We start from the raw sequence: 72,089 nt of genomic DNA on the forward strand, positions 1-72,089 counted from the left end.
GGTGGATGTTCAACCTTAAAACAGCGTTATTAGTGGATGTTCAACCTAAAACAGCGTTATTAGTGGATGTTCAACCATAAGACAGCGCTATTAGTGGATGTTCAACCTTAAAACAGCGTTATTAGTGGATGTTCAACCTTAAAACAGCGTTATTAGTGGATGTTCAACCTTAAAACAGCGTTATTAGTGGATGTTAAACCACAAAACAGCATTATTAGTGGATGTTCAACCATAAGACAGCGCTATTAGTGGATGTTCAACCATAAAACAGCGTTATTAGTGGATGTTCAACAAAACAGCATTATTAGTGGATGTTCAACCATAAGACAGCACTATTAGTGGATGTTCAACCATAAGACAGCATTATTAGTGGATGTTCAACCACAAAACAGCATTATTAGTGGATGTTCAACCACAAAACAACATTATTAGTGGATATTCAACCATAAAACCCGAAGAGCATCGTTGCCAAAGGCTGTTCAAAACGAGAAGCAGCATTGCCAGCAGACGTTCAACCTGAGAGCAGCGTTGCCAGTGGATGTTCAACGTAAAAACAACGTTGCCAGCGGATGTTCATAAGGTGTTCAAGATTATAATCAGAGTTTCTTATCTGGCCGGACGCGCCCGTGATGCTCTTCCCAAACTTTACTCATTTGTTTCTTTTTTTTGTTTCTTTTCTCCTTTTACGCGTAGTTGAAGTTAACGCTGAGGCCGGGAGACAGGGGGAGGGTGGGGGTGAGGGGGTGGTGGTGGGGGTGAGGGGGTGGTGGTGGGGGTGAGGGGTGGTGGTGGGGGTGAGAAAGATGGAGAACTGGATTGAAGGAAGCAGAGAGAGAGAGAGAGAGAGAGAGAGAGAGAGAGAGAGAGAGAGAGAGAGAGAGGGGGGGATGGATCCTATTTGTTGTAGACACACAGATTCACTCACAGACAGACAGACAGACAGACAGGCAGGCAGACAGACAGACAGACAGACAGGCGAATGAACAGACAGACACCCGAGAAACAACACTTGACAAAGACTTTTACCCTAACAGCATCACGACAAACAACATCAAGTAAACAAACATACAAACAGACAAACAAACGAACATCATCTTCAAATCATAGTCACACAGCAATCACCTGAAGATTTTATAGGTGTTAATCTTCAGGTGATCCACAACAACAATAACTACAGCCTTCCAACTTCAAAACATAAAATAATGACAAGAACAATATAATAATAATAATGATAATGATAATAATAATATAATAATAATATAATAATAATAATAATAATAATAATGATAATAATAATAATAATAATAATAATAATAATAATAATAATAATAATAATAATAATAATAATAATAATAATAATAATAAATAATAATAATAATAATAATAATAATAATAATAATAATAATAAAAAATAATAATAATAATAATAATAATAATAATAATAATAATAAGTATAATAATAATAAAACAACAATAATAATAATAATAATAATAATAATAATAATAATAATATTAATAATAATAATAATAATATATAATAATAATAATATAATAATAATAATAATAATAATAATAATAATAATAATAATAATAATAATAATAATAATAATAATAATAATAATATTAATAATAAAAATAATAATAATAATAATAATATATAAACTGTGTGTATAATAAAGAGGAAAATCACCTTTATTACGCTGTTCATAAAGGAAGGCTGATTTCATAACATCTAAGGAGGAAGGGAGGTCGACCCCTTGAAGACCTTCCCCAGTGAGCTTCCTCAGGTAGTCAAATAAGGATGAGGGGCAGAGGAGCTTTACCTGTGGGTGAAATGGTGGTAGGTGGTGGTAGGTGGTGGGTGGATATCTTAGTGGGTTCAATCTTCTGAGGTGGATATAAAGGAGTGAGAGAGAGAGAGAGAGAGAGAGAGAGAGGAGAGAGAGAGAGAGAGAGAGAGAGAGAGAGAGAGAGATTCGCAAATAGTTATACAGAGAGTGAGAGGAAACTGAATCCATTAGTGTCGTTTCGAGTGCATTAATGAACCTGGTGATTGTCATTGGATCAGAGGACAGACAGACAGACAGAAAGACAGACAGACAGACAGACAGACAGACAGACAGACAGAAACAGACAAAAACTATACCAAAACATCCTCCAAAAATCCCTCAAATTCAACCTTCAAAGAGAACACACACAACGAACGATCCCTCCAAATATTCCTCACCACATCACTCAGTATTTTCTAAGGTTATTCCTCGCCATGATAATGAGGCAAAGATCTGCTTCAAACGCGTCCTCTATACACAGTGGCCCCCTTAAAACACGCTGGTTAAGTAAAGATTTAGACGTGTTGCAGAGGGATTCGAAGCCATCAGGAGTGGGAAGGAGGAGGTTGAGGGTGGGGAGGGCATTAATGAATCACTCATGAACCTCTGGGTATGTGAGAGAGAGAGAGAGAGAGAGAGAGAGAGAGAGAGAGAGAGAGAGAGGGGGTTCGAATCCATCAGTGACGTTCCGAGTACATTAATGAACCACTCGCGATTGTCTGGGTTCAAGAGAGAGAGAGAGAGAGAGAGAGAGAGAGAGAGAGGAACAACAACAATAACAAAAACAACAGCAGCAACAACAACAACAACAACAACAGCAACAACAACAAAAACGATTCAAAACAGTGTCATTAATAGTACTGACAATAATAACCTAAATATAAAATGTATTAATCTTCTCTCTTTTGTTATGGTACAAAATTAACACAAATATAAACAACACGTACAAACAGTGAGAGGAGCACGTGCGTTTGTTTATTTACCTTTTGACGTCATTAATGGTGGCCGCCGGAGTGAGTATTCTTTGACCACGTAGCCATCAACTGTTAAATAGAAAAGGTACATCAATCTCTCTATCCATCAAAAAGAAAAAAAACATACACAGAATTAAACCCTTTTCATGTATGTATGTATGTATGTATGTATGTATCCGCGCTTGTGTATGTATGTGTGTGTTACTCTCCCCCAAGTGCCATATATCCAACTCGTGGCTGCATTCGACACCCATCCTTTACGCCGTTGACAGTAAATATCTCCGGAAGGCCATAAATCCCGCCGGGTGAGTGGTCGAACACTCCTGTACATTTATGGGAAGAAAAATACTGCCGTCAGGAGCGCCCGGTGACATGGCAATAGAGTAATGACCCGCCACTGCATGGATGGGATTTACATCTTGGATATAATGTGGATAGCTTGGGTAATGTGCCAGAAATATGGGGATGGGGAAGAGGAAGAGGAGGGTGGAGAGAAGGGAAAGATGAGGAAACAGGGATAGGGGGGATAAAGACGAAGAAGGATAAAGGGAGGGAAGGAAAATAAGGGGAAGAGGAGGTAAAGACGAAAGAGGATGAAGGGAAGAGGGATATGAGGAGGAGGTTGAGAAGGGAAGAAGACAGGAAGAATGGTGAGGAAGGGGAAAGGGGGAGGTTGAGAGAGGATAGTGAGAGAAACAGGAAGAGAAGGAAGAGGAAGAAGAGGAAAAGTTGAAAAAGGAAGAGAAATTGAGAGAAAAGGACAAAGAAGAGGTAAAGGAGAGAAAGAAGACATAAAGAGAAAGTAGGAGGATGAAAGGGTGAATGGAGAAAGAGGAGGAGATGGAAGAAAAGGAAAGTAATAATTCCTATTTTCTTAAGCCAGATACATCACTCTTAGCCACACCTTGAGATTACCTGAAGATTAGACACCCTAGATTAATTCACCGGATGATTAAACACACTTAACACCTGCTGGTTAAATGTTTGGTTTAGGATTAGTTAGGTTAATTTAGGTTTTGTTTGGAATCGTTATGTTAGGTTAGGTTAAATTTGGTTAGGTTAGGTTAGGTTAGGTTAAATTTGGTAATGTTATGATAGCTTATGTAAAGTCAGTGTTATGCTATGTTAGGTTAAATATTGTTATGTTAGGTTAAGCTAGTGTTATGTTATGTTAAGTTAAATGTGGTTATGTTAGGTTATGTTAAGTTAGTGTTATGTTAAATTAGTTAATCTTATGGTGTAATAATCTTGAGGTGGTGGCAAACTTCCTCTCTCAGGCTCCAATAAAGCCAAGTTTCCACCAGCAGCCTCACATACACATCTTCCTCTTCCAAATTAAATGCGAGTCTGAGTCTGTCCTGGCCACGTTAAGACTCAATTACCGCCGTTTTCCATTGAGTAAGTTGGCACTGTGCCTGCCTGGGTGCCAGTGAGGGAGGTCTGCCCGACACACACACACACACACACACACACACACACACACACACACACCAGAATATATAGACGTCTTGAAACCATTACGTGGTAGCCGATTATCAAATGGTGATTGTGGGGGTTAATTGGTTAAATGGCTCCTACTTATAATATTTAGCTCCGATTGGAAGTCTACCAGGATTGGGACCCAGTTGACCTATGACCTCCTAGACGATCCTAATCAATGTTTATAATATCATTTACGAATTGGAGGAGTCAGCTACAATTCAATAATGTATCCTGCTTGTAATATTTTCTGTGTATTTCTTTGTTTATGTCATTTTCTGTTTATCCACCCTTCCTGCCTCCCTTTTCTACTAGCCGGATTCCCTTCCTCTCTCCCTCCCTCCTTTCCTCCCTTTCCTACCAACCGGATTCCCTCCCTCTATCCTTGCTTCTCTTCCTTTCCCATTTATTTTCCCTCGTTAACTCCCTCCCTCCCTCATTTCTCCTGCTCCCTTCCTCTTCTCTCCCTCCCTCCTGTCTTCCCTCCTTTCCTCCCCCCTTCCTTCCCTCTCTCCCTCCCTCCCACCATCTTCTACACAAGTGACCTTCAGACGCCAGGTTTTATACTCGTCTCGTTAACACTATGTGACCTGAAACGACGACCTGGTGATGCATGTGTGTGTGTGTGTGTGTGTGTGTGTGTGTGTGTGTGTGTGTGTATCAAGATGGCGAGAGAGAGAGAGAGAGAGAGAGAGAGAGAGAGAGAAAAAAAAAAATAAAACAAACGCCAGGAAAAAAACACCTCACGTATGTTTGTTTTTATGTTTTAGTGTCATCTGACCAACAACAGTGTCTAGGTAGTTGTTCATCTCTGACACTCTCTTAAAACAGTTCACCCTTTACGAGTCTTATTGGTGGTCAGGTACACAAGTATGGTAGCCAGGTAACTTAATCAATCCTAACTTAACATAACGCCAATTAACCTAACCTGGTAGCTAGGTTGGGTTAGATTAGAATAGATTGAGTTTAGTTAGATTAACATAGATCAACTTAGGTTATTTTAATTTAGGTTACGTTACGTTACATTAATTTACCTTAGATTAGGTTAGGTTAGGTTTGATTAGTTTAAGCTGAGGTTAGAGTGGGATAAGTTAGGTTAGAATGGGTAACAATTCCGAATATCAACGAGACTCAATATATAACAACAGCTTTACTACTATAAGCTGGGATCAACACACAATAAGCTGGAATGAACACACGATAAGCTGGAATGAACACACAACACTCAAGACCTCTAAGATAAGCTCAATACACTACCCTACCTCCTGAGAGCACCAACGTAGAGTTACACACCACTGCCTTAATAACTTATGAATTCTCCTCTCACACACAGCCAAGATACATGGATAGTCTCTCAGAAATATAGACGAGTTCTTATTTATTTTTATTTTGCTTTAGTTTAACACTTTAGGTATAATGATTTTTACCTTTTGGATACGACGATTTAACCCTTTGGATATGACGACTTAACCCTTTGGATACGACGATTTAACCCTTTGGATGCGACGATTCAACCCTTTGGATGCGACGATTCAACCCTTTGGATACGACGACTTAACCCTTTGAATATTGAGACAAACATCTGAATACGATGAGTTAACCCTTTGAATTCGATGACTTAACCCTTTAAATTCGATGACTTAACCCTTTAAATTCGATGATTTAACCCTTTGTATACTGAGACATTAGAAGAGGACGACTTAACCCTTTGGATACGATGAATTAACCCGCTGGCTACTACATTATGTTTTAACCCTTTGGCTACTATGATTTAACCCTTTGAATTGTATGGTTTTAAACTACTTGAATATGGCAAATTAACCCTTTGAATACCGAGACTTACCCCTTTGAATACGGTGATTTAACCCTTAAGTCATCATACTAAAGGGGCTAAGCCATGGTACTCAAAGGCTTAGCTAGTGACAAGCATTACCACCATGATGAATATATTTCCCTCATTTAAAAATTCATGAAAAATAACACATTCCGTCTAACTCCCGTCTATATGGATAATGCTTAAAGGTGCTCTGAACTATGAACCCCAGGAGGCCAACCCAGGAGGCCAACCCAGGAGGTCACCCCCAGGAGGTCACCCCCAGGAGGCCACCCCAGGAGACCGCCTCATAAGAGTTCTTGAAGAAAATCACCATAATTAGTTTAGGAGAATAAAGGCTTAAGGCGACGGCCGAGATGATATGGAAGTTTAGATGTAATTACTGTGTGTGTGTGTGTGTGTGTGTGTGTGTGTGTGTGTGTGTGTGTGTGTGTGTGTGTGTGTGTGTGTGTGTGTTTATTGGGCACTCCCCTACATCCTTGTGTAAGGTGAAGCGCAGCAGCGTTTTACAGCGCCCAACAGGGAAGCATGCTAAATGCTTCTTTATGCATGAGTTAAGGGCGTGCCTTTATGTCTCATGAGTTAAGGGTGTAGAAGCCTAAAGAGTCAATGGTTTATGTCTAAGCAAGTTATTGAAAGCTCCAACAACTTTCCCTGAACACGAATTCGCAACTTTCGATTTACAGCAGGTACCTACTTTGCTGCGAGGTGAACAGGGGCCAAGGGAGGCTGGGAAGTGTGTCCGAACAACTTTCCACCGGCCCGGGAATCGAACCCGTGACATCTCGCTTGCGATGTGTGTGTGCGTGTGTGGCTGCCTTGTATGACACGATCCGACACGTCTACACCTTACAGCCACATCCCTGCGTCTCTCTCTCTCTCTCTCTCTCTCTCTCTCTCTCTCTCTCTACCAGCGGTCATCTGCTCGACCACATTAGTTGCATCTGTTGATACGTTATGGCGTGGTTCTTAGTTAATCCATCACAGAGGTAAGGTGTTGAAAAAAAAATAATACAAAACAGGAAATCTTAACTTCTTAATTACGTAGTTAACTTGAGGATTAAGCTCCTATTGTAACCATTCTCTTTAAATTTATTCGGGAAAAAACCTATTACAATTTATCGTCATGGACAATATAGAGAGTCGATTCAATTTACGAGTATTTTCTATTAACAAAAAATATTACATCAAATTTGAATTCTCTACCGAAAAAAAAATCTCAGGGAAAAACATAGTAATTCAGTGCCGCCTATAGGGATGTTAAGGGAAATAACTAAATAATTGGAAGAATAATTGGTGAGCTAATTGGACGCGTCAGGGGAGGCTTATGCTCACACAGTATCGTTCACCTCTAAGGATTATCGCTCACCCTAAGCCACTGAACGTAACTTAGCAGGTCTTAAACTTTCTGAGATGTTATACTTTTATTCTGAGATAGTTTGGTACTCTTAGGTGATATGTATGTATGTATGTATGTATGTATGTATGTATGTATGTACTGTATGTCTACCCAGCAGCAATTGGGATCCTGGATGTTAATCGATTTGCGGATCGTGTTCTGGGGTAATGGTTAGCCAGTGCAGTTGGCGAGTTGTCCGGTCTTATCGGACTATTCCTTGGCATTGGGTCATGCAACTCGTTAACTCTGGGTGTGGTTGTTGTGTTGGCGGCAGCTTCTACACCTTAAATAAATTTACGCCTAGGTGGCCCTTGGGCCGGCCATCCTCGTTACACGAGGGGCAACCATTATGTATGTATGTATGTATGTACGTAAAGTTGAGAATTAGTGTTCTTTATTTTACCTCCCAACATACATACGGTCACTTATGTTACTTGTATATTATTTGTAATTGGAAACCCATTCCCTAAATATGTAACTGTATATTTTCAGCCTTCTGGCTGCCAAGCTCTTTCAATAAACCGTTAATTATTCATTATTATTATTATTATTATTAAGGCCCAACCAGTGTTTAGAAAATTTACTGAGGCAAAATTTTTAAGTACAGTAATTATCGTGAGTATATTTCGCTAGCTGTTGTAAATAAAATAACAGAAATTTACTAAAAGCACAAACTTGGCTTTTTTGACGTTTACTTTTATTTTTGTGGGTACGAGGTTCATTACACAGGTTGGTATTTAGGAAAGGTTCAAATTAGCTAAGTGTATTGTAAAAGATTTTCTCGTTTTGGTGAAATGAATGAAGTTTGTTTCTAAAATCGACGAAATAAATACGAAAGATCAATGAAAATAAAACCGAATTATTTTTTGTTTTTTTTACGAAATTTTACGAAAACGTGACCGGTAAGAAAAAAACAACAACATTCGTATTTTGGTTCAGGAGGAAAGAATGAAAGAGAAACCAAAGTAATATTCTTGATATGTGTGTTGATACTTGTTACAGCTAAACAACCACCATCGCTACCAGCACCACCACTAAACAACAACCACTATCGCTACCAGCATCCACTAACCAAAACCACTACTAGCATCTTAACTAACCAACAAGCACTCCCGCTATCAGCACCTCCAACAACTTACGACACAACCAAGAAACAACCATCACTACCAGTATCCCCATCAACCAACAACAACTACAACAACTACTAGCACCTCCACCAACCAAACAAATCTACGAATTTATTCCTTTTTACGATGAAAAATAAAAGCCCTTGGAATTGAGAAGTTTAATGGAGAAACTTTAAGAGAGTCTCCCACGAGGGTGCCACTTGAGGGTGCCACTTGAAGGTGCCACTTGAGGGTTGTTTGGCCCGGGATACTCAGAGGCTCCTACGTCGAAATCTCTCTCCCGACACCCCCCCCCCCCTCTGCCCTGACACCAGCCCACCCACCTCCCCCAGACACCCACCCCCCCCCTGACACCAACCTTCCCTCCCTCCCACACTCTCCCTCGATATCCAACCCCTCCCTCACACTAACCCTCCCCTCACTCCCCCCCTCCCCACACACACAGCCTCTACCTGACACGAGGACGCATCTGACTGACTCAATTCAACGACACAAAGTAAGCTCGTCTGTCTCAGTTTTAATACGAGTCTACTCAACTCTAAATAACAACACAAAAGATACGCATTTTTGTGGATTCTACGCAACTCCACGAAATATACACTTCTGATTAACTGAACTTTACGCTACAATGCACTGAGGGATTGGGGTCTAAAAGAAGCATCTCGAAATTGTGTAGATTATATTCAAGATCATGGGCGGGTAAAATCAGCGTCCTTTAAGGGGTAAGGCATTATTCTCAAAGAATTTAACCAGCGCTACCAAAGTAAGGGGTCAACCACATCATCAAAGGGTTAAAACAATATCATCAAAGGACTCAACTATCGTCCTCAGAATGTTAAACCACATCAACGGGTTAAAATGTCAAAAGGGTACAACCAAAGTCCTCAAAAGGTTAAAACAACATCTAAGGATTAAACCAAAGTCGTCACCGAGTCAGTCAAGGGAGAAAAGGAAACCTACGAATCGTCTGAAATTTGAAGGATCTTGGGTGAGGACCTTCGTCACCTCCCTCCTGCCCTCCCCCAGCAGGAGACGGATGGGGTGTCCGGGAGGGCTGGTGCCGAGAACTCCCGTTGTCATCTAGCTCCTCCTACTCCTCCTTCTCCTCCTTCAAGACACACTTCAAGGACCTCCACTCTCCACCTCCTCCTCCTCCAAGACACACTCCAAAGACCTCCACTCTCCCCTCCTCCTTTAAGACACACTACAAGGACCTCCACTCCCTACTAACCTCCTCCCTACCTCCTCTCCTCCTCCTCCAAGACACACTCCAAGAACCTCCACTCTCCACCTCCTCTAAGACACACTCCAAGAACCTCCATTTCCCTCCAACCTCCGCCCTACCTCCCTTCCTCCTCCTCCAAGACACACTCCAAGGACCACCACTCCCAACCTCCCCTCCTACTCCTCCAAGACACACTCCAAGGACCTCCACTCCCTACTAACCTCCTCCCTACCTCCCCTCCTCCTACGCCTTCAAGACACACTCGAAGGACTTCCACTCTCCACCTCCTCCTCCTCCTCCAAGACACACACCAAGGACCTCCTCCACTCTCCATCAACCTCCTCCTTCAGGATAACTTGGAGAAAGCATTAAAGTTTTCGTCAGTCATCTTTCTCTCCCGAATTATTAGAGTTTGTTGTCCAAACCTAACCTAACCTAACCTAACCTAACCTAACCTAACCTAACTAAGCCTAACTTAACTTAAACAAATATTATCACAATCTTAACTCAATATAAACATAACATAACCAAACCTTTACATAACCAAACGTTAACATAAACCTGTCCCTGTCTAAACTTAACCTAACCTAACCTAACCTAACCTAACCTAACCTAACCTAACCTAACCTAACCTAACCTAACCTAACCCTAACCAAACCTAAATATAACCCAACCTTAATTTTACGTAACTTAACCTAACCAAACATTAACCAAACTTAACTTAACCTAACCAAGAATACCATCAATGTTCCTGCGATAAATAAATGGTGAACTTCTTCAGTGATTCCTCGTAGATAAATGGAAAAATGTCAGAAATCATTGGTCAGTTTCTCAAAGATTAGTTCGATAAGTTCTGGTCGTGGATTGAGGGCGAGAGGATCTATCTATCTATCTATCTATCTATCTATCTATCTATCTATCTATCTATGTATAGACAGACAGACGGACGGACACAGAGATAGACTGAGAGAAAGACAGAAGGATGAATAGAAGCATTCGGGAAAAACTGCGTCGGACATTATTTGTGTGAGTGTTGTCGTCACCTCACCGTTGTCTCAAACTGCGAGCTCAGCGTCAACTTTCTGCCAGACAATGTGGGTTCTTGACTCACTCTTAGCGTGGGAGAGACACTACCACCATCAACCACCACTACTAACACTACCACAATCAATCATCACTACTAGTATTACCATTATCAATCATCGCTACTAACACTACCACAATCAATCATCACTACTAGTATTACCATTGTCAAACATCACTACTAGCACAACAACCATCTACTAGCACTATTAACACTACCACACTCAACCACCACCACTAGCAACTATCATCATCAACCACCACTACTAACATTACCACTATCAACCACCACAACTAGAACTACCCATCATTCACCAACCAATCATTACCACTACCACCGCCAACCACCATCACAACTACCACCAACAACCACCATCACCACTAACCCCCCACCCCCACACACACACACAAACCAACCATCTCAAGAAGCATTCAGATCAGCAAGAATCTTTCACACTCACTGGTTAACAAATATTTTTGGCCAATGAATGAAGTGTTTTAGACTCGTAATTACAGTAATCAATTTAATGACAGACGTGATGGGTTCTGAGAATTAATTAAGTGAACCCCCGGACCCGATTCCCGTTTTCTTCGATTTGCGATTGGGAATGGGAATTGCAATTAGGTTGAGTTCGTTGCCGGTCTGTGTTTTATGGCCTCAACATTAGCTAGACTAATGGGTCCGCCGGGAGCGACGCTGGTGAAGAGGGGAAATAGGAGGTGGTGGGAAGGATAGGAAGGAGTGGGAAAGGGGTGAGGAGAATATAGTGGATGAGGGAGAGAGGGAGGGAGGATGAGTAGGGTGAGGTGGTGACAGAGGGCTAGAGGGTGAGGGGGAGACAGGATTGGGGATGAGTGGAAGAGAGAGAGCTAATGGGGGTAAACTTCTCCCTGAGTTTTGTAAATAGTATTAATATTTTTCAAACAATCTGAAACTTACCTGATCATTACAAAAAAAAGTTTATATGAATTCTTCTCAATCAAACTCATTAAACTTTGCCTTGATGGACCAAAAAAGTATATTGCTGTTTGTTTTCGGGGAAATTAAAAAAAAAATAACACAAGGGGAAAAAACTAACTCATTGTGTGGTTGGTATTGTTGATATTTTGATTATTTTTTATTATCACCATTATCGACTTCATCATTATCACCACCACCACCACCACCACCACCACTACAGCCACACCACCATCACCACCACCACCCGCCACCACCACCCACCCACACCCATCCCACCACCACCCACCACCACCACCACCACCACAGTCACCACCACCACCCACCCACCACGATCCCACCACCCACCACCACCACCACCACCATCCCGCCACCACCACCATCACACAGCCCCCCACCCACCACCATCCACCACCATACATATAGCCACATGAACACCACGTCCTCGACTGTGTGAAGACAGGAACATACAGGGACAGAGTCCAAGCACACTGTGTGTGAAATAGCACAACCCTTCATCTCTAATGGCAAGATAACCGACATATTAAAAGATTGTATCACTTTTTTTGCTTAAGCCGCTATATCAGTTCTCATGTACAGACAGTACAATGTGGCAGATACACTCCCACGTAAATGTAGATAACAAAGTGTAGAGCCAGACATGCTACTCACACGCCTGTACTCACGCATTTGTGGGAATAAGTTTACCCTTTATGTATAAGACTAAACAAATAAATGGAAATGAAATACTGTGTAACATTCAGTGCCATAATATCTGACAACAGGGGTTAATTATTATGACCCTTTTGTAGAAGCCCTACTCCTGTAATCCTTGCACGCTACCGCTCACCCAGGATGAGTGTGGGGTGCACAATAAAGTAACCGCTGCAAGCAACAAAAAAATCAAAATCCACCACCACCATCATCATCTGTCATCATCATGTCATCATCATCATCACACCATCATCATCATCATCATCACCACCACCACCACCACCACCACCACCACCACCACCACCATGACATCCCTCAGTTATAAAGGGTTAGCTTAGTACAGGATTAACACAGGATTCTTGACATGGCAGAATAAACAAGGGAATGGATATATATTTTTAATCCTCACTACTCCTGCCATCGTTATCTGCCTCTCGTCCCCGTTATCACATTTTTCTCCTTCCTACCATTTACTTAATGAAATTCCTGCTATCACTTTCATTGCAATCTATTCGCTGTTCCTCTATTTACGATGCGATGTCAAAAGTAATTCCTATATGACACTGTTCTCAATCTACTGCTACAGACAGACAGACAGACAGACCCCCCCCCCCACACACACACACACACCAAACAGTTAATCTTTGATATAACATCCCATTAAAACATTCCCATTACCATCCTGAAAGACCCCATTACACTTCAGTAAATAAACCTACCATTAACCACCATTAATAACAGCATAGATCCCATTGTACTGCCATAATCATCAGTTAAAGTTCCCCCCATTAACCCATTAACCTAACCTACCCATTAGTTTATTATCTCCCGTCGTAGGAGAGTCTCGCCATCAGTATCTCAATATTACCATTGTTAAGGCCGCCTATAGTACCATCATTAATCACTTTACATCATTAACCTCACTGGAATATTATAGTAATGAATATCTCCCTCACCCCCCCATCCCTCTCCCTCACCCCCTCCCTCACCCTCTCCCTCACCTTCTCCCTCTCTCTCCCTGGAGGATCTTCGTCTTCCTTCTTCCTCCCTACCTTAAACCAATTCACCTTTAGGGGTTTACCTTAAAATAAATTTCCATTAAGGGGATACTTTAAGTCTTTCACATTAAGGGAAACACTTAAAATCAGGTCACGCTAAAGAGTCATCATGAATCAACTCCCATTCACAGGTCAGACAAGGTCACGAGCCTCGATAAAGATCCCCGACTTCCGCAAAGCTACTCTCAACAGCCTTAACAAACTACCAATTAAAATCTCCCTGGTAGCTTCTATTAAGTAAGACTAATTATCTATCCTACACAAACACAAAATACCACAATGGAAGGTATTTTTTTTCTCCTCTATACGAATCAAAAACCAATTACAAATAAAAGAGTAAATTGTCATAAGGTTTTGTGTTCGTGGACAGCGGCATATATTTTTTTTTTTTTAGTTTATCATTTAAATAAAGAAAGATAACAAAAATATATCATTCTTCTCTCGTTGGACGCTGCGCTACTAAGAGGTACAATGTATTTTTTAAACATTGTATAAAATTTCTAAGTCTTTTATTTAATTCAATGTCACGTTAACAGTCTCGTATTGTATAAAAAAAATACTATAATTTTTTTTACTATTAAATGAGTGATGTAGCAGGACACTAATAATTCGGAGGTGAATTATATAGACACTGTACTTGATAGTGTTATTAAGACAACTGAAGTGTTAGGTGTTAATATGTGCTGTATTAACTAGCTGTGTTAATCTGTGCTGTATTAACTAGCGGTGTTAATCTGTAATGTAATAACTAGCGGTGTTAATCTGTGCTGTATTAACTAGCGAAGTTAATCTGTGCTGTATTAACTAGCGGTGTTAATCTGTAATGTACTATAACTAGCGGTGTTAATCTGTGCTGTATTAACTAGCGGTGTTAATGTGTGCAGTATTAACTAGCGATTGAATCTGACGAGGTACAGTGAACAAGTTACAGCTCGTCTTGTTTCTTGTATTAGTTTACCACTTGAGTACTATGACTTAATCCCCTTGAGTACTATGACTTAATCCCCAGAGTACAATGACTTTATCCTCTTGAGTACAATGCCTTAATTCCAGTAACAGTGTCCCAAAATATTTAAGATAACTGACAGTGTCCACACAGCCTAAAAGACATCGAACATAGACCAGATAAGTCAGTGAGTCAGACATGAGTGTATGTCTCGTAATTAACAGTATTAAGTGAGATGATTGGTACTGGAGACGTAGTGAATGAGGTTAACGAAGGCTTAACTACCTCGTTATCGACGGTGTAATGATGACCGGGAAAAAAGTAAAATGAACCAGTTGGAGTTATTTTTAATTACCTTGATGGAGCTATATAATTATAGATAGATAGATAGATAGATAGATAGATAGATAGATAGATAGATAGATAGATAGATAGATAGACTGAAACAGATTTCACAGATTACAAAATAAATTACAGTGAAGAGCGAAACGTACGTGTGTGTGTGTGTGTGTGTGTGTGTGTGTGTGTGTGTGTGTGTGTGTGTGTGTGTGTGTGTGTGTGTGTGTGTAATAATAATAATTAACGGTTTATTGAAGAGCAGCCAGAAGGCTGAAAATATACAGTTACATATTTGGGGAATGGGTTACGAATTACAAATAATATACAAGTAACATAAGTGACACAAATAAGACATATAATAACTAGATGGGGAAAAGCTCAAACTACAGGGCATTTCAACATAGTGACAGTGCAAGAAGTAGTGTTTACTGGGAGTGAATACACTGGTTTATTACAAGTTATTGATAATTTTACAATGGTTGGGACTGGGCTGTTCTTATAGCGATCAGTTCGTGCACGTATGGGCTGGATGCGGTTGTGGTGTCGAACAGCAATTCTCGGACAGGGGATCTCGGGTGGTAGTAGGGGCCGGTGTCGGGGATGGTGAAGAAGCTTCTTACCAAATTTGCAGATGAGGCCGTGGTGATGGTCAGTGAGAGTCGAAAGGGTCAGTGTGTTGAGCGCTTCTTGATATGTGGAGTAGGAAGGGGAGAGAATAATCTTGCATGCCCTCTTTTGCACTTTTTCTAGGTGTTTACGTTGTGTGGCATTTAGGGAGGAAGACCAGGTGGGGGAGGGCATAGGTGAGCTTGGGAAGTATGAATGTTGTGTATACACTGAGGAGCTGTGCAGGAACTCCGAGGGACTTGAGTCGGCGGAGGAGGTGGAGACGGAAACTGGAGGATTTGACAACTTCACTGACGTGTGGTTTTAATTTAGTTTGTTGTCTATGTGGTGTGTGTGTGTGTGTGTGTGTGGAAGAAAAACAAATATAAACTAAGACACAATAAAACAGAATAAGACACAAATTACGAGGTAAATGTCAAAATTAAAACAAAAACGATGAATAAAAACAAGACGATAAAAAAACATAAAAGCGTACAAAAACAAACACTGAAATCGATGTTTGAAAAGAGGATTGTAAGGTGTGGGAGATTGTGGGTGGAGGGTGGTGACAGGTGTGGGTGGAGGTGTGGTGATAGTGTGGGTGGAGGGGTGTGGGTGTGGTAGCAGGTGTGGGTGGTGTGGTGACGGGGTGACAGATTGTGGGGTGGAGGGTGTGGGTGGACAGATTGTGGAGTGGAGGGGTGTGGTGTGTGGGGTGACGGGGGTGGAGGGTGGTGGGTGTGGAGGAGGTGGGGTAATGGTGGGTGGGAGGGTGGGTGGGTGTGGTGAGGGTGTGTGGGGTGGGAGGTGTGGTGATGGGGTGTGGGTGGAGGTGGGGTGGAGGTGTGGGTGGAGTGGGGTGTGGGTGGAGGGTGTGGTGTGGTAATGGGTGGTGGAGGGTGTGTGGTGTGGTAAAGGTGGGTGGAGGTGTGTGAAGGTGGTGGAGGGGTGTGGTGTGGTGGGGGTGGAGGTGTGGTGAAGGGTGTGGGTGGAGGGTGTGGTGTGGGTGGTGTTGGGGGGTGTTAATTATCTCTTGATCATCACACGATTAATCACAGTCGAAAAAAAAAGAAAAAAAAATATATTTCATTTGCAATTCAATTTTGACTCTTAATCACGTCGTTCATAAATCACAAAGTCATAAATCACGAACGAGGGAAAAAACTTATTTTCTACCCTCTCTATCCCCTCTCATCCCTCCTCTCATCCCCCTCCCCCATCCCCTCTCCTCCACCTTGACCTCTAACTCGTTCCCGACCCCATTAACTCCCTAGCACCCTCTCTCAACCCCCTCCTCCACCCCTTTAACCCCCTAACACCCTTCCCACCCTCCCCCACCTCATCTCCACCCCCTAACACACTCCCCACCTAATCCCTATCCCCTTAACCATCTCCCCCACCCCTTCCCATACCTCATTTGCATCCCTTGACCCCTAACTTCCTCCCCCACCCCTCACCTCTCCCCACCCTCATCCCTTATCCCTTAACATCCTCCTCACCCCTCTTCCCCACCCCCTAACCCACCCACCAACCCTAAATAAACACGGACATACATCATCAGCTGTCAAAAATTTCCTCATATTAAGTTCAATTGGGTAATATGTTCACCCGAGTGGTTTAAATGGCACACGTCACCAACAGTCTGCGTTCACCCTATCTGTTGGTTTATTAAAGCTGATTGATTTTACTGTTGTTTTGTTTTGTGTTTTTTTTTTGGCATTGGTGTTTGAGTCAGGTGTTGTTATTGCTGTTTGCATCTCTCTCTCTCTCTCTCTCTCTCTCTCTCTCTCTCACTCTCTCTCTAATTCTCTCTCTTTCTAATTCTCTATCTATCTCTCTCACTGCCACAAGATAGCTCCAGTTGTGGCCCGTCTTTCACATATGGTAATCTACACAAGGAAGGTATGGGCGATAATTCCTTTAATTCCGACAAGAATTTTGGCTGCTGGTCAACCACACAGGCCCAGTGAGAGAGAGAGAGAGAGAGAGAGAGAGAGTAGCGGATATGACGTCACACGAACGCCTGGAGTCCACTGCCGGTCACCGCTCACGAACGACTGAATGGATTAATGTGCTTTCCATACTTGGCATCAGGCTAAGGAGTAATATATATGGGAATGGCGGTGCAAAGGCGGACGATTTCAGGATCGGATTAAGGTCGGTGGCGCTGACGTCTCCTCTATACGGTAGGGGAAGGAGAGGGTGGGGAGGAGAAAAAGGGGAGAGAAAGAGGAGGAGAGAGAAGAGAAGGGGATAAGAAGGAAGGGAAGAACGTTCGATTATATACTACCAAACTGACAGAGGTTCGATTATGTACAGCACAGGACAAACATGAGTCAAAAAATATATCTATTATGATATTAAGTAACTCATATGAAAGAGAGAGAGAGAGAGAGAGAGAGAGAGAGAGAGAGAGAGAGAGAGAGAGAGAGAGAGAGAGAACATAAACTCAGAACAATTAATATAATGACAATTCAAAGAACAGTGGGAAAATACCTCCGCCCTTATCACATCATTCCTACCTCTTACCCTATAACGAGTCCCTAATATTTTACCCTTATCTACAGGGCGTCAGGTCACGTGGCACACTTCCTGCGAGAGAGAGAGAGAGAGAGAGTTCTAGCCTAGTGTGTGTGTGTGTGTGTGTGTGTGTGTGTGTGTGTTGTATAATGAGCTGTAGGTCATATTTATGCTAAGTGATATTAAAGACAGTGTATTGGTTTGAATAATAATAATAATAATAATAATAATAATAATAATAATAATAATAATAATAATAATATATGATAATAATAATAATAATAATAATAATAATAATAATAATAATAATAATAATAATATCATGATAACACTACTAAGAATAATAACATTATCCAATTACTACACCACGAGAACTGCCATAACTCAGGTACGGACAGAAAAATACAGGTAATTTGATAATACCGTGGAACACACACACACACACACACACACACACACACACACACACACACACACACACACACACACACACACACACACACAGTATCTGGCACTCTCCATCATACACCTTGAAGAGAGAAGGCATTATGTATCGCAAGGCCCCGCCAGCAGACCACCTCAAAGTATAGCGAAAATATGATTGCGGACATATTCCAGGAAAAGTGTGCTGGTGGGTGTAAGGTGGATGAACACAGGAGGCCACACTCAAGAGATGAGGTTGAGGGAGAGCAAAGGTGAGAGGGAGAAAAGGAGGGAGAGGGTGAGTTGAGGGTGAGAGGGAGAGTGAAAGGGAGAATGAAGGTGAGGGGATGATGGGGTGAGGGTGAGAAGGAGAATGGGAGAGAGGGTGAGAGTGAGAAAGGGTGGGAGAGGGTTAGGAGAGGAAGAAAGGGAAAGAATGGGTGAGAGCTTGGGTGAGAGGGAGAAAAGGGGAGGGTGATAGGGGATTTAAGTAGGAGATGGGGAAGGTGAGAGGGGAAAAGGGAGAGAAAGGGTGAGAGTGAGGGTGACAGGGAGAATGGGAGAGAGTTTAATTTAACAACTTTCCTGGCAAGATTGAGGTACAATTTTGCCTAATCTAAGTAGTTCAATCAGGTCTTGACACTAAGGGAGCCATCACTACTCACTGCCACATAGGACAGAGGTTCATACACAAGAGGAGATAACAGAGTAGGTTATATTGATTAGTGTCACTACTCACTGCCACATAGGACAGAGGTTCATACACAAGAGGAGATAACAGAGTATATTGAATAGTGTCATAGCATGTCTAAGGACTAATCAGTGTGGACGAGCCAATTTAGTATACACCGACAACAAATCTTCAAAGACTCCTGATTCACTGTAGTAGTTACCTAGTTCATGATACAATAAGCCAGGTGGTCTGAAGCCATTGGCAGTGTTACATTCTATTATATACTGTTCAGGTATATACTTTAAAGGTTTGGATAGTTTCACGAACCTGCCAGACGTATTGGCTACGACTACAACACAGTGTCTGGTTCTGTCCTTGTGGGAGAGGGTGATGGAGTGAGAGGAAGGGTGAAGGGTGAAAGAAGTAGGGGGGTGGGATGATGGTGAGAGGAGAGAGAGAGAGAGAGAGAGAGAGAGAGAGAGAGAGAGAGAGAGAGAGAGAGAGAGAGAGAGAGAGAGAGAGAGAGAGAGAGAGAGAGAGAGAGAAACCCCAAACAAGTTCTCACGTCAAGTTGCTGTTAATAAGTAAATTACATACAACAAGCTGTCAGCTTCCTCCTTGATTGACTCCACCTGTCTGTGTGTGTGTGTCTGTCTGCTTGTCTTTCCGTCTGTTCGTGGCGTGTCTCTGTCTGTGTACTCTTCGTCCCTCGTCTTCTACTTTTTTCTTGCCTGCCTGCCTGTCTGCCTGCTCGTCTGCCTGCCTCGTCTCCTGTCTGTCTGTCTGTCTGTCTGTTTGTCTGCACTCTCTCTCTCTCTCTCTTCTCTCTTCAACATTCCTTATATTTTGCTAATAGGTCAAAAAATTTCACCATAATGAGTCATATAACCTGAGAAAAAGTAATTCATCAAAGGTTTACGAAAAGATATCATTTGCTCTCATTCACCTCCTCTTTCTTTTTAATGCGATCGAGAGTGCTCTAATTAAGGGTTCGAACAATAGTCCAATTAGGAGACGGGGGTGGAGGGGCTTTAACCAATTACCTGTCTTCTTATTTCACTTCTACGACTTCTCCCCCTCCCTCTCTCCCTCCCTCCTTCCCTCCTTCCTTCCTTCCCACATCCATAAAACTTGTTGATTAATTTTAAGGTCAAATTACAAGCGTCCATGTATCAAGGTCGTGACGTAGTAGTGACGTCATCAACCATGGGGGGGGTGGGGGGTAATAAATACTGTACGTTTCTAAGCGCATTAATGGTTTTATTCGCTGTTCTCGATCGTAATAATTACTGTACTCGGCTAGATCAATTGGGTAAGGGGAAATTACTTTTTAATCTTGGTATAAAAACATTCACTCGGTATTCTCGGTCTATGTTTGTGACGTTACCTTCTTGGACCACTCGGATGACATAGCGATAGTGATGTCATCACCTGGCTGGACCAATCAGTTGACATAGAGGCAGTGACGTTACCTGGATGGAGCAATTATTTGACATAACAAGAGTGACGTCATCTGGTTGAACCAATCAGGTGAAATAGCAATGATGACGTCACCTGGCTGGACCAATTAGGTGACTTAGTGATCTTTTGGTTATCCGTTACATTAAAATACCGAATGAAAATAGTCAGTGACGTAATACATTGTCTTCCCCAAGGCATAAAATACATCCGGGCGACAAGAGCGATGATTCTAGCCCCAAGTATACGATACACGATCTTACAGCCTGGCCCAAGACTACTACTTGCCCACTCTCACTTCTCCCTCTTTTTCTCTCAACTGTCTTCTTTCTCTTTCTACGCTGCCCCTCCCCCTAGCGAAGGATGTCAGGTACACCCATAGTCAGAGTGAGAGAGAGAGAGAGAGACCATACATCTCTTATTAGTGATGTCGGCTCTCTCTGTTCTTCTTCCTTCTTCTTCTCTCTCTTCTCTCATTGCCTCGTCTTTTATCCTCCTCCTCCTCCTCCTCCCCCTCTCTTATTCTCCTTCCTCCTCCTCTTCTCTCATCACCTTTTACTTCTCCTCCTCCTCCTCCTCCTCCTGATCTTCCTCTTCTCCCTTCTTCTTCTTCTTCTCTTCTCTAAATATCTTATCCTTTTTCTCTTCTCTCACTGTCTCGTCCTCCTCCTCCTCCTCCTCTTATCGCCATTATCAAGTCCGTCATGTTCTTCCCATCGTTATCAGAGCCTCGTATATCTTCCTCGCTCCCTCCTCCTCCCGTTTTATCGTCTTCTTATCAAGTCTCTGTTCTGGCGACGATATAAACGTGGACAGTATAGCGAATATTCGTTGTTGGTATAGCGTATATATGTTGTTGGTATAGCAAATCTTTGTGGCTGATACAACGAATATTTGTTATAAGTTGAGGGAATATTCTTTTTTTCAGAACATTAACGACATATGTGTGGTAGAGATGGAGAACGAACCCACACGAGTTACAGTGAAATACAAGATTTTGTACATAGTCTACACGAGAAGTTGTTTCCGAGTGATACATACATACGTGTGTGTGTGTGTGTGTGTCGTATTTCCCCAAGCCTTTTTTATCCATGTACGGACAAGTACCAGCTGACCTCTCTCTCTCTCTCTCTCTCTCTCTCTCTCTCTCTTCAACAGACGGGAAGTACATCATTATCTTTTTTCTTACAGACAAACAGACAGTAACTCCCTCTCTCCTCTCCCCAACAGACGGGAAGTACCTCACTATCTCTCTCTTCTCTTACGGACAAACAGACAGTAACTCTCCCTCTCTCTCTCTCTCCAACAGACGGGAAGTACATCATTATCTTTTTTCTTACAGACAAACAGACAGTAACTCCCCCTCTTTCTTCTCTCCAACAGACGGGAAGTACCTCACTATCTCTCTCTTCTCTTACAGACAAACAGACAGTAACTCCCTCTCTCCTCTCTCCAACAGACGGGAAGTACCAGGCGCTACTGGACGGGCGTCTCCTGGTACACGAGGTGAAGGCAGCCGACTCGTACGCCACCTATCGCTGTCGGGTCCTCCACACCCTCACCTCCACCACCGCTGCCTCCAACACAGCCAGAATCATCGTCCACGGTGAGTCTATCTTTAAAATTATCTTTCTTTTTCTCACTTTTTCGATCTCTAAATTTATCTTTCTTTTTCTCACTTTTTCGATCTCTAAAATTATCTTTCTTTTTCTCACTTTCTCTATCTCTAAAATTATCTTTCTTTTTTCACTTTCTCTATCTCTAAAATTATCTTTCTTTTTCTCACTTTCTCTATCTGTAAAATTATCTTTCTTTTTCTCACTTTCTCTATCTCTAAAATTATCTGTATCTAACGTTTTATTTTTTCTAACCGCCAAAATCTTTCTTTCTTTATCTTTCTAAATTCTTGACCTTAAAATAGTATTGTTTTATGGCCGTGTCAAAGGACAAACTTACTCACAAAATTCAAAGATCATCAGTGAGAATTCTATCTCAACCAGATTCTCAATTCACCGAAGACTTCATCAATTATGACGACGGTCAGGAATTAGTATGCTAAATCTTTACCTGCGTCTAATGTATTCATGTTTAATTCCTGTTCACATTAACTATAACACAATAGCCTAAAACTGTTGGAATAAATAAGGTGAAGTCGTGTTACCTTTACAACCTCACTAAGGAATTAATGAGCATGACTAGCTAATTGTATAAACAGGGGTATTCAAATCTAACCTAATCTAACCTAAGGTGTTTGGTATTTAAATCATCAGATAAAATAAACTGAGAAAGGACCACTCATCAAGTGATCTATAAACCATGTACATAATATCTATTGGAATATCGAGAGTCCCGGGGTTCGATTCCAGGTAAGAAGGTGTTGGAGGCAGAAAGGGTTAAAGGTATTACGTTCCCTCCTCACACCTGCTGTTTCTGTTAACCTGAAAATTAGGCTTTGGAATTGTAAGGTGGGGTTGTGAGTACAGGTGGGGGACGAGGTGTGAATAATATATAGCGTGGGGTGCAGTGTGCCAACCTGAGGAACCCCTGGGAAGTGCTCCTCGTCTCACCACGGCCAGGCAATTCATTTCAGAAAAGCTGACTGGAACGTTTTTATTATTGTTTTTATGTAAATTCAGTTGTATGTTATTTCAGTAAAGAAAATTAAAAGATAATCATTTGGGTATTTCTAGATAATGAAATTCAGATCAGATAATCAATAGTGGACTTCAGAAGTGATAATTATGAAGGCATTTCAGTACAGATAACATTACTGAATTTTAGGAAAGAAAACCAGTAAGGAATTTCAAGAGTGATAATCAAGAGAGAGTTTCAGAAACGTAGCCAGGTGAATAGTGGATAGTTAGTTAGCTTACTTCCAAACATAACTCAAGTAAAGCTGGCACATTAAGCTGTGAGTAAGCGGTAAATGCAACTTAGTAATTATTAACGTACAGGACTATCACATAATTCAGCTCAGATAATTAACAGATACATTTAACGACTAACATCCTCCCTAGTTATGTTCATTTATAGCTAGTTAACTAAGACACTTCATTTGAGGCCAGTTAACCATTAAAGTTCACTTCGGGCTACTTAACCAACATAGTTCGGCTACTCAAATCACTACAGTAACTCAACCAGTTTAATTTTGCGTCAAGTACCAAAACATCTCCGGCTAAAGCACACACACACACACACACACACACACACACACACACACACACACACACACACACACACACACACACACACCCACACACACACACACACACACACACACGAGGTTCTCAGCCGAACATCATTACCAGTAACTGTAAAGTGATCCCGTAACTAGACGGTCAAGAATGTTCACAAAGAAGACCTGTACATGTTATTACGCTTCGTACTCACACACTGGAAGGACGAGCTAATGACTTACCTAATAATACGAGTAATTACACAACTTATAAATCGATAAGATACAATTGAGTTTCCCTTAAAGAAAATGAACTGTTAGTAAAGCCTTGATAACTCGGACTAATTGGGGGAAAATGTAGCCGATATATATAGCCTACAAAAACCATGATGAAAGTTAACCCTTCTTAAGATGTATAAACATTTAAAATATAAACAATATATCGTAATTCAATGAAACAATTGAATAAGTAATGAATAAATTAAAACATTAATTTCTGTAAAAGTCATCACCTACCAATTAACCATTTAACCACCGAGAGAGAGAGTGTGTGTGTGTGTGTGTGTGTGTGTGTGTGTGTGTGTGTGTGTGTGTGTGTGTGTCCATTGACTCTAGATCACAACCATCCACCATTAAAAAGGAAATGAATTGAAAAAAAAAATACCAAACCACCAGAGATTTCCTACCAAGTCCTTCATCACACATTAACAACGGCAGGAGTCACACATTAACCACAGCTTCAAACACAAGACGAGGAGGACAGGTGAGAAATATAGGTTCATTGTCAGTACGAACACCTTACACCTTAAAATATTGCTCACTCATATATTCAACACCTGAGAGAGTCCCCCCACACCTGACTACCTATTAATAACCAGTTCATTACCTGTATGATTCTTACCTGTACACACACACACACACACACAACGAAGAACAGGTGATTAAAATATATACCCCATTTCCCTTCAATAATTCCTAAACATTACATATACAGACGTTAACTTTTTTTTAATAGTGTTTTTAGCTCACTCACTTAACCACTGACGGAGAAGTATTTTTTTTTTTTTTACTCTCTTCTGGCAAAACGAACTTCAATTCCATCCTAAAACCGAGGTAGCCAGGTGGGTTCCTCAGATAGATACTGTACTTGGTCACACGGCAGCAAACACATCTCATTTACAAGATCCGCTGAGTCGTTGGTTCTCCTTCCTTTCCTCCTTCCTTTCCTCCTCCTCCTCCTCCTCCTCCTCCCCCTCTTCCTCTTTCTCCTCTGCACCACACGAGTCAATATCCTCAAAATGCTTTTCTTCTCTTTCATTTTCTTTAAACCGTGATCTCCTTCCTCCCTACTTTCCTTTCTCTCTTCTCCTTTCTCTTCCTTTCTTGCTCCTCGTCTCCTTCCTTACTTCCTTTCTCTTATTCTCCTCCGATCCCCCGTTTCTGTTTCACTATCTCAGATTCTCCTTGTTTTCTTGTTCTTATTTTTCCTCCTTCCTTTGTTCTCCTTTATTCCCCTCTCACGCCTCCTTCCCTCTCCTCCAAATCCCCTTTCACACCTCCCGTGTAACCTCCTTCCCCTCTTCCTTCCCCATCCACTCTCATCCTTCTTCACTCCTTGTTCTTTTTACCTCCCCCTTTCACCTTTCCCCATTCTCCTTCTTCCATCCTCCCTCTTCCTTACCCCTCCTTACCCCCTCCTTCACCCTCTCTTCCCCTCCTTCACCCTCCAGCACCTCTTTCATCTCCCTTCTTCCTCCCCCACCTCTCATCTTCCTTTCCTCTCCTTCACCCTCCTTCCCACCCCTCATCCTCCCTTCCCCTCCTTCACCCTCTAACACCTCCTCCTTCACTCCCTTCACCTTTCCCCAACCTCCCTCTTCCTTATCCCTCCTTCACCCTCCCTTCCCCGCCCCCCACCACCTCTCATCCACCCCCTACCTCAGCCACGATTGCAATGATGATCCCGGGTTCTTGTGGCAATACCGGCGAAGGAAAGTTGAATCCCCACACAAGACGATCCCAAACTACGTGCAAGTCTTCGGCGGATGAAAAACATGGAGCAAACAAAGTGAAAATTCGATTCGTGTTTTTTTCACCCTCTTTTCTTTGCGGTTTGAGCATCCAAATCCTGTCTTGTAAACCGGGAAGGATCATTGTCGAATACTTTGTACCACTGAGGGAGAGAGAAAAAGAGAAAGAGGGAATGATAAAGAGGGAGAGAAAGAGTTCGAAATAAAAGGACAAAGACAAAGAGAGAAACGGAAAGAATGAAACTTAAAGATGAAATCAATAGAATAAAAAAAATATAAATAAAAACACTAATTACTATAAAGAAAAACACAAAAAAAACAAAGAAAAACTGCACAAAAAACACCACTGAAACAAAAACAAACTATAATTAAACGAAACTTTGAGACGCGTTGTAAAGGAAAAAGTTTCAACAAAGATAAGAAGAAAACTTTTAGAGGCGTTACTCTTAATGATCCGTGAGACTGGTGCCAGGTGTCATATCTCACCTGTGGCGAAATTTGTAGGACACACACACACATACACACACACACACACACACACATGACAGCCACCAGAGAAAAGACAGAGAGAGAGAGAGAGAGAGAGAGAGAGAGAGAGAGAGAGAGAGAGACCAATAAACACTACACAGGTAAGACTCATCACAGGTGTACCTCATTAACACTACACCTTACTTTCTAAACAACAAACATCGGCTCTAAGATATTAAGTGAATCATTATTTTCCCTCTTCAGGCTCAAGTCTCCTGTTACAGCCCCTATTGTTAAAACACTAAGGGCCTGCCCCACTCGGTGTAGTCAGCACTGTTGGAGACCACTCAGACCTTTATCACTGGTCACATCTATAGACAGACCGATACAGGGGAGGGAGGGGGGGGAGAGGTGTGGTGTGTATGGTGTGGGTTAGCAAGTGTATGATGCGATCGATGTGAAGGTCTTTTATAACACCATATACTGCATCTTTCTGGGTAAAGCTCCGTTGATGTGTTGCAGAAATACGAGGTGATCCTTTTACCTCTCTCCTTCTCCACCCCTCCCCCCGCCTCCCCACCACTACCCCGGTGATCTGTAGGTGTTAGTTTATTGGTAAAAACTGAATATGAATGGAGTTTGGGTGAGGTGAAATACTGTACACGTTCTGTTAAAACGCGGGATTAAGCCTACGGACACGGTGCACTATTTTTTTTAAATATATTTGTGTGTGTGCGTGTGTGTGTACACGCGGACTTCCAAATACAAACAATACCTGACTTGTCGGGGATCGAACCCTGGTCCTCTGTATCTGAACAGTATGTGTGTGTGTGTGTGTGTGTGTGTGTGTGTGTGTGTGTGTGTGTGTGTGTGTGTGTGTGTGTGTGTGTACACATATATGTATATGTAATTTCCCCTTTTCCTTTTACCCCTTTTTTCCATGATAATCCGCCCACCAGATGGAAAGACAACTATATATATATATATATATATATATATATATATATATATATATATATATATATATATATATATATATATATATATATATAAACCCTCTCACTGTAAAACCTCCTCTGAGGTCCTCAACCACACATACAATAATAAATCTTTACCCTCACATTTCATTTCCTTTAACAAACATCTCCCACCATTCCCTGTACTGAGTGATGTACCTTGCATAACAAGTGCATGTACACAACCACTGCCTTTTCTACATACTATGCTGTACAAATTATGCTATGCTGCACTGCACTGTACTGTACTGTACTGTACTGTACAGAACTGTACTGTACTAGCCTGGAGTAGGCACCTCAGCACCGAAAGAGAAGTAATACTCTATAACATCAACACCAACCTACGGACAAACAGTCACCTTCGAGTTCGAGTTGACAGTTCAATGTTGTCTATCGCTGAAGCACAACAGGGAGTCCATCTATGAACAGTACCGAAGACTAAATCTACAAACACCAACAAACACCTCAACAAACACAACAAACTTACAACAAACTTACAACAAACAACAATAAACACACAAACTTACAACAAACAACAACAAACACACAAACTTACAACAACAACACACAAACAGCAACAAACATACAACAAACAACAACAAACACACAGACAGCAACAAACACACAACAAACTTACAACAAACACCAAAAATACCCCAATTTATAATAATTTTCTCCAAGTTTTAAGTCCCATTAAGATCTCTCAGGTTTTAGATACATGTTAACTCGTCAAACACCTGGAGGCTGTGTGAACTGTTGCAGTGACCCTGTGTTGTATTGAGGTCTGGTAAATCATTGTGTCGTTTACTGCCGTATTATCATGCTGTTGATCATACTTTACATACATACATACATACATACATACATACATACATACATACATACATATATACATACATACATACATGTACTGGATATGCAAATTCCCTCGTGTGTGTGTGTGTGTGTGTGTGAATGGTAATAACACGTCTTAACCTTTAAATCCACCGAAGAGAAAAAGTTATAATTTACCCACAAGGTCAAACTATTAGTTCTGATACGTGCCTTTTCAACTTGGCCCAACCACACTGTCTCTGGGGAGAGAGAGAGAGAGAGAGAGAGAGAGAGAGAGAGAGAGAGAGAGAGAGAGAGAGAGAGAGAGAGAGAGAGAGAGAGAGAGAGAGAGAGAGAGAGGGTAAGAGACGAGGGAGAGAAGTTCGAGAAAAGAAGGAGGGAGAGTGAGATATAGAGGGAGGAAGGGATAGATGTATGGAAGGAGGGGGGGAGATACGCAAGGAGAGGGATGGAGGGAGAATAAAAAGGAGGAAATAAGGAAGGAAGGGAGGGAGACAAATAGAAGTGGAATGAAGGATTGAGAGGGAGGGATGGAGAAAGCAAAGGGAGGAAGGAGAGAGGGAAGTTTTAACACCTGAATTACGCAAAGGTGAATAAATACGCGAAGTTTAATTAGAAAAGAAAGATTCGATTATATATTGAAAAATAATAGTATCTGAAACAATTAATAAAGAAATAAGACAAATAAGAAAAAATAGAACAAAATAAATTCTAGAAACGATAAAAAAAATCTCGATTAATACAATTTTTTTTTTAGGATAATTTGACGTAACATATTTGTGCTCCTGCCAACAGACCCCCGAGAGCGTCAGGCGCCAAGGATGGTCACCAAGTCTGCCACAGTGAAGCTCTCTGACTCCAAGCCCCTGGTGCTCCCCTGTGTCGCCAACGCCCACCCGCCCCCAAAGTACAGGTAAGACACGCCCACCCACCCCCAAAGTACAAGTAAGCCACGCCCACCCACCCCCGAAGTACAGGTAAGCCACGCCCACATAACCCCTTTTAGTGTAACTTGCCACGCCCACAAGGCTCGCCCCCTAGCCTATGCCCACTACCTCTCCCCCACCAGCTTCACCCCTTACATCCACACCCGCCAACTCCTCCCCAAGTCAGCTGGTCCCCCCTCTCCCCCTACCGCCCATGCCCACCAGTTTCCCCCTCCCCCACCCCACCCCAGTACGCCCACAACATAAAAGTACACTTCAAAATGCCCTTTAATAACTTTGGGCTGAAGTAGACAAAGTTTATCAGGGATTCATTAACTATTGTTTTTATGGAAGTCAATTTACGAAAAGTTTCCTCTAAAGTTGTATAATTAAACTCCGGTACTGGGACCTGGCATTAAATAACATGCTGACAGATCAAACTACATGCGTTTACTAATGAGGCGGTAGATTAATAGGAGGAGGTAGGAAGAGGAGGTGGAGGAGGTAGAAGGAGGAAGAGGAGGAGGTAGAAGGAGGAAGAGGAGGCGGTAGATGTATAATAGGAAGAGGAGATCGTAGTATGAAATGGAGGAAAAGGAAGAGCAGAAACGGGAGGAGAAGAAAGAAGAAAACGAGGGATAGATGGTTGATTTGCACAGACACGAACGAGGAAGACGCCCTAAGGAACACATAGATATCAAAGGGGAACCCAAGAAGACCGGACTAACCTCAAGCTGCAATGGCGTCACATCGAAAGATAATCCATTAATCGGTTAAAATTTGAGTCCCATAGAATGATAATCCCTAGAATGATAACTCTCCCACATCCATCTTGAAAACCCCAGCATCCACCTCGCCACCCTCCCATTTGTCTCGCACCCAGGCCAGCTCGCCATCTTCGCCACAAACCAATCCCAAACTCGCCACCCAAGGTAATAGTACAGCATCAATTTCAGCTTAAGATTGAGGATTTAATCTTGGCGATGCACAGGAAATAAAGTTCCTGCCAAAAGTTTCTCAGACACGGAATTTGAAGTCATAGATTTGTAAAGGAAATAAAAAAAAAAATAAATATATAATACAATATACCTGTATCTGGAGGAGAAGGATGAGGAGGAGAAAGAAGAAAATTAAAATACGAATACTAAGACGAAGACGAAAGAAGAAGAAAAAGAAATACAAGAACAAGAACAAGAAAACACGAAGAAAGAAACGCTAGAAGTAGATGAAATTGAAGAAAACGAAGTAGACGAAGAAGACGAAAATAACAAGACGAAGAAAAAGAAGGAGAAAATAAAAGGAATCAAAGAACTTTTTTTTACCACAATAATTTTTTCAGCAAAAGTTTCCCAGATAAAAAAAAACAAAATACACGAAAAAACATGAAATTTCCAGCCAGTGGTAATTAAAAAAAAATCCCAATAACGTTGACATAAAAAAAATCCCCAAACACGTGTTCATTTTGCCTCAGTTATTATTAGTTGTTTTATCATGAACTAAATAAACCAGAAAATTAGGTAAAATTCTTAAAATAGAAACGGTCTTAAATATCACTTGTTATGAGAGGAGGAGAGGAAGAAGAGGAAGAGGAGAAGAAGAAGAAGAAGAGGAGGAGGAGAAGCAGAAGAGGAGGAGGAGAAGAAGAGGAGGAGGAGAAGAAGAGGGGGAGGAGGAGAAGAAGAAGAGGAGGAGAAAGAACAAGGAGAAGGAGACAGTGGAGGAGGAAAAGGCAATGGGGAAGAGAAAAAAGAAGACGAGGTGGATGAAGAGAGAGAAAAAGACAAAGAAGAAGAGAAAAGAAGACGAGGAGGAAGGGGACAAAATAAAAGGTGGTGGTGGTGGAGGAGACGGACCATTTGCTCAGGTAAACTCATCGCCCTCCCACACTGTAATCCTGAAGCACCGGGAGTACCTGGTTACCTTAGTCAGTCAAGAGATGAGTGGCCGAGACGCCTCAGCATTACAAGACGAGGTAATGGAGTCATGAGTCCTGACAGCTGATGCAAATGACTTCTTGCTCAACAATTAAGACGTAAATGCGTTTTCGTGTTGCAGTCTGGAAGCTGTGAGTAGTTTATTTCCAGCCCTTTCTGTACTGGCTCTCTCTCTCTCTCTCTCTCTCTCTCTCTCTCTCTCTCTCTCTCTCCTCCTTGTCTATACCACTGTTCCTTTTCTTTGTCAATTTTTCGTATATATTTTTTTGCGGCCTTTTCCATATTTCATCTTTATCTCTTCTCTAACAAGTCTCTCTTTTACCTCACCTCTCCTCCTATTCCTACCATTATTCCTACTTTACATATTATCTTTATTTCTCCTCTTTTTCTTCTTCTGATATTCCTCTTCCCCAAACATTCCTTTTATCGCTTTTTCTCTCGCTCTTTGTGTTCTGTTTTCGATTATTTTTGTAAATATCTTATCTTGACACAAAGGTTTATTTACACTCCTGTTCGAAGCTGTACCGAAACACCACGTGAGATAGTGCTACGTCATCTGGGTGTTGGCAAGCATTTCGGAGATTTTAAAGTGCCTCATGTTAATCCTCATGTCTTAAGTGCTTCAGGTCAATCATCATGTTTTAAGTGTCTCATGTCTTAAGTGCTTCATGTCTTAAGTGTCTCATGACTTAAGTGCTTCATGTTTTAAGTGCCTCATGTCTTAAGCGCTTCATGTCAATCTTCGTATCTTAAGTGCTTCATGGCAATCTTCATGTCGTAAATGCCTCATGTCCTAAGTGCCACAGGTCAATCATCAAGTCCCAAGTGCTTCATGTCAATCCTCATGTCTTCAGTGCTTCATGTCTTAAGTGTCTCAGGTCAGTTCTCATGTCTTAGGCACACATCTCTCGTCGTGTCCCACTTCTTCATCTTTCGACTAACTCTCTATCTTCTTCCCGCTGATATTACAGGTGGTGGCAGGAGCGAGGCGGCGAGAAGATCCCCATCATCACCAGCTCTACGGGCGTGGTGGGCAGCGGGAGGACCAGCGAGATGGGCGGCACGAGGACCTGGGGGAATGGGGGCGTGATGCTTCTTGACCCCAACACCCACGCCAGTTCCGACGACACTACCAAGCTGGTGTGTGAAGCGTCGAATGAGGCCGGGAGAGCAACCATGGAGGTACTGTGTGGTGTGGTGTGGTGTGGTGTGTGTGTGTGTGTGTGTGTGTGTGTGTGTGTGTGTGTGTGTGTGTGTGTGTGTGTGTGTGTGTGATGTGTGTGTGTGTGTGTGTGTGTGTGTGTGTGTGGGTGGTGTGGTGTGGTGTGGTGTGGTGTGTGTGTGGTGTGGTGTGGTGTGTGTGTGTGTGGTGTGTGTGTGGTGTGTGTGTGTGTGTGTGTGGTGCGTGGTGTGGTGCGGGTGATGTGGTGTGTGTGTGTGTGTGTGTGTGTGTGTGTGTGTGTGTGTGTGTGTGTGTGTGTGGTGTGGTGTGGTGTGGTGTGGTGTGTGTGTGGTGTGGTGTGGTGTGTGTGTGTGATGATGTGGTGTGTGTGTGGTGTGTGTGTGTGTGTGGTGCGTGATGTGGTGGGTGTGGTGTGGTGTGGTGTGATGGTGTGGTGTGGTGTGGTGTGGTGTGTGTGTGTGGTGTGTGTGGTGTGTGTGTGTGTGTGTGTGTGTGTGTGTGTGTGTGTGGTGTGTGTGTGTGTGTGTGGTGTGTGTGTGCTGTGGTGTGTGTGTGTGGGGTGTGTGTGTTTGCAACTCTCTCTCTTCTTTGTCTGTATTCTCATTAACTAAAACCAACCTCACCAACAGTAATATAATTATTTTACTTCATACACCACCACCACACCACCACCACCACCACCTCACCACCACCTCACCACCACCACACCACCACCACCACACACTACCACCACCACCACCACCACCACTCACCACCACCCTAATTACCACTACCTTCAATTAAATTGAATTCTCACCACCACCACCACACTTTTAAAACACATGCCTCGTCTTCTTTCAGTCATAAACAAGAAAATATGAACACACAACACCGTCTTCTTTCTCCTCCTCGCCAAATACAACTACAACCCCACTTCTCTCTCCATAATCCGGTTTAAGTCGCATTTAATCCAACAATTTTCATAATTTCGCGTCTTATTCTCCCTTTGTCTCACAGTTTTAGCACTATATTCCCTCCGATGTTTCTTAAGTATGTTATAGTCACTCCTGCTTCAGACTCTCTTGTTATTGTAAAAGTTTTCGCTCCGCTAAGTTTCGTATATTTCATTAAATTAATTTCGCTAATTGGATAATCCTAAGAAAGTGGAGTTTTTCGTGTTTTTCTTTTATCTACACCATCGAGTTGACCCTGTGTGTGTGTGTGTGTGTGTGTGTGTGTGTGTGTGTGTGTGTGTGTGTGTGTGTGTGTGTGTAGGTCTTAACTCTCGCCAAGACTGCTACACTTACGGCTGCTTACGGAACTTGCTGAGGCTCTCATCTTTCTACTAAACCTATGGCCATCTTCACTACAACGTTTCCACAACACAAACTCCCGGTCCAGCCCTCAACTACGGACTGTGTGGTGGGCGAGGGAGGGTGGAGTAGGGTGGAGGGAGGGGGTAGGTGAGGGAGGGTGGGGTGGTGGGTGACGAGGGTGGGGGGTAGGTGAGGGAGGGAAGTGAGGGAGGGGGTAGGTGAGGGAGGGGGTAGGGTGGAGGGAGGGGGGGAAGGAGGGAGGGTGGAGTAGGGGTGACGGAGGGTGGGGGGGTAGGTGAGGGAGGGTGTGGGAGTAGGTAAATCTGGAGGGTGGGGGGTAGGTGAGGGAAGGGGGCAGGGTGAGGAGGGGCAGGGTGACAGAGGGTGGGGGTAGGTGGAGGGAGGGTAGGGGTGAGGGAGGCGGGGTAGGTGACAGAGGGTGGGGGGGGTAGGTGAGGAGGTGGAGAGGGGAGGGAGGGGTAGGTGAGGGAGGGTGGGGGTAGGTGACAGAGGGTGGGGGGGGTAGGTGAGGAGGGTGGGGGGGGTAGGTGAGGGAAGGGGGGTAGGTGAGGAGGGGGTAGGGTGAGGGAGGGGGGGTAGGGGTGAGGGAGGGGGGGTTAGGTGAGGGAGGGTGGAGTAGGTGAGGGAGGGATAGGTGAGGGAAGGGGTAGGTGAGGGAGGTGGGTGGGGGGTAGGTGACGGAGGGTGGGGGGTAGGTGAGGGAGAGTGAGTAGGTGGAGGGAAGGGGTAGGTGAGGGAGGGTGGGGGGGGTAGGTGAGGGAGGGTGGAGTAGGTGAGGGAAGGGGTGCGTGAGGGAGGGGGAGGGTAGGTGAGGGAGAGGGGGTGTAGGTGAGGGAGGGAGGTAATGAGTGGCCGTAGGGTAGACTCTCTCATTTCTACTTCACTTGTCACTCTCCCCCTACCTGCTGTAAGTTGACTAATTAATGTGTACAGCGGAGTGGGATGATCATTACCCGTACCCCACTTCTCTCTCATCATCATCATCATTATTATTATTATTATTATTATTATTATTATTATTAATCATATACCATTAGCATTACTATCAATGTATTCATCATCATCATCATCATAACATCCAGCGTCACCATCATTACCATCGTGCCATTCACTGTACCACCACTATCATCACCACCATCACCACCACCATCATCACCACCATCACCACCACCACCACCACACACCACCACCACCACCACCATAATCCTCCTTCTACAAGACGCTGGCCTCTCCGACAAGATAATTCCTTCGCTATCTCTCCTAAGACACCTCTATATATCACTGTGGTCGACTGCCTCTCTCTCTCTCTCTCTCTCTCTCTCTCTCTCTCTCTCTCCTCCTTCTGACCTGTTGATCGCTGCCACCAATTCACCATAAGAAACTAAGAATTTTTTTTTTCACCTTCCAGCCCATTGACGTGTGTGAAAAATTTATTCTGTTGTGGTTATCGATATGGGTTTAATGTATTATAGTTGGAAAGGATTTATTCTCAATTTATTCTTTGAAAATCGGTATGTTAGGATTTGTTCTTTTTTATCTGGGAAGGATTTTTTTTTATTTGTAAGGTGAATTATTTTTTATGACTGTGGGGGATTTATTTTCGATTTGTTCTGTGAATATTGATATGACGGATTTATTTTAGCCGTTGTGGATTTATTCTATTTTGTGTAGGTAAGTGAATCGTTTTCCTACCTGTAAAGATTTATTCTATATGCTAAATCGAGATAGGTGTAATTTATTCTACACGGGAAATAAAGTCTCTAAGATATGTTTTATATTCAGAGTCGAGATTCTAAAATATATTCTATAACCTCACTCAAGATGGCATAAGATTTATTCAATATTCACAGTATGAGATTTATTCTACATAGACAGTCAGTATGTTGAGATTTATTCTACTTTAGAGCGAGATTCTTATACGTCATCGGATATGTAGGTAAAAACTTATTCTGAATTACGTTGTGATTCATGAGAGGTCAAAGGGGTGATACACAGTTTGTCTACAGGTAGCTGGGTCAGGTCATGTTTGGGACGGTTAACTACGCAGTTCATTCACTCAACAAACAGCCAATTCAATTAAGGTGAACTGGCCTAACCTTCTGTAATCAAGCGAACCCGTCCACTAGATTGCCTCAGGAAAACTTTTTTTTAACCGGACTTTTTTTCTTCATTTTTCTTCGGTTTTTTTTTCGTTCAAGGTCTTTTACTTTTCCATTTTCTCCTTCAGTACGGTGCAGTCGCCTTTACAGCTCCCGAATTTAAACTTCTCTATTTTTTGTTGTGTCAGTTTTCAAAATCACGTTATTATTATTATTTTTTTATAATATAAGTTTTTGTCTATGATTATCAAGGATTTCCTAAAGGTTTCGTCATAAAAGAACAATACCTTAATGGGAAATATTACTGTTTTACGTTTTAAGGTACAATAAAGTGACTTAAAAAGGGGATGAACGCCTAACAACAATATGCAAACATTTATTAACACACACACACAGACACACACACACACACACACACACACACACACACACACACACACACACACACACACACACACACACACACACAAAATCCTAAACAGATTTCATATTCACTCTAACGTAATCCAACATTAAACTAAATATCAAACGTTTCATCTGTATAACACGACAAAAAAGAAACAAAGACGAGTATAGAAGCGTGTAATCACATATAAACATAAGTGAGAAAAGATTTACAGACAACCTGGCGCCCCAACACTGTACGAAGCCTTAACAAATATTCTATCTAGCGTATAACGTAGAATAGTGGAATGAAAGTGATAATTACGAGCGAGGTATCGGCTGTAAAACACACACACACATACACACACACACACACACACACACACACACACACACACACACACACACACACACACACTGTTTACATAAGAATAAGAATGTCTCAGGTAGTTACATATTCCAAGCCGCGGTATGTACTCCCTCACTCCTTCATCATCTACAGTACGTAACAAGGACAGCTGTGACGCCTGCTTAGCACTACCGTCTACAAGTCAAGGAAAACATCACGAAGAAAATGGATATGAAGTAAATGCTCAGAACATACAGATATATTTTGGCTGTATAATGTCTTCACGGGTTCTCTGTAAACACAAACACGCATCAACTGATTCTATAAACACAAACATCAACTATACACACAAACACCAAATTACTCTATAAACACAAACACCCAGGGACTTCACAACCATCCAGCGGAGGAACACTTGGTACAGGCCAGAGAGCCATTAATAACACAGAAGCTGAATAAGAGTGAAATGGTTCGTTAATAAAGATACATAATGCTGTCTTATTCATCATATTTAACTCCAACCACGATTTTTTATTAACCCTGACACCCTAAACAAGACACACCCCCCCCCCCACAGGTAGGACCAACACAATCACCTCCATCACCCTTAAAACTATAGAAACCAGCCATAAGTATCGATTAGCCTGCAAGTCTCAAGTGGAGGTGGGGTGGGAAGTGCTTTAATTACATCGACCTGGCTGTACTTAAGGGCTTGCCGTTAGTAGTAAAATAGTAGTGGTAGTAGTAGTAGTAGTAGAAGTAGCTGTGTGTGTGTGTGTGTGTGTGTGTGTGTGTGTGTGTGTGTGTGTGTGTTTTATATACACACACGGTCAAAAAAGTATCTGCACACATTGGGTCCGATGATTTCCTAAATGATCAATACATCTATGGCTCAACGTAACCACCATGAACCACTCTACGTGTTGTTCACAAGATTAATCTCTTTTCTTCTGAATGTGTAAAAAAATAACAACACTTACTATGGATAAAACAGGAAACGTCGCTAGCAAGTGATATGTGGCATTTTGCAATAGCCATCGTCTATGGTGTCAAATTGTTTCGTGGGAAATGAGTAGATAGTTTTTTGATCGTGTGTAGCTGAGTAAGTAAAGGCGAACGAGACGCCCCAGTGGAATATAGAGTTTTGGAGTGTTTAATCTCCTCTCTCTCTCTCTCTCTCTCTCTCTCTCTCTCTCTCTCTCTCTCTCTCTCTCTCTCCTTCTCACTCACCCTCCCTCCCTCCTACTCAAGACACGATAAAAATTCAACCTGTATTATTGCATTCCACTCCAAAAGCTGTTGACGGAAAACTAATGCACCCGCAGAGTGAACACTTGTGTCCCGGTTATTAAGAGAGACGAGAGACCGAGCGAGATAATGGGTCTCTCGGAGAATTTTATCCCCTGTGAGGATACACTATGTATATATATATTATTATTATTATTATGAATTTCCTGCACGGGAGAGAGATTCGCTCTTTCTCTATTATGAAGTTAATGTCATGTTTCTCTCTCTCTATCTATCTATCTTTGTGTGTGTGTGTGGAAGGAAGGTGGAGAAGGACGTAATGAGGAACGAGGTTGGAAGACAAGGAGGGGCGGAAGGATGGAACGACGTGGGGGAGGGAGAAGAAGGGAAGTGTGGAAAAGAATGGAGCAGGTAGGAGAAGGGTGGAAGAAGGAGGAGGAGGAGGAGGGGGAGGAGGAGGATGAGGATGAGGAGGAGGAGGAGGAGGAGGAGGAACTGAAGATAGATTCAGCAGATAAGGAAAAATATATGATTATTTATTAATTCCTCTCTCTCTCTCTCTCTCTCTCTCTCTCTCTCTCTCTCTCTCTACGAGCTGTTGACATCTTAGACGAAATTGAATTTAAGACACCTTGTTTTCTAAACACACAAACACACAAACACTCAAACCTTCCCCTTACTCTCACACACATTCAGACACATTCACAACCCCACACTCACACTAATATTCCCCCACACAGACACAGACACACACCCACACACTCACACCCACACACACCCATACACACATACTCACACATCCCACCCACCCCACACACACTCACACCTTCCACACACTCCTATACACACACTCACACCTCCACACACACACTCACACCCCTGCACACACACACACACACACACTCACACCGATGGAGGAGTCGATCCGTCAACGCACTCAAGGTATTCCACGTACTGAAAATTCACAAACGGAACTGGGACAAAAGTTTGCTAGTCTTCTCAACAGCGCAATACAATATTTCTTCCGATTTTATTCATGCGGAATATTTTGAGCGACGCAAGAATGTATTGAGGTAGTAGCAGCCCACGAAGAGAGAGAGAGGGGTCAAGATTGTGTTAAAGTAGTAAAGTAGCAGTCCACGTTAGAGAGAGGAGAGAGAGAGAGAGAGAGAGAGAGGGGAGAGTCAAGATTGTGTTAAAGTAGTAGAAGTAGAGTCCACGTTAGAGAGAGAGAGAGAGAGAGAGAGAGAGAGAGAGAGAGGGGCAAGATTGTGTTAAAGTAGTAGAGTAGCAGTCCACGTTAGAGAGAGGGGGAAATCAAGATTGTGTTAAAGTAGAAGTAGCAATCCACGTTAGAGAGAGAGAGAGAGAGAGAGAGAGAGAGAGAGAGAGAGAGAGAGGGAGAGAGAGAGAGAGAGAGAGAGAGAGAGAGAGAGAGAGAGAGAGAGAGAGAGCATATCAACAACTTCTCCCATACAATTATTATCAACAGAAGAACACTTTCAATAACTCGCTCTTTACATGACTCATCTGTTTAGTTAGTTTCATCCACTTACAAACATGCGAGTGAATATTGTTGTTAAAACTATCACGCTATGTATTCAGTATTCAGTATTTCAATGTTTACGATATAAAATTCACCCACTCTGAATAATCAGTTTAAACAGAAAAATAGAAATGCAATATGTCAGTTACGTTTATCTACAAAATCTATTACAATTCTCTAGTGCGCTGGAATTGTGTCGTGTAAGCTTTGTGGTGTGTGTGTGTGTGTGTGTCTGTGTGTGTGTGTGTGTATGAGTGTGTGTGTGTTAGATCACTACCCGCTATATATCCCCGGTAATCCAGGACAGTATCCGGGATTAACACCGACCTCACGGGTAAACCTGTTACCTGCCTCACCCAGACCATAATATTACGTCACTCAAATCCGTCGAGTAATCCCCGAGTATCGGCGAACGTCAGCAAGAGTAGTGAGGTGGAGCGGCGGGGAATCTGTTTATTAGTTCTTGTGGTAAATATTACATCACTCTCGTCTGAAAATAATCCTAGGCTGACCATTACGAATCTCGACAACAATACGCTAACTCAGTTATTGTTATGTTCACGTATTACCTTATTGCGTTCATTAAATCCAGGGGTAATCCAAGAACGCTCCCTCCCGAGCGTCAACAAGCACTCACTGCAACATTTATGGCCACCGATTACGTTATTGCGTCTATTAAACGCTCAGAAAATGAACGAGTGAATCATTAAAGGCCAAAAAGAGTTTGTCCAACCAATCAACCTAAAGCCCGTCCATATTGCCTTATTACACCACTTAAATCCGAAGTAATCCGGAGGGTATCGGCGAACGTCAACAAGCGGAGGGAGGAGGAAGGTGGTAGTGGTGGTGATGGCGGCAGCGTAATACCTACCCCAGCCCGCCTGTGGATATGAGTGACGCCACCGGACGCAATATTGCACAGGGTAGTCTTCCATTTGTCTTGAGCGTGTAGAAAACGTGACTCGCCTGCTTCCTATTCTTGCCAGGTTCTTGGTGCGTGTCCAGCCTCCTTCTCCTCTCTCCTTCCTGCCGCCTTCCCCCCTCCCTCCATCCTCCTTCTCTCCTGCCTCTCTTCCTCCCTCCTGCCTGCTGCCTCCCCAAGAATATGACAACAACGATATTGAATTTGGCGGGAAGGAACACAGCGGGAAGGACTGAAATACTACAATTTGTGTTATAAAGTTGTGTTCAGGCTTACTCCGGTTACGAGTCTCGGGGAAAGTTTGATCTAGGAATAGTTAACGAGATGTTTGTATATGTGTGTTTTGTTAGTAATATTTTATATACTGTAATATGTTAACGTTGTAGAACCTCCCCCCCTCCTCTTTCTCTCTCTCTGACACTAAGAAACACACACACACACACACACACACACACACACACTATTTCACCTCATTAAACACACACATTATCAGACGTAGATTCAGAAGTGTACACGAGTCTGCCAGATAATCCCTTCCTAAGATTTAAGTTAATACAAAAAGTCGCGAGGAAATATTATCCACATTTTGTGCTCAGGAAATAAAGACCCTTTCCTGGGTTACAAAGGGCGGCACAAAAATACAACACGGGGAGAGATCGAAAAGGTTTTATTTTCTCGCCTGTGAGCCAATAACTCCATTAACCCGCAGGATAGCTCGTCAAAGCCATAATGTAGTTTTTTTCCTACACTTTCCAGAATACATTGAACGAATTTAAATCTTTTCGTTCTTCATTTTTTGGGGGGAAGCATTTACTAGATAAGTTTCCAAGTTAAGAATAGCTTTGTACAGATGGCAGCCAGACCTTGACGGGTATATTATTCACCTGCAGGAGGCCATATCTACACCAGTAATGATCCGACGTAAGGGTTGTTCTCTCTCACCAAATGGATTTAACCCCTTCTCTTGTGAAAACTATCTAGCGAGGTAAACTTTTCCTCTGTCTGTAAGAGAAATTGGGCAAGTTTGTGTATTCAGAAGTGTTGCCGGCGAGCGTGAGGAGGCGGCCCTTGGTCCTGTGTGTTCCTGGTTTTGTTTCTCTTCAAGGGGTGGGGGAGGGGTGGGGGGGGGAGGGGTGATGGGGGAAAGAGGATTTCTGGGTTGGAAGAAGGGGAGTGATGGGAGGGGGTGATGGAAGGAAGTGGTGATAGAGGGAGGATTTTTCAGGGGTGGAGAGGAGGGATGATGAAAGAGGGGAATGATTTTAGGGACAGAGAGAAGGGAGAGGGAGGGAATTTTTAGGGTTAATTAAAGGTATTTGTTTACACCTATCTTGATGGGGGTTGTGAGGAAGGATAAAAAGGTGGAACATTCTCAATATAATGATTTATAGTACCTCAAGGGGTTAAGTCATCGTAATTAAAGAGGAAAGGCATCGTGGTCAAAGGGTTAAGTTATTCATAGATTTTGTCTCTCATGTTAATCTTTATTTTTCCATACGAGAGAAAAATAAAGAGAGAGAGAGAAAATGTACATGTAATTACGTCGGTCTGTTGTTTTCTTATCTTCCCCTGTTGCTGTCTCCCTCGTTATCATGCGTTGCCTCTCTTTGTTGATGCTCTTTTACTTATTTTTTTTCTTGCCTTTGTCTAAGATTCCTTTATTTTCTTCCTCATTATCATCATTTTTGTCTTTGTTGTCGTGTTCTTTTATTCTCCATTTTTATTAGTCTTATTCTTTTCTTCTTGTTCGTCTTTCTTCTTCTTCTTCTTCTTCTTCTTCTTCTTCTTCTTCTCGTTTCCCTCTTTGTCATGTTTTATCTTTGTTCTCTTATTTCCTTCTTCTCTTACTCTCCAAATAATTATCCCTCCCTCACGCAGTTTCCATTTCCTCCTCCTCCTCCTCTCCCTTCCCTACTCTTCTTCGTCTTCCCCAACTCTCTCTCTTTCTCTCAATCTCTACCTCCTTCCCTCTCCTCCTCCTCACCCATCCTTCTTCCTCTCCCTCATTATATCTACGTCTATACCCCTTCCATCAACACCCACCCAACTCTTCTTCTTGATCTTCCCTGCACAGATCCGGGTGGAGCGGGCGGTACCAGTGATAGCCCACTTGACGCCGCGGGTGGTAGTGGTGGACGCGGGCGGTGTGGGTGTACTTAGGTGCCAAGTTCCAGGGCCACATCCTCACTCCATCAGCTGGTATAAAGATGGTCATGTTATTACCCCAGCTGGCAGGATCGGAATTACAGGTGAGGTCAAAGGTTAATTACAGGTGAGGTTAAAGGTGAACTACAGGTAAATGCAAGTTAATTACATATAGCCAAAGGTTAATTACAAGTGAGATTGAAGGTTAATTACAGGTGAGGTTAAAGGTGAATTACAGGTAAATTGAAGTTAATTACAGATACCCAAAGGTTAATTATAAGTGAGGTCGAAGATTAATTGGTAAATTTTAGTTAACTACAGGAAGTCAGAGGTTAACTACAGGTGAGGTCAAAGGCTAATTCTAGGTAAATTCAAATTAATTACAGATAATCAAAGGTTTACAGTCAGATCAACCGTTAATTACAGGTGACACCAGTGGTTAAATACTGGTGAGGTCAATGAGCAGTCACACTTGAGGTCAAAGGTTATTTACACTGGTTAATTACATTTAAGGCTAATGTTAAGGATCAATTACAGGTGAGGTCAAAGGTTAATTACAGGTGAGGTTGGATAAGATTATGTTGCTATAGTCATTATTGTTACTATAATGTTATATTATTCATTTTGTTGTGGTAAGTTAAGTACGTGATTGTATAAACATTGTTGAGTGTTTGTATTGAATTTGTAGCAATACTTTACGAGAGATGCATTATCCCTGATAGTCTCTCAGGAACAGGGCCTGAGATGTCACAATGTTGGAATAATGTGTGTCGTAGCACAGCCTCTCTGATGATCCAGCTGTTGTGAGGTCGAGTAGTATAATATATTAGTACAGTAGGTTAGGTTAGGTTGATTTAGAGTTAGGTTTGGTTAGGTTATCATCATCATTTACTTTTGACCATGTTTCCACACACACACACACACACACACACACACACACACACACACACACACACACACACACACGCACACACACACACACACACACACACACACACACACACACACACACACACACACACACACACACACACACACACACACACACACACACACACACACACACACACACACACACCAATTAACCACAACAGGCAACCATAACACAATAGAATGACTTCCACCAAACCTCCCCCACCTCTCTCTCTCTCTCTCTCTCTCTCTCTCTCTCATTAAATATCATCTTTCTCTAATTTTTCTTTTAAATTCAGGGAAAGTTTGTAGATAAGAAGCACTTAATAATCAATGGATTAAACTCACTGTCTGGAAAAACGGAGAATGACTGTGAGAGAGAGAGGGGGATGGGGGAGGGAAGGAGGGAGGGATAAGTCACACACACAGACAATAATATAATACTGTAATTATAATCAATATTAACGTAAGTGTAAATAACGAAACTCTAAATTAATATTTTTGTCAAGTTGGCCAAAGATTCATAAGTGCCAAATTTATTGATAAATATACATTAATTAAAAACTACGAAAATAAAAATAAAAATGTATGAATATAGATAAAACTTTCAACCCCGATTATTAGTGTTACAAGCTAATGGCAGATTTATCAATGCCAGATTTTGCCTGTTTGTACACATTGGACGTCAGATTTGAAAAGCCCTTTTGGGAAGGTACTAAACCAATCATCATATTTCTATTTTTTCCACCAATCATTGCCAGAAATTAGTGCCAGAATGGAGTGGTGGGGGAGGTAGGTGTGGTGGTGGGGGGGAGGTAGGTGGTGATGGGGGGTGATGGGGGAGGTAGGTGGTGGTGGGGGGTAGGTGGTGGGGGGGTAGGTGGTGGGGGGTGAGGTGGGGTGGGAGGGGGAGGGTTGTGTGGAATGAATGTAATGAAATTTCTAAAACGATGTTAACATCAGTCAAATTTGTATTGCCTCTTGTTTTCCCAATGGCAGCGAGAGTAAAATTCATAAAATTGTTTTAGTGCTGTCTGCCTGGCAGCAGCAGCAGCAGCAGCAGCAGCAGCAGCAGCAGTAGTGGTAGTAGTGAAGATTTTTTTAATTACAAATTACTGTGTCACCTCCATGTTGGGGGCCGGGGAAATAATATGCCTTTCTTTCTCTCCCCAATTTGTGACTCCGTCTTCTGCCCACGACTGTTGTTATGGCTCTGCCTGCTTCACTGACTGACCCACGCCTGGACGATGCCACCAACACACACGCGTTGGAATGACATCACGCTCACCCATGAACACCCGACCAATCACTGAACATCACACCCACGCCTCTACCCATCCATGCCTACTATGCCCATGACCGATATCAACTCCACCACGCCCACACACACAGAGGGTGGATCGGTGTTAGAGGTGAGGGGCGTGGGGCGGGCGGACGCTGGCATGTATCAGTGTTTCGTCAGGGGTGATGAAGACACCATCCAGGACGCGGCGGAGCTCAGGCTGGGAGGTGAGTACTCCTGCACCTCAAGGTCTTCTTAATGCAGTAATAACCTTTTCGGATCACATGAAGATTAAACACCCCCATCTTTTTGACCTGATGATTAAATACACAAATGTTAACCTAACCTAACCTAACTTAACGTAATCCATCCAGGTAGAGTTAAGATATTTACTCAATAGGTGGAATTTTTCACGTGGTACTCTTTTCCTCAGGGCGTCTCCCCAAGGAACCTCTCTAGTAACATGATTCTTGAAGTACATTCGTTGTTACTCAAGTGGTCAATATCTCTGGGTGTCACTTAAGTGTCTCCTCGAGGTCTTACTCAAGTGTTTTATTCTTTACTAAAGGTTCTCTTGTACTTCTTAACATGGGAATATGTACTTAGGTACTTCGTCTCGCAGCGGATGAAATAACTACTCTTACATCCATATCATCCATCATTAGTAATAGAACTATCGTTGTGTCAGGTTCCGCCCTACAGGATCACCACAACACCTGAGATATGTCGTCACTCACGGTGTGCCCAGGCGATCGATCGTATTGTATGGTATTTGTTTTTGATGAAGTAATATTAACCAGTACGGGTGCAGCCATAAGCACTGTGGCAACATTCAGCAGCTCACCCAGGAGGAGTAAGGAGGAGGGTAACTCTTAGGTGGGGAGTTATCGGTCCTTGTGAAGCCTCCTCCTCCTCCTCCTCCTGAACTAATATGCTCGTTTGTATTTGCTACGGTATTTACAGAAGCATACATAATTTCAGCATAGAAAAAGAGGCATAAAAAATAAGAGTTTTTAACGAGGAAGTACCATCTTTGGGTGAGGAGCTGACCATTGGGTTTAACCTTTCCAAATTTTCCTTCGTGATACTACTTGGATACACAGGCATATCCATACTATATTCCAGTTCACTATCTTCAAAACTAACAGACACACAAACTAATAAACAGACACTGTGCTTTCAATATTAAACACATTAAATTTCATAAAGATTTTCCTACGGATTTTTACGAGCATTATAAAACAACATTAATATTACGCTTATAATTAAACTCACAATATTACGCACAATATATTTGCATAATAACTCATTTACATAAATATTAACCCACCCCCAGGTGGAGCGACCCTAAATTATGACCGCCCTTATCTTTAAAACTGTAATAGGAGATTTTAAAGATTCATAACAACGAAGAAATCTAAATAAGGCTTTTCTCTCTGTTCTTTCATCGAATTATTTAATAAGTCTAGAACAAGTGTTAATGTTGGACGTGTCTTCAGCAGCAATAATAATGAAGTACACGACACTTGGAAAGGCGTTTAAATTAATCGCTAAACCCGCCTCTCCGTCGATCAGGAGTCATGACGGAGGTAATTTTCATCACTTGTAAATCTGAGACAGGGTACGTCACTAACCTAACCTAACCTAACCTAACCTAACCAACCTAACCTAACCTAACCTAACCTAAGTCAATCTAACATAATTTGGTAAGGTTATGATATCAAACGTTGTCTTAAATGAAACAAGAATAAGTTGTATCATCTATGAACTAATTTCTATTAAGATGTAACAATAAAATAAATGTATCCGTATTTGGCAAAAACATTAGTAGTGTTTCAAGGCTTAATTGGGTGATTAACCTTGTTTAATCTGACATCTCTCTCTCTCTCTCTCTCTCTCTCTCTCTCTCTCTCTCTCTCTCTCTCACGAGTACACATTTATTTTCTTACTCGCTTTCGCTTCTCTTCCTCTGTTTCCCTCTCACCCTCTTTCCCTCCCTCACTCACAACCATCCACTTTTTCCTTCCTTCCCTACTTTCCCCATTTCATCCCCTTCCCCTTTCCTTCCTTTCCTCTTCAACCCTAACCCACTTCCCTCTTCCCTCCCTCTTCCACTCCCCCACTTACTTTCCCCCTCTCCCCACTTCCCCCCTCTCCTCCCCATGCACCTAGCCAGGATGTCAACAAGCTCAGAAGCAAATTGACAGTGACATAACGCCAGGGAGTGGATGAGGGTCCAGTCATAAGTTTTGGGAGCTGCTCTGTCACCTGTCTGTATGATACGTCGGCAGCTGGTGGTGGAGCCTTCATGCCGGCCACCTGCCACCTCTCTGCACCAGCTGCTACCCGCTGTTTAGATGGTTCCTATTGTGTACTGAGGCTTATATTGAGGTGTGTGTGTGTGTGTGTGTGTGTGTGTGTGTGTGTGTGTGTGTGTGTGTGTGTGTGTGTGTGTGAGAGAGTTATATGACACTGCTGTTAATGGATGATGGAGTGTGGGGGAAGGTACAGTATGGTAAAGAAAGAACTTGGATTAATGGGTTAAGTGAATAGTGGTTATTTATGTCTTACTCTTAATTTTGTACACACACACACACACACACACACACACACACACACACACACACACACACACACAGTATCGAAATAACCCCCATAACGATCTTCCCACTGGCATTATACAGCACCCAGTCAGAGCCAAGTCCAGCCATTAATACCTGAATTGCTGTCCGTTTAGTCGCACACTTAATGGTATTAGTAATAATTCTTTGGCCAGACCTTAATGAAATTTGCTGTGTGTGTGTGTATGTGTGTGTGTGTGTGTGTGTGTGTGTGTGTGTGTGTGTGTGTGTGTGTGTGTGTGTACTGACCTGCTCGTTCTCCTCTTACTGAGTAGTCATGTTTGTAGACATACATACATACATACATACATGCATGCATATATACATAAATACATACATTCCGTCCGCCAACAAGTCAATAACCCGACAAGACCAACCTTCACCTAAACACCACAGGCCACACGCTGTCTCTAGAAGGTATAAGGCGTGGACATATTGCTTTGACCGTCAGTATGTCATCAACACAGTAACCTGGACCACGAGACCTGATGGCTACAGTGACTTACAACGTGAACATGAGAGAAGGTTTATTGGTATAGTGTTGTGAGGTTTGAGATGGTATTGTGTCTCTATTAGAGTCTTGTAACATGGTGCTGGCGTTCTACAGGACTGTCTATTTGTGCCACTCTTATATTCCTTAGTGAGTTCCTTCTTCAGTGTTGATTTCAGTTACTTTTAAGGCGAATGAAACTATAGTAAAGGTCATCTATAACGCGTAATTATGTCTCTAACTGAGGTTTGGAATAGTTAATCCAATTTACAGTGGGGTTATTCACTCAATGTACATCGAGAAGTTAGAACGAAAGATCAGGTGAATGGTGACAACACCCTGAACACGGAGGTACACAAACAACAAGTCCTGAGCCAAACAAATACACTCGGGATAACTTGCAACTCTTCACTATATACATGCAGAAGTCCTGGCACGAAAAGCTTCACAGAAACTTGCAAGATTACAGCGCATCTTTCATCTACTCACAACAGAGAAAGAGAGAGACCTTCAACTTTTACAGGTCCCAGATCACCTCTCTACTGGAGGACCCCTTCTTGGCCTGGTCTGGTTCAGTTCAGTTGCCTCTCAATATCCCTGATAGAATTCAAGCACAAGCACTAGCCTTGCCTCCCTCGCTTCCGGATCTCTGGCAGAAACAGCAAATGAAAGCACACAGCACTAGAGAGCCGTCACGGGACTAAACAACACTTCACAAGGTAGAGCAGTTGAACTTCTCTCCTCCATCACCTCTCAATAAACACCAGTGACTAAAGGTGTACTAGACCAGAACTACACTACCTTACATGTCATATATATCTGCATGTGCACAGACAGACAGACAGACAGACATTTCATCTACACCTACAAACAAAAACACATTAACCAACAATACATTATCCCAATATATGAATAATCACTCCCATCAAATTCCACACGAGCGAGTATTAATAGCCACACATTACTGCTATTATAACTCACTATTTGCCAGACACTTGACATTTTTAGTAGATAATTTGGTGTGTTGGCTGGAGACTTTAAGCGCCACTAGACCTTTATAACAGCGGTGAATAACTCAGCGTAAAATGACTGAATTAACAAGCTTTGGGGAGCCAGTCGATACGGGATCTATTATGAGGTATCTGTGTGATGATTGCTATAAGTTATCACAGGACTACTATATAAAGTTTACAATAAAATACATATAAAAAATTTAATTAACATAATATACCCGTACTGTTTATATAAGAACCTCACTTTTTCTGTGTTTTTTTTATATATATATAGGGAGTCCCAGATAATGTTCCTGCTTCTCTCCCTCCCTGCCTGCTCCCTGAGACACTGTGAGTTGGAGGGAGGGAGGGAGGCAAGGAGCAAGCAGGGAAGAAGGGAGGCAGGGAGCAAGCAGAAAGGAAGGGGGGGAGGCAGGAAGCAGGCAGAGAGGGAAAGAGGCAGGGAGCAGGCAGAGAGGGAGGGAGGCAGAGAGCAAGCAGAAAGGGAAAGAGGCATGGAACAGGCAGAGAAGGAGGGAGGCAGGGAGCAAGCAGAAAGGGAAAGAGGCAGGGAGCAGGCAGCAGAGAAGTAGGGAAGCAGGGGCATTTTTCTGAAGCATCTTTTATGTATTTAAGTCACAGTAAATCAAATCTACAGGTATTTTGTCCTTGTCTGATTTCAACAAGTCCTGGACAAGGGTTCGACTAAATCTTATGTAAAATTAATAAGAGGATTACGGAGTTATTCTTTGAGTCAATATAATGAAGAAAAAAATCTGGTTATTATAATTTTTTATAATAGAGAGTAAATTACTAATGTGTGTGTGTGTGTGTGTGTGTGTGTGGGGTGACGTGTGACTGGTATGGTGGATTGCTCTCATTGATCTCTAGCTAGTTGACTGACTGACTGACTGACTGACTGACTGACTTAACTCTTTGACTGCCACCACTCTACCTCCACTGACCCACCAACAACAGGCAACATAATAAACCCACATTTCAATCCCCATTACCCATACCCCATTACCTGTTGCCCATGACCCATACCCCATGACCCATACCCCATTACCTGTTGCCCATGACCCATACCCCATGACCCGTACCCCATGACCCGTACTCCATGCCCCGTACCCCATTACCCGTTGCCCATGACCCATTACCTATTACCCATTCCTCGTGACCCATTTCTCATCTTGTAAAGGTTACTCCAATGTCACGGCAAGTCCAGCATCAAGAATAATACATAGTATGTACACAATACAATGTGCACTCAACTAGCAACATAATGTGCACTCAACTAGCAATACAATGTGCACTCAACTAGGAATATAATGTACACTCAACTAGCAATATAATGTGCACTCAACTAGCAATATAATGTACACTCAACTAGCAATATAATGTACACTCAACTAGCAATATAATGTACACTCAACTAGCAATATAATGTGCACTCAACTAGCAATACAATGTACATTCAACTAACAATGTACACTCAACTAGCAATATAATGTACACTCAACTAGCAATATAAATGCTTACCTCAACTAGCAATGTGCACTCAACTAGCAATACAATGTGCACTCAACTAGGAATATAATGTACACTCAACTAGCAATATAATGTGCACTCAACTAGCAATATAATGTACACTCAACTAGCAATATAATGTACACTCAACTAGCAATATAATGTACACTCAACTAGCAATATAATGTGCACTCAACTAGCAATACAATGTACATTCAACTAACAATGTACACTCAACTAGCAATATAATGTACACTCAACTAGCAACACTCTGAATACTTTAGAAGCTCCTTACCATCCATAGCGGAGTCTCTCACTCTCGGGTCCATAGGCACGAAACTCAGTGCCTGTAAAGAGAAAGAGACAAACTATTACCCTGACTTAACCCTTGAATAAGTTATGACTTGTATGAACGGTCGAGGAGGAGTCTGGTTCCCCTCAGCTCCGAGACTCCTAACTGCTGAAATGAGTCTCCTTTCACCTGAAGATTTGGTCCTCCTAAATGAGTCTCTTGCTACCTAAAGATTCGGTCCCCTAAATGAGTCTCCTTTCACCTGGAGATTGGGTCCTTTTCTCCAGCTTATTTTAATTAAAGGTTCGACCCTCCCCCCCCCAGCTCCCCCAGCCCCCCCTCAGCTTTACTCATTTGAATATTAGTCTTCCCGTATATTTCACCTGAAGATTCGCCCCACCCAGCTTATTTCACCTGAAGATTCGCCTCCCCAGCTTATTTCACCTGAAGATTAAACCACACCTATTGCTAATCTAACCTAACGTTAACTTAATATAACCTTACCAAACCCCCTCCCTCCTGTTTAGTCTTAGAGTGGTTGGTGTCAGAACGATAAGCTTCAGGAAAACGAATCTTCAGGTAACTAGGTGAAATCAGGTGAAATAAGCTGGGTGGAGGCGAATCTTCAGGTGAAATAAGCTGGGTGGGGGCGAATCTTTAGGTGAAATAAGCTGGGTGGGGGCGAATCTTCAGGTGATTCCTCCAACAAGCTTCGTCTCTCACCAATAAACTACCACTATTGAATCTCATCTAATTTCGTCACACTTTTTCAAACAGTTTATGTAAAGGAATTTAAATACCAGTTATCTATGCACACTTATATATACCAAATATCAATATATACCACAAACAAACAAAATACACAAATAAATAAATAAAAACAAAAATCATCCCGTAAAATATTAGTTTTGTTACTCTATATATGTAAATATTTCGGTGAGAATATTCTGTCGTTGGTGAAACTCTCTGACATGGTAACGAAATTATTGGAAATGGATGGCCAACAACGATCAGGTATTTTCTGCCCGACGCTGTGGGGTTTTTTTTTGGGTTGGGAAGGTGGGGTGGGGGACAGTGGGGGTGATGGGAAGTAAGGATGGATTGACGGGGAATACTGTTTCTAGCAGTTATGCCATCACTGGAGACTATAAACCTGCATCAGTGGGTTGTATAAATAACTCTCCTTATTATTATTATTGTTGCTTTGGGCGGGAACCACATACCCGCAATGACCCAACCATAAAGATGGATAGGGAAAGGGGAGACAGCTCTCTCATATGGTCACACACTATACCGAGAGAGAGAGAGAGAGAGAGAGAGATTATTCACAAACACAGGCTACAACACACACAACAGGAAATATGTGTGTGTGTGTGTGTGTGTGTGTGTGTGTGTGTGTGTGTGTGTGTGTGTGTGGATGAAGAGGTTACATACATATTTCTATTTTGGACAAAGTGCCACTGTAATATATTCAATGTTATTCATCACACACACACACACACACACACACACACACACACACACACACACACAAGAACCATCTACAAAGCATCTGTGTCAATGAACTAAAACAACAACAAACAAATAAAAACAATAAAAATCTACAAACATTTACACAACATAAAAATTCCAGAAAAAAAATATAATGACCAGTAAAATTTTTTCCCTCACCTTTCCCTTTTCCTTCCTTGTCTCTCCTTCACCTTCCTCTCCTATACTTCTCCCTTATCTACCTGTCTCTTCCTTCTTCCTCGTCTAACCTCTTTCTCCTTTTCCATCTCTCTTCATCTTCAATCACCTTGTTCTGTTTCTTCCTCTCTTCCTTCTCTGTTTCTCACATTTTCTTAATATTTCTCTCCTTGTTTCCTTCTCTCTTATGTTGTTTTCTCATCCCTCTTTGTTCCTCATTGTCCTGCCTCTTCATTTTTCTTCCTTATTCTCTCCTCCTTTCCTCTCTCACCTCGCCTACTCCCTACCTCTCCTCTCCTCTGTCTCTCTCTTTCCTCTTTCTCTTCCTTGCCTCTCCCCCTCCCTCCTTCACCCTTCACTGTCCATTCCCATCACCAATGCCTTCCTATACGCTATCCAATCCCCCCTCCATCCCTCCCTCCCCATCTACCCTCTCCCTTGGCTCCCTATCCCTTTCTATCTCCCCTTCCCAACCCCCCCCTCCCCTATCCTAAGCCTCTCTACCATTTCCTTTCCCCTCCCTATCTCACCTCCCCCCCTCCTCTCCCATCTTCAATCCCTTCCTCCCCCCCCTCACCCCCTTTCCCTTCCTTCATCCCAAACAGCAACTTACAACGGAAATAAACAACCAATTAATTAACAGGTAACCTTCTGCGTGTCAATAAAATGCTATGCGTCTTTTCCGCCTACCTCATCCAACGGCAATAAAAACGTGATGTTAAAAGCGAGAGTCATATGCTGGAGGATGGGATGATCGTCCTTGTGGATGGATGTGAATTTACTCACTGTGATTTACGTTGCGGTATGAAAAATAAAAATAAATGTGTATCTTATGAACAGTCGTGTGTGTGTGTGTGTGTGTGTGTGTGTGTGTGTGTGTGTGTGTGTGTGTACTGAACCTACTAATAAATTACGATGGGTAATGTAAACAGTTTTATCCTCATATATAAAAAAAAAAAGGTTTACATTTTCCATTCCATAGTTTAGGGCCGCCTGACGTCACAAAAAAGCTCCCCGTTAATCACGAGAGTAACCGTTATTGACAGAAACTCCAATTTGATTTTGATTTTGAGCACTGAATTCTTCAGGGAAGGACGCCTCAATGGTGAGTGCTTACACACACACACACACACACACACACACACACACACACACACACACACACACACACACACACACACACACACCACACATAAGCGTCAGTCTATAGTACTATGATAAACAGTACGGTAATTAGCTAATCATTTATACTTTGTCAGTTAAATTAAACAAAGATTATCTACGCTTTTTAATTGCCCATCCCAACCTGGTCTCAATGCTGTACGATAGTTAGGGACGGTGGTGCTGTACTCTGATAGGGTCGACGTGTGCCTCGGTACGATGTATGTTTAACGAATCGTGTCACCTGGTTCGTTTATACTGTAGGTTTGGACAATGTTATAAAAATAATATAAACATTATACAAACAGTATTATTATATATAGTTCTATGATTTAACACCAACTAACATAGGTGTGTATGTGTGGATGACATCAATACACAATCATACGTATTCTCTTATGGGCAAAATTCATATTTAATAATCATATATAAAATGTCCGTTGCCCTATAACATTAACAAAACCATACCCAAATATTGATATATATACCCCACCCACCACCCACCCACCCACCAACCCACCCACCCACCCACCCACCCATACCCCCTCTCCCATCCCATTTCATCCCACCAACACCAGTACGTTACACAATCACCTCAATACCAGTTTGATAAATTACTTGCAAATTAAAAATTGAACTCACCAAATTTAAAAACATGGAATATATTAAAGCTTACCAGGGAAGAGGATTGACAGCGGGTATTATTATCGTGGAAAAAAAACAACAACAACCGCAGTTTGAAATAAAATCGTATGCAAATATTAGTCCACTACGGATGATTGCAACTGAACGTGTATATAAAAGTTGCATAAAACTCAATCCCCCCCCCCCAAAAAAATTAAGTGTTATAATTATTTACATATTACAATTAGTGGAGATAGTTTATTAATACTACGAGTACTACTGTTGTTGTAAATGATGTCAAACTATTATTACTAATGTTGATATTGCTATTGTTACTATTACTATTGTTACTGGTGCTCTTGGTATTTTATATACAGTTACTACTACTACTACTACTACTACTACTACTGATAAAGGGAACGAGAAAGATGGGGAAGGGAGAAGAGAGAGAAAGAAAGGAGTTGGGGAAAAAGAGGTTAAAAGTGGGAGCCGGAAGAACGAAGTAAAAATTGGAAGAGAGGAAGGAGGCGGTGGGTATTGGAGGGCCACACATCACCCCTCTCTCTCTCTCTTTCTCTCTCTCTCTCTCTCTCTCTCTCTCTCTCTCTCTCTCTGTTGTGTGGATGATGGTAACATTCAATCAAACATTAGCTCAGATGTTGTCTATCTCAGCGAATTTTGGTGCTTATCATCATCATCATCATCATCATCATCATCATCATCATCATCATCGTCATCATCATCATCATCATCATCATCACTCCTATGTCAACACAGGTAAGTCAAGCTCTCTAAACACAGTGAAAAACAACAGGTGTTAAGCTTGTTTGTTATCATGTAGTTAACGCCTAGAATCCTCTGGTAGGCTAATCACGCACTCTGTTTTGACTGTGTTATATATGAGATCACGTTCAGCCGGAAATACTTCACAATCATTTATCAACCACATGAGGGCTGGAGCAGAAGGTAGAGGGGTGGTGGAGGGGGAGGGGGGAGGCGACAATGAACACCATACCAGTACAGTAGTGTTTATAAGGTGGGGGGTATAGGAGGGGGAAGACACTCGATTATGGTTTCCCTTCCTACTGCTTTCAAATTATTCCACCAAAAAATACCATAAGTAGTTTTAATCAGTAACTATGTTTAAATGTTATATCAATTTATCAAAGGATATTCGTACGTGTAACATGATCTTTACTTACCAAAAAAAAAAGATTAAGTGGAATGAGATCAAATAATTAAATAGATAAGTGGAATGAGATCAAATAGTTAAATAGATAAGTGGAATGAGATCAAATAATTAAATAGATAAGTGGAATGAGATCAAATAATTAAATAGATAAGTGGAATGAGATCAAATAGTTAAATAGATAAGTGGAATGAGATCAAATAGTTAAATAGATAAGTGGAATGATATCAAATAATTAAATAGATAAGTGGAATGAGATCAAATAGTTAAATAGATAAGTGGAATGAGATCAAATAATTAAATAGATAAGTGGAATGAGATCAAATAGTTAAATAGATAAGTGGAATGAGATCAAATAATTAATTGACAAGTGGAGATGAGATCAAATAATTAAATAGATAAGTGGAATGAGATCAAATAGTTAAATAGATAAGTGGAATGATATCAAATAATTAAATAGATAAGTGGAATGAGATCAAATAGTTAAATAGATAAGTGGAATGAGATCAAATAATTAAATAGATAAGTGGAATGAGATCAAATAGTTAAATAGATAAGTGGAATGAGATCAAATAATTTTCCTTTTTATCGAGTTTGGTTCATCGGTGTAAACAGTGTACAGGTGAAGGTGTGATGGTCCCACCTTGATGAGCTCCAGGTGAGGGTCTACACAAGGCTAACACAGTGTCACCTCACAGCACATTGTTGTTTATACCGATGTGTTAAGTGATTTATTGGGTATGTTGGCACCATTCTGTCTATCAATGTTAATGCCGGCGACTACTACTACGACGACTACAACGACAAGTACGACGACAACGAGTACGACCATGACTACGACAACGAATACTACAACGACGACAACGACGGGGATGACACTAACTTCGACCACGGGGTGATAAAACAGCTCCTCTACACTCGAAGTGACAAAATCAATACATTAACTAGATATAAACGCGACCAAATCACCACGCTTAACGGATTAAAAAAACCCACGACCACACCAACACATTTACTGAATGAAAACGTAACGCAAATCAACACCTTCAGCCAATAAATTACTTCCCCAACACACACCAACACCCCCAGCTACCCGTTCATCTTCTAGTCACTGCAGTATACGGAGCTCTTTGACCCTTCTATATATATATATATATATAATAAAACATTATACAAAAATAAACTCTTCCATTCTCGTGGCAGGAAAAATGTTAAACCAACGCTCTGGGGGGACAGGCGTTCACAAGTTATATCAAAGAAAACCTTTGTGGTATTTATAATGCCTCATCTGTCTGGGCTATTGTGGTGGTCAGACTCTGGCGCTGGGGAAATGTGGGGATGAATCACGGCCCTGCTGAGACCCTGGCACTCCTCCCCTTCCTTCACCGGTCTCTCTTCTCCCCTCTCCTCCTATCCATGTCGTCTCTTCTCCCTCTCCCTCCCTTAGACTCTCCTCTCTCCCCTTCCCTCCCTGGCCCCTCTCCCTTCCTCCCTTCCCTGACCTCTCTCCCACCCCTCCCTGGTACCCTGCATCCTCTGCCGCCTTGCTTCCCTAGTCCCCTGCAAGTCCCACCTCCTCTCCTCCCTCCATACCACCTACCCTCCCTCCTTCCATACCACCTCCTCTCCTCCCACCTAACCACCCCCTTCCCCTCCCTACCCCCGCACCCACCCCTACCCCACCTTCCCTCACGCTGACGATAAAGGTTCAGGAATGCCTCACAATGCCATAACAGGGTAAAGATAAATGAGAGAGCGTACAATGGGTTTCAACACTACCGTAACACTACCGTAGCACTACCGTAATACTATCGTAACACTACCGTAACACTCCGCTGTATGGACGCTATCATTACGAGTGATGACCCCCTCCCTCCAGCCCTCTGTGTTGTCGTTACAGCTGTTATTGTCACCGTTTGTTTAAGCCTCTGATGGTCACAGTGAAGGAGGGATATAGGAGTGTTCTTTATCTGTCCGTCTGTTTGTGTATCTATCCGACTATCCATTTATCTATTCGTCTATCCATCTGTTTATCAATCTATCTGTTTATTCAGCTATTTATCTATTTATCCTTCCGTCAATCTACCTGTCCATCCATCTTTTTCTCACCATCTGTCTGTCTGTCTGTCGATTTATTTTTCTGTTACCTTGTCAAGGTCATTATCTGATGGATGGATGGATGGATGGATGGATGGATGGATGGATGGATAGATAATAGCCTTCTTTTCAATCCATAATAAATGGTTATATTTTATCGTTATCAATGTCATCCAGGGAGCCATGTGGGTCACCCTCAAGACATTATTGGAACATTCGTCACCGATGGCAGGTCTGTCTCTCTCTCTCTCTCTCTGTGTCGTGACTATCAACTGGCTATTTTAAGGATCTTATTAAACAGGAATGTGACATCTTGTTTTCTTGTTTACGAAAGGCAACGAAAATTCTACAGTTGAAAATTTATTATTATTATTATTATTATTATTATTATTATTATTATTATTATTATTATTATTATTATTATTATTATTATTATTATTGACTTAGAATGACAAGATATAGGCAACAGACCGACCAATGAAACACTCGAATCTGAAATATTTTACCAAGAAAGATGAGCAAGTACGAGAGAGTAAAAATAAGACGGGTACTGAATCTCCTACCTGGTTAATTAGCGTCAGGTAACACACGTGGAGTCTTATATTGAGAATACACACGTAAACAGTCTTTGGTTTCGAGATTTTCTAAGAAATGTTAGTAAAGTCTGTTAGATGTTGTTTTCGTAATAAATTTTGGTGATATGACGTAATATTTAATAAACCTCTTACTCAGGTGTACCAACCATAAACAACACGGTGATATATATACAGGCATTCAGGTGTACCAACTGAGCCTACAGAGTTGATAGCATGACTCACAGTAACCACTAAACGTAAACATCCAAGAGTTGAGACTTTATCCTATTGAATTTTCAAATTGTAAGACATATTTCTATTCCTGTATGTACCAACACTACCAAACCTCATCAGGAGTACCAACATTAATCAAAACAAACATGCAGGTTAGGTTGGGTTAGCTTTTAGAATCAGGTTAGGTTAGCATTAAGGTAGTTGAATATCAGGTAAAAAAAACCCACAATATATGCCCGGGTGTCCAATATTAACACCAGATTCTTCCCGTACTGACGCCAAGGTGATATCGCAAGAGGAGATCATTCTCAACTTACAATATCTAACTCAAAAGACAGCTCTGCGACCAGCTCACACACCAACACACTCCTTTAAGGCTTGGGAGAGAGGTGAGGAGGCAGGAGAAAGGGAGAAGAGAAGGTGGAGGTGGAGTGGGGAAAAAAGGAAGGATGAGGAGAAGGGAAAGAAGAGGGAAGAGGGATTTGGAATAAAGAGAGGATAAGAAGAGGTGAGGGGGGGTGATATAAATATGATAGGGGAAGGGATGTAAGGGGGAAAAGGGTGAGGAAGGACGAGGATAAGGGAGGGTAGAGAGGGAAGGGAGAATAGGAAAGGGGAAGGAGAGGGAAGAGACTAAGGGGGAAAAGGAGGGAAAGATGGAAGGAGGGCGGAGAGGGAGGGAAGAGAGAGGAAAGAGGGGAAAGGAGGGATAGGGGAGGAAAAGGGGTGGAGGAGGGAAAAGGGGGAAGATCTAAACTAATGGTGAGGTGATGGCCGCAGTCCTATATGGAGAGAGAGAGAGAGAGAGAGAGAGAGAGAGAGAGAGAGAGAGAGAGAGAGAGAGAGAGAGAGAGAAAACATAACAGTGAACCAAAGACAAAACAAGGAGAAAATTAAACAGCTAAATTATACGAAGAAAATAGAGATCGAGAGAGAGATAATGGAAGATGAACAAGAAGCCAAAAGAAAGAAAGAAGGAGGAGGGAATGATGGGAAGAAAGAGGAGACAGAAAGAGATAAATATATTCGAGAAGATAATACACAATTAAGAGGATTTGCGAACGAGGAATTAAGGATACAGGAGAGAGAGAGAGAGAGAGAGAGAGAGAGAGAGAGAGGGGAGAGAGAGAGAGAGAGAGAAGAAAATAAGAGAATATGCAAATAAGATGCAAATAGATAAGACGGAAAGAGAGATAAGAGAGAGGGAGGAGTCTGAATGGAAGGGACACAGACAAAAAGAAAATCGGATAAAGACCGAGAGAGAGTGAGAGAGAGAAAATGAAGTCATCATTAGCAGCAAAAGAGACAGAAGGGGAGATAGGAGAAAATATGAGAGGATAAAGGGAAGTGAAGGAGATGTAATGAAACTTAATAGAGAGAGAGAGAGAGAGAGAGAGAGAGAGAGAGAGAGAGAGAGAGAGAGAGAGAGAGAGAGAGAGAGAGAGAGAGAGACATATTGAAATCCGGGCTGCTGAAGGGTCATGGGACTAAGAACAATAACAGCGAGGTCGTTCTATATAACAATCATTCTCTCACACACAAAAAAAGTCATTGTCGACGTCTTCACTCCACCGGCCCCTGGATATTCTTTCTTTCCTCACATGAAACTTAAATCTGAAAAAAAAATCTTGTTTTCTCTTTTAATTCTGAAAAATCTTTTCTCGCTTTAATTCTGAGAAAAAAAACACAATCTTAACACACACACACACACACACACACACACCTGCTCACAATTTCTCTAACCAGATTACACTCACAATAAGGCATTTCCTACGCACCTCTGGGCCAGCTGTTTCAACTTACACGTAATTGGGGTGAGCAGTCAACTTATTTCAGGCTAATGATCTGCACCTGTTTGTGTGTTAGTGGTGAGAGAGAGAGAGAGAGAGTCATTACAGTTAAAGTTAGTGAATTACAGTGTTTAGCAAGTGTGATGGACAGATTGACACACAGACGGACTATAAATATATCCTCTGGGTGGAGGAGGAGGAGGAGGAGGAGGAGGAGGAGGAGGAGGGAGGAGGAGGAGGAGGAGGATGATAGTGTGATGATGATGATATTGGTTATGATGATGGCGGTGATGTCCTTCCCCATTCCTTCTCCCCTCCTCTCTCTCTTCTCCTTCCTCATTCCTTCTCCTTCCTCCCTCCCTATTCCTGCCTCCCCTCCCTAGCCATTTTTTCCCTACTCTCCTCTTCCTCCTCCTCACTTGGCCAGCCTCCAGTGCTCGTCTCCTCCTCCCTCCAACTCATAAATTTCATCACACATTAAACAGTTAGTGAACAGCGACTTGTGGTCACTGTCCTGGACCCCCTAACTATGCACATTACCTGGGACTTTGTAAACCCTTTGATGGATGTCTAATGGTAATAAACGTGTTGATAAGTGGCACCTGTTACGGCGGGGTGGAGGAGAGCGCCAGACACTAGGGAATTTTCGTGTTGAGGAAATTTTTGTTTTATTCCTGGTCTCCGCCTTCCCTAGTAAAGGCATTTGATCGATGCACTGTTGCAACATTGCACTGTGTGAGTGTATCGAGACTTATTGGGATAATGTTGCAAGAACCTTTGAACTTTACTTTTTGGGGAGCATTGGAATCCAGTAGGTCAGAGAGCCATGGCCCTGGACAGTGTAGCCTGGGCCGACAGTGTCCTGCTGGCATGATTAACGAGCTCCTGACCCCTCCTTTCACGACGACGTAACCCTCTCAGCCTTCCGCTAAAGGCAGGATTTACTGAAGTTTCTAGATATCTGTAGATCCGTAACTCAGTTGGTAGAACCTTCCTATTATATACCAGAAAGAGGGACTGGATCTCCTCCCTGTACACCAGCCTGTGAGTGTGCTCTTTGGCGGTAGAACGAGGCTAGGATGGTGGTGGCGTTACACACTACCTGCTGGATACCAAGAACCAGGAGATAACAAACACCTGCCCGGCCATCCTCAACCATATCACTAATGCGAACTAACAGGTGCCCTTAACTACGTGTCTCAGCATTAATAGAACACAGGTGTACAGTAACACACACACGGCAGTACATCACAACACACACACGGCAGTACATCACAACACACACACGGCGGTACATCACAACACACACACACGGCAGTACATCACAACACACACACACGGCAGTACATCACAACACACAAACATCACCACACTGACCATGGTCCGCCACAATTTGGGTAATGAAATTCTCCGCTTGATCAGGAAGAAAACGTATTTTGTCCGCTGCGAAATAAATTATGCAAATCAAAAAGAGGCTACAACTTTTTTCCAAATAAATTACGATCAGTTAATCAATATTTTTGTATCAGCGAGATTGTTTTTGGAGGGTAAAAACGTGGATAAATTTGGGTGGAAAATTTAAATAAAATTGATAAAGGAACGAATGAAAAATATAACAATATAAATAAGGACTTTTAATAGTATTAATAGTAATATGTGACCGATGTATTAATAATAAATTCTCAGTAATCATCCAAGAGAAGAATTAATCCGACGCTCACATCCCAACAGATCAAAGCTTACCAAGGTGACCTCTGACCACTTGATACCTGGTCACCACACGTGTCAATCCTCACACCCAAAAAGAATATATAATCCTAATTTCTGGAGGCCTTATCTTAAAAACTGACTGAAGGACCTTTGACCTCGACCCTTAAATACAGATGAAACACGATACAGGTCCAGGGTTGACGTACAAAAGGCGCCATCTTAAAACTTTGGTGAAGAGAGGTCAAAACGTTCTGTGAAGGAGACAAGTTTACCTCATCAGTAAGGCTGTGACCTCTGCCGCAAGGAGTCGTGCCAGGCGTGACCGTGACTTGATTTTCTCCCTGACGAGTAAACTGACTTCCGGATACAGCAACTCCGAGACTCACAGTGGAAGTTTTGGGTCACTGGTCTGAAGTGTGTGGTGAGTGGGGCTGGCATTAATACCCATACTGTCCACCACATATATGAATACTTACGCATACTTCTAATACTTACGCATACTTCTAATACCGTATGCATACTTCTAATACTGTATGCATACGTAAATTAATACATAAACACTTCAACACAGAAGCCAATTTTCGATAAGCTCCAAATGACAGGATGGCGATGACTGTCAGGTGGGAAGAATGGGAAGTACCTAATGGGAGTGTAGTGCCAGGAGAGTGCCTGATGGGTGGTGTAGTGCCAGGAGAGTGCCTGATGGGAGTGTAGTGCCAGGAGAGTGCCTGATGGAGTGCCAGGAGAGTGCCTGATGGGGGTGTAGTGCCAGGAGAGTGCCTGATGGGGAGTGTAGTGCCAGGAGGTGCTGATGGGAGTGTAGTACCAGGAGGTGCCTGATGGGAGTGTGGTACCAGGAGGTGCCTGATGGGAGTGTAGTGCCAGGAGAGTGCCTGATGGGAGTGTAGTGCCAGGAGAGTGCCTGATGGGAGTGTAGTGCCAGGGAGTGCCTGATGGGGAGTGTAGTGCCAGGAGAGTGCCTGATGGTGTAGTGCCAGAGTGCCTGATGGGGGTGTAGTGCCAGGAGAGTGCCTGATGGGAGTGTAGTGCCAGGAGAGTGCCTGATGGGGTGTAGTGCCGGAGGTGCCTGATGGGGTGTGGTGCCAGGAGAGTGCCTGATGGGAGTGTAGTGCCAGGAGGTGCCTGATGGGAGTGTAGTGCCAGGAGAGTGCCTGATGGGAGTGTAGTGCCAGGAGAGTGCCTGATGGGAGTAGTGCCAGGAGAGTGCCTGATGGGATTAGTCCAGGAGTGCCTAATGGGGTGTGGTGCAGGAGAGTGCTGATGGGAGTGTAGTGCCAGGAGAGTGCCTGATGGGGTGTAGTGCCAGGAGAGTGCCTGATGGGAGTGTAGTGCCAGGAGAGTGCCTGATGGGAGTGTAGTGCCGGAGAAGTGCCAGGAGGTGCCTGATGGGAGTGTAGTGCCAGAGAGTGCCTGATGGGGAGTGTGAGTACCAGGAGGTGCCTGATGGGAGTGTGAGTGCCAGGAGTGCCTGATGGGAGGTGTAGTACCAGGAGAAGTGCCAGGAGAGTGCCTGATGGGAGTGTAGTGCCAGGAGAGTGCCTGATGGGAGTGTAGTACCAGGAGAGTGCCTGATGGGAGTGTAGTGCCAGGAGGTGCCTGATGTGTGGTACCAGGAGAAGTGCCAGGAGGTGCCTGATGGGGAGTGTAGTGCCAGGAGAGTGCCTGATGGGAGTGTAGTGCCAGGAGAGTGCCTGATGGGAGTGTAGTGCCAGGAAGTGCCTGATGGGAGTGTGGTGAGAGAGTGCCTGATGGGAGTGTAGTGCCAGGAGAGTGCCTGATGGGAGTGTAGTGCCAGGAGAGTGCCTGATGGGGTGTAGTGCCAGGAGGTGCCTGATGGGGTGTGGAGGTGTGGAGAGGTGCCTGATGAGTGTAGTGCCAGGAGAGTGCCTGATGGGAGTGTAGTGCCAGGAGAGTGCCTGATGGGAGTGTGTAGTGCCAGGAGAGTGCCTGATGGGAGTGTGGTACCAGGAGAAGTGCCAGGAGAGTGCCTGATGGGGTGTAGTGCCAGGAGAGGTGCCTGATGGGAGTGTACCAGGAGAGTTGCCTGATGGGGTGTAGTGCCAGGAGGTGCCTGATGGGGAGTGTGCCAGGAGAGTGCCTGTGGGGTGTGGTGCCAGGAGGTGCCTGATGGGTGTGGTGCCAGGAGAGAAGTGCCAGAGAGTGCCTGATGGGGAGTGTGGTGCCAGGAGGTGCCAGTGGGGAGTGTGGTGCCAGGAGAGTGCCTGATGGGAGTGTGGTGCCAGGAGGTGCCTGATGGGGGTGTAGTGCCAGGGGAGTGCCTGATGGGGTGTAGTGCAGGAGAGAGTGCCTGATGGGAGTGTAGTGCCAGGAGAGTGCCTGATGGGAGTGTAGTGCCAGGAGAGTGCCTGATGGGGGTGTGGTGGGGAGAGTGCCTGTGGGGAGTGTGGTGCCAGGAGGTGCTGATGGGGATGGTGCCAGGAAGTGCCTGATGGGGTGTGGTGCCAGGGAGAGTGCCTAATGGGAGTGTGTGCCAGGAGGTGCCTGATGGGTGTGGTGCCGGAGGTGCCTGTGGGGTGTGGTGCCAGGAGAGGTGCCTGATGGGAGTGTGGTGCGGAGGGTGCCTGTGGGGTGTGGTGGGGGGTGACAGTGGGAGTGGTGCCAGGAGGTGCTGATGGGAGTGTAGTGCCAGGAGGTGCCTGAGTGGGGTGTGGTGCCAGGAGAGTGCCTGATGGGGGTGTGGTGCCAGGAGGTGCCTGATGGGAGTGTAGTGCCAGGAGAGTGCCTGATGGGAGTGTGGTGCCAGGAGGTGCCTGTGGGAGTGTGGTGCCAGGAGGTGCCTGATGGGGTGTGGTGCAGGAGAGTGCCTGATGGGAGTGTAGTGCCAGGAGAGTGCCTGATGGGAGTGTGGTGGGAGAGTGCCTGTGGGAGTGTAGTGCCAGGAGAGTGCCTGATGGGAGTGTGGTGCAAGAGAGTGCCTGATGGAGTGTGGTGCCAGGAGAGTGCCTGATGGGGTGTGGTGCCAGGAGAGTGCCTGTGGGTGTAGTGCCAGGAGGTGCCAGTGGGGTGTGGTGCCAGGAGGTGCCTGATGGGAGGTGTGGTGCCAGGAGGTGCCTGATGGGGTGTGGTGCCAGGAGAGTGCCTGATGGTGTGGTGCAGAGAGTGCAGTGGGGAGTGTGGTGCCAGGAGAGTGCCTGTGGGGTGTGGTGCCAGGAGAGTGCCTGATGGGAGTGTGGTGCCAGGAGGTGCCTGATGGGGTGTGGTGCCAGGAGGTGCCTGTGGGGTGTGGTGCCAGGAGGTGCCTGATGGGGTGTAGTGCCAGAGAGTGCCTGATGGGTGTGGTGCAGGAGAGTGCCTGATGGAGTGTGGTGCCAGAGAGTGCCTGATGGGGTGTAGTGCCAGGAGAGTGCTGATGGGAGTGTGGTGCCAGGAGGTGCCTGATGGGAGTGTGAGTGCCAGGAGAGTGCCTGATGGGAGTGTAGTGCAGGAGAGTGCCTGATGGGGAGTGTGTGCCAGGAGGTGCCTGATGGGGAGTGTAGTGCCAGGAGAGTGCCTGATGGGAGTGTAGTGCCAGAGTGCCTGATGGGAGTGTGAGTGCAAGGAAGGTGCCTGATGGGAGTGTAGTGCCAGGAGAGTGCCTGATGGGAGTGTAGTGCCAGGAGAGTGCCTGATGGGAGTGTGAGTGCCAGGAGAGTGCCTGATGGGAGTGTGTGCCAGGAGAGTGCCTGATGGGAGTGTAGTGCCAGAGGTGTGCTGTGGGGAGTGTAGTGCCAGGAGAGTGCCTGATGGGAGTGTGAGTGCCAGGAAGTGCCTGATGGGAGTGTGGTGCCAGGAGAGTGCCCAATGGGAGTGTGGTGCCAGGAGGTGCCTGTGGGGTGTGGTGGGGAGGTGCCTGTGGGGTGTGGTGCCAGGAGGTGCCTGATGGGAGTGTAGTGGGAGGTGCCTGATGGGAGTGTGGTGCCAGGAGAGTGCCTGATGGGAGTGTAGTGCCAGGGGTGCTGATGGGGGTGTAGTGCCAGGAGAGTGCCTGATGGGAGTGTGGTGCAGGGAAGTGCCAGGAGAGTGCCTGATGGGAGTGTAGTGCCAGGAGAGTGCCTGATGGAGTGTAGTGCCAGGAGAGTGCCTGATGGGAGTGTAGTGCCAGAGTGCCTGATGGGAGTGGTGCCAGGAGGTGCCTGATGGGGAGTGTGGTGCCAGGAAGTGCCTGATGGGAGTGTGAGTGCCAGGAGAGTGCCTGATGGGGAGTGTGAGTGCCAGGAAGTGCGGGAGAGTGCCTGATGGGAGTGTAGTGCCAGGAGAGTGCCTGATGGGAGTGTAGTGCCAGAGGTGCCTGATGGGAGTGTGAGTGCCAGGAGAGTGCCTGATGGGGAGTGTGGTGCCAGGAGAGTGCCTGATGGGGTGTAGTGCCAGGAGGTGCCTGATGGGGAGTGTGGTGCTGGAGGGTGCAGTGGAGTGTGGTGCCAGGAGAGTGCCTGATGGGGTGTGGTGCCAGGAGAGTGCCTGATGGGGTGTGGTGGGAGAGAGTGCCTGATGGGGGTGTGGTGGGAGAGTGCCTGATGGGAGTGTGGTGCCAGGGGAGTGCCGGGAGAGTGCCTGATGGGAGTGTAGTGCCAGGAGGTGCCTGATGGGGGTGTAGTGCCAGGAGGTGCCTGATGGGAGTGTGGTGCCAGGAGGTGCCTGATGGGGAGTGTGGTGGAGGTGCCTGATGGAGTGTAGTGCCAGGAGGTGCCTGATGGGAGTGTAGTGCCAGGAGGTGCCTGATGGGGTGTGGTACAGGGAGAGTGCCTGATGGGAGTGTGAGTGCCAGGAGAAGTGCCAGGAGAGTGCCTGATGGGAGTGTGGTGCCAGGAGGTGCCAAGTGGGAGTGTGGTGCCAGGAGGTGCCTGATGGGAGTGTGGTGCCGGGAGAGTGCCAGGAGGGTGCCTGATGGGAGTGTGGTGCCAGAGGTGCTGATGGGGTGTAGTGCCGGGAGAGTGCCTGATGGGAGTGTGAGTGCCAGGAAGTGCCTGATGGGTGTAGTGCCAGAGTGCCTGATGGAGTGTAGTGCCAGGAGAGTGCCTGATGGGAGTGTAGTGCCAGGAGTGCCTGATGGGGAGTGTAGTGCCAGGAGAGTGCCTGATGGGGTGTAGTGCCAGGAGAGTGCCTGATGGGAGTGTAGTGCCAGGAGAGTGCCTGATGGGAGTGTAGTGCCAGGAGAGTGCCTGATGGGTGTAGTGCCAGGAGAGTGCCTGATGAGTGTGCCAGGAGAGTGCCTGATGGGAGTGTGAGTGCCAGGAAGTGCCTGATGGGAGTGTAGTGCCAGAGAGTGCCTGATGGGAGTGTAGTGCCAGGAGGTGCCTGATGGGAGTGTGGGGAGGTGCCTGATGTGGGAGTGTAGTGCAGGAGAGTGCCTGATGGGGTGTAGTGCCAGGAGGTGCTGATGGTGTAGTGCCAGGAGGTGCCTGATGGGGTGTAGTACAGGAGGTGCAGTGGGGTGTGGTGCCAGGAGAGTGCCTGATGGGAGTAGTGCCAGGAGAGTGCCTGATGGGGAGTGTACCAGGAGTGCCTGATGGGAGGGTGCCAGAGAGTGCCTGATGGGAGTGTAGTGCCAGAGAGTGCCTGATGGGGTGTAGTGCCAGTAAAGCCTGATGGTAGGTGTAGTGCCAGGTGAGCCAGGTAGGGTCACGTTTTAGATTAAGCCAATACCAGCAGAGTGCCAGGTAGGAGCAGGGTGCCAGTAGGGTGTTATCCGCCACACATAACTACCACCTTACGCTAACTGTGTGTGTGTGTGTGTGTGTGTGTGTGTGTGTGTGTGTGTGTGTGTGTGTCTACATGAATAACTACGCGATCGCCAGAGAAAAAATGATCAGGTAAAATGTTTAGAGCTTAAACCACTCACCCCTTCCCTCCTCCTCCCTCTCTCCTCCTCCCTCCCCCCTCAACCTCTCCTACGGTTTTCCAGCACTTTGATATTTTTTGTCCTTGTTTCTTGTTTTAGGAAGATGATTTTTGCTGACTGTTTTATGGTAAAAAAAAAAAGAAGAAGTAAAATTCACGATGGGAAACAATTGCAGGTACAACTTCAGCATACCTGTCATGACGGATCAACACGGCCAGTTTTTAGGTACAATTTTAGTTTTTTTTTCTCTCTCTATCGATAACATTGATCTTTTCCTGTCAGTCAGATGTGAAGAGCAATAACTACTTTGGTTAGGTTAGGTTAGGTTAGGGTAGAATAGGATAGGTTAGGATAGGTTAGGTGGTGTGGTGTAGTGGTACTTTCTCCTCAATTGGGTGTAGTAATAATGGCATCTCAAATATGAACAACAATGAACATATTAAAAAGTTTTCTCATTTTGTGTATTCGTTGAAATATATTGTTGCTTTCGTCGTTAATTACACTTATAGATACTTTCACTGTCGCTTATATTATTATTGCTGTCACTAATACTTTAACTTTCAATTATATATTAATACTTTCACTGTCATTTATAAATACTCACACTATCACATAAATACTTTCACTTTCAATTATTCATACTTTCACTGGCACTCAGCAGAAGACCTCTATTCGAAAGTGACATCATTTTGTTCTATCACAGCGCAAAGAGGCCATCAGAGAAAGCCCCTAACGCCTTTACGTCAGTCGTTCAACTTACTACTGCCTAACCTAACATAATCTAACCTGACCTAACCTAACCAACCTAACCTGACCTAACCTAACCTAACCTAATCTAACCTGACCTAACCTGACCTAACCTAACCTAATCTAACCTGACCTAACCTGACCTAACGTAACCCAACCTAACCAACCAATATTCATTCTTACTCTAGACTACACTGCATCTGTTCTAGCAACCTGCAGAACTCCCACACTAGCACCCTGCAGAACTCCCACAGCACTTGCAGGAACTCCCAAACTAGCACCCCGGCAGAACTCCCACACTAGCACCCCTGAATAACTCCCACACTAACACCCTGCAGAACCCCACACTAGCACCCCGTGAACCCCACACTAGCACCTGCGGAACCCCCACACTCAGCACCCTGCAGAACTCCCACACTAGCACCTTGCATCCCCACACTAGCACCCCTGAACCCCCACCAGCACCCTGCAGAACTCCCACACTAGCCCCTCAGGAACTCCCACACTAGCACCCCTGCAGAACTCCCACACTAGCACCCCTGCAGAACTCCCACACTAGCACCCTGCAGAACTCCCACACTAGCACCCTGTGAACCCCACACTAGCACACCCCTCAGAACTCCCACACTAGCACCCTGCAGAACTCCCACACTAGCACCCTGCAGAACTCCCACTGTGCCACCCCCTGCAGAACTCCCACACTAGCACCCTGCAGAACTCCCACACTAGCACCCTGCAGAACTCCCACACTCAACACCTCAGGAACTCCTACCCTTAAAAAAAAAAGATATTATTTCCTACGTCATGTTTATCCCCCAAAAAAAAAATAATAAATAAATAAATTAATATATAAATAAATAAATAGATAATTCTTTATTAATATTTAACTTTTTTATCAGGGGAAGCCATCATAAAGGATTATATAATGTTAATTGTCTGATCTCTTGCCATTTAATTGATGAAATGTGTCGAGTTATTTGCACGGTGCGATACCTTCTAATCAGTCACTTATATCATCAGGTACTCTAGGCATGATGATACAGTATTATGTACTCTAGGGCATGATAATCCAGTCTGATGTACTTTAAGGCATGGTAGTCATGATAATCTGATGCATTCATAGTAACGAAATTCCTTCTCAGTGCTTCTCCTCCTCCTCCTCCTCCTCCTCCTCCTCTTGTTTCTTCCTCATCCTCCTCTTTCTTTCTTCCTCCTCCTCCTCCTCTTGTTTCCTCATCCTCCTCTTTTTCCTCCTCCCTCCTCCTCCTCTGTTTTCTTCCTCCTCCTCCTCCTCCCTCACAGCACCAAGAAACAGGAGGAGGTGAGGCTACATAACCTCCCTTAATATGCTAAAGCCTTCACCTCCGCCATCGTGAAAGTTTGAGAGATGTTTGTAAATAATAAAAAATAGGAGAGCAAATAACAGAACAGCTTCTTTAGACGTTCACTCGGGTATTCACACACTATAGTCACACGTTCACTCAGACACTCACACAGACGCACACGTTCACTCAGAGGCCAAGAGTCTCAGCCATTACCTGTATATTGTTCAGGTGAATATTAAACTTGTGGTCGTCTTAGCTACAACACCTAAAGTTTAAGCCCTTGGTATCAGGCTGTTGAAGTTCCTACTTGAAGAATTGAATTTTGTGATCTCAACTTATTCAAGCATCATCTACTTGAGGACTTGACGTCATGAGTCCAGTGTATTCAAGTTCTACCCGATATCAAATCTGGTGGCCCTCCTTACTGAAGACGTCAGTCGATTACACTCTCTGCGTCATGGGTTCCTCAAAGGCACCTCACCATATTTCTCCCTCACATTCTCAGAGCTGACAGGTTATAAAAATCCACAAGAAACACCCACTAGAACCTCAACCATCACAGACTTTAAATATCAACTCCAAAGGCCATGAGAAAACAAACAACAACGTACTAACAACACAACACGTTTATAGTCCGCTCCATCGACATTACAACCCGGTATTGGCAGAGTCCTGTTTCCATTATGAGTTGATTCACTGCCTATGTTGGGTAATTATAATCAACATGAAGGGTCGTCACGTATTTATGCGCTCCAGATAAACACGGGAATACTTTTGTACAAATGGGTGGGCAATGTTACGACGGGATCTCGGTGTCAATATTGTAAAGACTTGTATAAAAATATGTCTCGTGGGGGTGGGGTGGGGGGATGTTGGTAGTAGTGGTAGTAGTTGTAGTGGTTGGTGGTGGTAGATGGAGGGTTGGTGGGTAGTATTAGTGAGGGTAGGTGGTACTGGTGGTAATTATAGAGGGTACTGCTGTGTGTGTGTGGTGTTAGTGGTTGTGGGGTAATGTAATGATGATGAAGGTTATTATAATGATGGTGACGATAATGGTGGTATAAGTAATGGTGTTGATAGTAAGGATGGTGGTAGTGATTGTTGTGGTGCTTGGGGGATGGGGTGGTGGTGCTAAGGGTGGGTGGGTGAGAGATATGGAAAGGTGGAGAAAGGGAAGAATAGTGAGATACTGGAGGAGAGGCGAGGAGAGGGTGAGGTGAAGGGAGGTAAGGTGAGAGGCAAGGAGGGAGAGTGAGGTAAGAGGCGAGGAGGAACTATATACTGAAGGCATCAGTCTCAATACAACAGAGTACCTGGACGCAGAGAGTGAGGGAATACCTGACGGGGTGTACCTGAGGGAGGGGAGGAAGAAGGGCAGGAGAAGAGGCGAGGAGGAGGCGAGGAAAATGTAGAAAGACATGATAGTGAGTTACTGAAGATGATGATGAAGTGGTAGGGATGAGGAGTGTGAGGGAGAGACAGTGAGAGGTGGGTATGGTGGGGGTACTGGAAGGGGAGGGAGAGGTGTGATGGGGTACTGGAGAGGGTGGGGAGGTGTGATGGGGTACTGAAGGGGTTGGGGGAGGTGTGATGGGGGTACTGGAGGGGTTAGGGGAGATGGGGCATGGAGGGGGGGAGGTGAGATGGGGTACTGGAGGGGAGGGAGAGGAGATGGGGGTACTGAGAGGGGTGGGGAGGTGAGATGGGGTACTGGAGAGGGTGGGGGAGGTGAGATGGGGTACTGGAAGGGGAGGAGAGGTGTGATGGGGTACTGGAGAGGGTGGTGGAGAGCAAGAGTGGCAGGGAAAAGGAGGAGAAGAGAATTGACAGGATGGACAAGGGAGAGAAAGAAGGAATAACAAGAGAAAAGAAGGAGTACAAGAGAGAGAAAAAGGAGTAGGAAAAGAGAGAAAAAAAGGAGTAACAAGAGAGAGAAAGAAGGAGTAAGAAGAGAGAGAAAGAAAGAGTAACAAGAGAGAGAAAGAAGGAATAACAAGAGAAATAAAGGAGTAACAAGAGAGAGATAGAAGGAGTAAGAAGAGAGAGAAAGAAGGAGTAACAAGAGAGAGAAAGATGGAGTATCGAGAGAGGAAGGTACTCCAGGTAGACAAGGTGTGTGGTGTGTAATCTTGCATCATTAACAACATCATATACCTCTCCTCTTGTCAGGTACACACCCACTTACCAGCTCCCTCGTCCTAACAGTAATAAATAATCATGTTCCACTTCATCCTCCCCCCATTCCACCACGCCAGGTACTCTTCCCTTGCACTATATCACGCCAGGTACTCTTTTTCTTCCTTACTATATCACGCCAGGTACTCTTCCCTTGCACTATATCACGCCAGGTACTCTTCTTCCCTTACTATATCACGCCAGGTACTTTTCTCCTACACTATATCACGCCAGGTACTCTTCTTCCTTCACTATATCACGGTAATTACTCTTTTCCTCGCACTATATCACGCCAGGTACTCTTCTTCCTTCACTATATCACGCTAGTTACTCTTTTCCTCGCACTATATCACGCCAGGTACTCTTCTCCTGCACTATATTACGCCAGGTACTCTTCTCCTAGGACTACATCACGCCGGGTACTCTTCTTTCCTCACTATATCACGCTAATTACTCTTTTCCTAGCACTATATCACGCCAGGTACTCTTCTCCTGCACTATATTACGCTAGGTACTCTTCTTCCCTCACTATATCACGCTAATTACTCTTTTCCTAGTACTATATCACGTCAGG

General features: G+C 43.7%; 1 protein-coding gene across 1 annotated transcript; it reads left to right on the plus strand.

Moving 5' to 3' along the window:
• The first annotated feature begins 17,576 nt into the window (after window positions 1-17,576).
• LOC121878617 (Down syndrome cell adhesion molecule-like protein Dscam2) lies at window positions 17,577-44,873 on the plus strand. Its single transcript, XM_042384949.1, has 8 exons — window positions 17,577-17,728; window positions 18,710-18,786; window positions 22,105-22,251; window positions 28,964-29,081; window positions 32,000-32,210; window positions 42,150-42,324; window positions 44,525-44,641; window positions 44,848-44,873. Exons 1-8 carry the CDS (start codon window positions 17,577-17,579, stop codon window positions 44,871-44,873), a joined length of 1,023 nt encoding a protein of 340 aa, XP_042240883.1.
• Window positions 44,874-72,089: the final 27,216 nt, after the last annotated feature.

The sequence above is a fragment of the Homarus americanus genome, unplaced genomic scaffold (genome assembly GCF_018991925.1).
Source record: "Homarus americanus isolate GMGI-L3 unplaced genomic scaffold, GMGI_Hamer_2.0 scaffold45401, whole genome shotgun sequence".
In the NCBI taxonomy this organism is placed as follows: Eukaryota; Metazoa; Arthropoda; class Malacostraca; order Decapoda; family Nephropidae; genus Homarus; species Homarus americanus.

Excerpts from the sequence above, each read along its gene's own strand:
- LOC121878617 (XM_042384949.1), top strand. The coding sequence starts at position 17,577 with ATGACGTCACACGAACGCCTGGAGTCCACTGCCGGTCACCGCTCACGA. Across the intron at positions 42,325-44,524 it reads TGGCAGGATCGGAATTACAG|AGGGTGGATCGGTGTTAGAG; the intron begins GTGAGGTCAAAG and ends CCACACACACAG. Across the intron at positions 44,642-44,847 it reads GGCGGAGCTCAGGCTGGGAG|GGCGTCTCCCCAAGGAACCT; the intron begins GTGAGTACTCCT and ends TCTTTTCCTCAG.